The 72,089-nt window shown below is 45.7% G+C and overlaps 1 protein-coding gene across 1 annotated transcript; it reads left to right on the top strand.

Annotated features, from left to right (window-relative positions):
* The first annotated feature begins 19,879 nt into the window (after positions 1 to 19,879).
* LOC131264266 (transcription factor hamlet-like) lies at positions 19,880 to 66,041 on the top strand. Its single transcript, XM_058266550.1, has 10 exons — positions 19,880 to 19,892; positions 22,959 to 23,086; positions 23,154 to 23,330; positions 37,039 to 37,167; positions 37,295 to 37,409; positions 47,318 to 47,693; positions 56,431 to 56,587; positions 56,973 to 57,062; positions 62,996 to 64,315; positions 64,731 to 66,041. The coding sequence occupies exons 1-10, from the start codon at positions 19,880 to 19,882 to the stop codon at positions 66,039 to 66,041; spliced, it is 3,816 nt and encodes a 1,271-aa protein (XP_058122533.1).
* The last annotated feature ends 6,048 nt before the right edge of the window (positions 66,042 to 72,089 follow it).

Raw genomic sequence — 72,089 nt, 5'->3', positions numbered from 1 at the left:
ATATGAAGAAGTTGAACATAGTACGAGGGAACCTCGACGGTCTACCGGCACCGTTTCTGAGCTCGGCATGCGAGATGATGATCACGAGCCACCTTTGCAACGGTCGCTCGCAGCCGGACGCAACCGGAAGTAAGACTCTGATGCGCGCAAAACGACAGTTCATTCTTCCCTTACATTACCATCTTTTGTACAGATTTTCCTCGTGTGTGCTGCGCGGGTCCTCGTAGGCCGATTAAAGAGAGGAGGAGGGCGTCTTATTGTATTTTTGCTTGTTAATATAAACGGGAGGCTTTTAATCGGCCGAGTGAAGTTAAACCTATCAATCGTGGGTCGACAGTTATTACCATTGTTCTCTTCATTGACAGTTATTCCATTGATGAGGTTTTTCAATATCTTTCGCTCTCGCTTTCGGAGAGAGTTTCTCTTTTCTAGTAAGTTTACTTAAAACATAACCTACAAATCAATCAACATTTTTTTTATTTCTTTTGATAAAGATTTTTATTCCCTTGAAAAAAAGAATCGCCTCGTAGGTAAAATGATAAATTTTCATGCCTTCCTTTAACGAATTTCGTTCAATCAGTTGAAACTTCATGAAATCAATCAATAATCAATAACAAGAAGTGCAACATTTTTTGGGAAACAAAATTCTCCAAGAAGATGTGCCTTATTTCTTATCTGCTGGTTCACCCTTTGCGAACCATCCTTTTCGTTACAAGTATCTTCGATTGGTAGATCACACACGGCACGGAACAAGCCACTAATTTAAAACCAATTTATCGTGGCATTGTTATGGTTTTCGGGTTTTTGCGACCGAGAGGGATCTTTTCTTTTCCTGCCCGCAAAGTGAATTTTCTTGTGGGGTGACAGACACGGAAATGTGTTTGGTTGATCCTTGGGATTGAGTTTTGCGACAACCAGCAACGATGGAGGATGTGTGGAAAGACAACTGGGTCACGCTGGTATAGGTGGTATCGGAAGTGCGTGACGAATCAGGATTATAGTATTTAGAGAGTTTGTGTTGCTTTGATTAATTGAAAGCCTAGTCTTTCAAACACAAGTTTTGAACTAAATACAAATGCAAGTAAAAACTTTTCTTGTGTTCAAACCCCGTAAATGTTTGTACGATTACTATAACAGTTTGTTTCCTGATAAGCTAATGAGATGGAAAAACCATAAAATGACTAAGCTGGTAATATTTTTCAACTCAAAGTATTTTGAAAACCGTTATTTTATGTCTTATGGTCCCAAGCACTTGGGATTTTGTTCAGCTTTTAATAATTTAATCTAGATGTTTTTTTTTAAGAAGAACCGTTTTCCAAAACGAGCCGAAGGGTATCTAATCCGTTTTGGAATAAATCGGTTGATGCAGTATTTTTTTTTTCAAAATTTCTCAAAATTGGTACAATGCAGTGAAGAGACACGTTTAATGAACCACGGTTCGATTTATTTCCCCTAACGGTGTGAACGTCGTGCAATTCCTTCGTTAACCCTTGCCGAGGAACAGGGTTAAGCAGATGAGAGACGAAGCAACCTCGCTGCGCCTCGGAAGGTCCCCGATGTCAAATGATTGTTGTGTCATGTCATGTTGATTTTGTAGAAGCGCACCCCTCAATTTATAGTTGATCGAACCGTACCGATGGCCTATCCCGAACGGATGCATTGAGATAGTGTTAATTGTAGGTTACCATTATGGGCTGAAGGCTGCGGGATCAAAGGATTCAGCGTATTGGGATCGATGAGAAAATATTTAGTCATTGGAAGTAAACGAGGGCATAGAATTTGATGTTCAGAAACTGAACATAAAGTTTCCCGTGTGGGTCGAAGTAATCATGGATTTGTGATTTCAAAGGATGCTGGCTAGTGAGAAGAGTTTTGGTGCTGTGAAAGGAGTGTAACATAAGTTATTCATATATACAATATGCACATACTGAAAGAGAAATAGAACAATCAGTAAGAATGAAGAAACTTGTTTAGTTTGGAATGTTTCATAGTTTTAGGTAATGACAAACATAATTTCATTTTCAAAATTGAGATTTATTTAAAGACCCAAAAACACCTTTTAAATTTGTCGCTGTTCAATACTTTAATAATTTTTTTTGTTATCTTTTATTTTCCATTTCAGGTAAAGCTACTGGATTTAGGAGCAGGATAATATATTCGGATCCATAGTTCAAACAATCAATCGGTATGATGTAGCATGGATGAAAATGACGTTGCAAAGAGCCACCAATCGAATATCTCCAACCTGGGGTGATATCCTTCTGCCGGCGACGTGCGAAAAATTAGGTGAAGTGTTGATGTCACTATCGATGGAAAATCCAATCGATTTCTCCGGGCTCACAAACACACTTATGCACCTGAACACAGCAGGCAAAAGGGCCAACCGTTTGATGCGGTCTTTTATCTTCAAAGGGACACTCGGGTCCGTTTGAAGTGTGCTAATTTTCGCTGCTGGAAAGGTGCCAGATAGTTCACGCTCGGGTGAGAAGTGGAAAGGTACGGGTGAGTGGATCGGAAGCAACCCGCCGAGCACCGTGACATTTTGATGAAGGTGGTCACCAGACGCGTTCAACTGTCGTAATGTTGAGGTTTGTGCTTCCGTGTTTGATTGATTATTCGTTTTAAGCGTTGGCTGCCCATACGCGGGATACTGTGGATTCAACATGTTGGAGGTTGGTTTTGATACGGACTCCAAAAATTTCCCCCTCATCTCTATGTGCTGATGTGACATATTTGATTATAAATTCCTGATTGGATATACACATCGATGGTCCAGATAGCGACAAATACATCCGCTTCGTGTGGCATAAAAATCATATTTGACCACCCATGTGGTAAAAGGATCGCATATGAGTGGTAGAGATTCCTTTTCGGATGGTGTAATGGTGCGTTGATGGTATTTTTATTTCTTCCTTTTTTCATTGACACGCCATTCTTTGAAGTGTGTTCAGGCAATCGGATGATTGAACTACTTGCGATTGATTTCCCTTCAATAAATCTGCAATGGTGGAGAAGATGACTATTCGCCATTCAATAGGCCCACTTGACATTTGTTCAATAGGAAATCCACTCTGAATCGCTTCACCTACGGGGTGTTTAGAACCTATCAAGTACTAATTCACACCTCGGAAAAACCTTTGCTCCCCGTAAAAGGAACTTTTACTTGTATATTACCGGCCATTTTTCCCTGATGTGTTTGCTTGGGATATGAAACAAGTGATAATTAATTTTCCCAGCATGAAGTCTTTTCTAGCATACGACCTTTACGAGCAGACATCAGACACAGCTTCGCAAAGTTTCCGCCACCCGACTGATAAATTCTGCTCTATTGAGAGGTGCCATCATCAGAACCGGTTTAGCGCCCTTGAGTTCGAGAAAAAATGCCATAAGTCATCCTACCCGACACCGATTAGCGTTGTTTTGGCGTCGGTTATGTCGTTTCATTTTTCTCCTTGGAGAGATTTCCCCACCTTATTCCACAATTCCTTCATCAACCAGAAGCAAGTGTTTCATATTTAAAAACAGCAAGGCTACGTAGGGATAGAAACAACGTGTTGAGTCAAATTCATTATCGTGTTGAGGAACAACATCCCTTCGGTTATCCTCCTCTGACGTTCGAGACGGTGAAAGGTGTTATTAAAAACTCCTCATCAAATAGATTATCTTGCCCTTATGAAGAGGAAAATGTTTGGTAGGAAGATTCCTCTGGTTGGTAGACTCGGAGGTGGAAAATTTTCACTTTCGAATCACTTCGCTGGTGGGAAGTCGCGGGAAGAGCAGGACGACCTGTCGAGCTGTCAGAAACAGTCTTGCACAGACGCCCCCAAAAACAGCTATCCACCAGATAAAAAAAGGAACTTCCCGTCTTCGGAGGGACCATTTTTCGAATCATATCCGGGGTTGAGCGACGATGGTGAAAAGATCCTTTTTCCGCCTGCCGGCCGGATTAAGCGGTTGAAAAAACGACTGAACTGTTGGAGCAATCTCCGTGGGATGAAATGGAGTCAGACGCCGTTTATGGTAGAACACGGGAGGGCTTGGAAGATGGATGGGTAGGACATAAATTTTTCATAATTTATTTCTCATTTTCCATTTTTCAACCTTTCCGTCAGTGGATCCTGTTGGGGATGAAATTCGTTGCTGTTTTTTTATATGGCAAATTTATTGAAACTGCCGTTGAGCAAGATTTTGCAGATGTTTTGCTCAAATTTCAAGCCAATATTAAAACCATTTCGTTATCTCATCAATTCATCTACTATTATGCGCGTATTCATATCTTTTCTTTGGCGTACGTAACCACTAGTCTGCATTATGGAAATTCTACGACTTCTTAGCATTACAACATAAATTCTTGGAATCCCTGGCCAGGCTAGACATGGTTCCATACCAAGCCCACCCTTGCCCATTTTCCGACCGGCGAGTGAAACTCAATTAATGATTAACAATGGTGAAAAACCTCCGGGATGACAAACAACGCGGAAATTGTCATAATTGTACGGGGTTTCCTTCGTAGTGAATTTGTAAGGGAAGCGTTCGAAAACCCCCATTCTATGACCAGCGAGCGCTTGGGGGTTTTCCTTTTCCAGTACGGCCACTCACCCGTGGCGGTAAACCTTCCGTCCGTCCGCGTCCGAACCGAAAAGACATTGACGGGCGAAAAGTTCCGGGATGGTGTGGGTGACGCTAGAAAACTGTCAAGGTAGATCTGCGTGCTACAAAAGGAAGCAAGAGCCAAGGATGAGAGCGAAGGAGCAGAAAGTTATTGTAATGGATTGCGGTTGTGATCCCGGGGATCACAAGTTGGTTAATTGAGGATTGCTGCCTGGAAACCGGTGGCAGGGGGAATAGTACGCCGAAGGAAACGATGTAATTGTTTTCACTCTTCTAATTTCCTTCCTTCTAATTCTTCACAACGTTCGAAACAGTTAACCAACTGCCATGACATCGCTGTGAAAAGGGACGCTTTACGGCTTCCCGGTTGGTTGGCTTGGTGTTTGAGATAAGTTTGCAGAAGAAGAAGAGGTTATGGTATTCCTGCTCGTGTTTTGACGAGGAAGTTACGCTTCTCCACCTTGCGCCAGGCTCAAGACTTTATCTTCTGCTCCATGGTGATACAACAGGGTTGGGTAAGAGGCACCGGAACGTGTGTCGGAAGTTGATTTAAATGCGAATTCATGGTGTTGCCTTTCAGGATTATTTCAATTTTGGTCGAGAAATCTGGTTGCTACCATGTCTGTCGGTGACAAAACCATTTTACGAGGAAATAATAACATAATTTATCACGTTATAAATCATCACAGAAGCGCGCGCAGACTGAAGGCGAATAGGCTGGTAGACGAGTAAGGAGTGTTTTTCCATAAAGGAAACGGGTCAGTTCCTCTCCTACGTGTAGGCAATGCTGCTGTCATGTACTTCAAGGGAGTTTGCGAGAAGGGTGGGCATAATTTTCCATGTTGTTTGTCAGCATGTTGTGTTTTTGGTTTTGTTTTCGATTGTTGTAATTGATGTTTTCTTGTACTTAATGGAAGTTGGCGACTTACTGGAGTATACTGAAAGTGAAAAAGTAATACCCGTACCTTAGTAGTATTTTCATAGTCTGAATATTTTCAGCTTTCATGTTGATCAACTATGCTTGAATAGTTTATGCAACTTTGTTTGGATGTTATCTTATTTGTTATTTAGTTTCCACATACGTTGAGATAACATTTCTCACATTTTACCTCCGATTTAGCCTTACTTCTCGCACGTTTGAATCTTATATGTTTGCCTTCTCCATCCCGGGCAGTGAAAAGGATATCATACTCGACAAACAACTCTTCCGCCGCGAGCTATTTACATTCGGCAGCCGCATATCATGTCATGCGCATTGCAAAAGGTGGAAGGGAAGGGTTATTAGCCGTTTGCCGAAGGTTTGTTTGCTATGGCCAAAATTGCATTAATTTTTAATTGGACGCCCTGCCCGTATGCCAAGCCAGGTCAGGATTTGGTTGTCTTTCCAGCTGGGTAGTATATCTTCCACGTCGCTTTCCATTGGCTACATTTCGTTCGTTTCATTATTCTTTTGAAACATTCGTAGAACATGCTTTTGCTATCGGAAATGTGGAAACTTACTTCATCGAATGATAAGGAGTCTGATGAAATAAAAAGATATGTTTATACACAATTATTCCTTATCATTATGTTTTTGTACTTGGTAACAAGTTGAACCTTGTAAAATAGTTTGCTTATTGCATGCATGATTAGCGAACCGTCATCAGCGGCCGCTGTTGGGTGTTAGTCATGGTTGGGTTGTCTTTATCTTAAAGGTGAAAAAAATTATACAATTAACTGAATATCGATACTGGCTTCATCGACTGTACCTCTTAGCTTACAACAGGCGGAACGAATTGCCAGTGTTTCAGATAAGAGAATGTATCGTAGACGCTGTGACTAAATGTTGCATGTGGGAATATTGGTTATTGCAGAGTTATCGCTTAATGCAGAACAAATTGTAGATAGTGATACATAGCGAAACGTATGATACGATTGTGTATTGTTGAACATACCATTTCTAATGTACAAAATTGAGCAGAGTTAGTTTATGTGTCTCAAAAGCGATAAGCTCAACTCAAAACGAACCAGAAATTGCAAAGTACGAAAGTCAGCATCGATATAGTTAACGTTGTAACGTAACGATTTTTTCGTTTGCATAATCTTTTCGGAATGATTTTGGAAATGTTCCAATTTGATGATTTCAACTTGAATTTAAACTGATCTCAATATGTTTAACGTTTTAATTTTGTGTGCAAGATTATTTTTGCCTTACTATTGTTCATGTTAAAAAATGCCCTTCAGAGTGAAATAAACAAATATGGCCACTCAGTGTGAAACTCGAGATATGGTTACCTCGGCGATGTTCCAGCAGCTTGGTTCATTCAAAAGATCAGCCACCTGTCAACACGGGTTCCTTCCAGCTCCTTACGGCAAGAGTCAGTACGAAGGTCAACAAAGCTCACAAGTACGACGCTGGTGGATATGATTGAATTTTAAATGATGTTTTATCATCCACTCGAGCGAGAACGTTTGCATTATTTCGCTCGGTATGGCAATCTGTTTGCTCGGGTTTCCCAGGAAAAGAGCATCCGTCTGTGAATCTTGCCTGCTGATCCTTTTGTGTCTCGTGTCTGCCCTAGGCAAAGAGTACAATCTGAATGGGCAGTTGGTAAATAGGCTGGTGAGTTAATTTGTTCGTTCATACTTTTTAACTCAACGACCCGTAAAATTAATGAAAAAGTGAACATGGTCGTTGCCTTTATCGGAGGGCATAAATTCGATAACACGTCATCGTGTAAACTTGCCCTGAATATGAATATGTGGAATGAACTAAAATGTTGGACTCGCAGAATTTAGTTGGATGTAAAATTGTGAACGAACATTTTGCCGATCATTAAATCATTTTTATTACTCTAGAAAAACGTTTACTTTGAATGGAAACGGTATGCAAAAAGTGCGAAAGTAAAGATACCGAAACAGTTTTCTTGTAAAACTGGGGGATTGCATAAGTCAATAAATAAATTATACACTCTATTAGCGTCAAAGATCGGTTTAAATGCAATCCCTTCTAAAATCACCGATCATCTCAACTTGTTTAACGGCGATGCAACTCGCAAACTTGAGTTCTGGCACGTATGAACAATGTAAGAATATGTTTAGGGTCTCTAAGTACCGTACAATAAATCATTTAACTTCGTGAATAGGGGCAGGGAAGATCCATCCGTAGCCCCCATACTGACTGAAGGAAGCAAACATCGGTCTCGTTGTGTCGTTGAGGTGATAATCTGAAATAGATAACTTATTTGGTGTCTTGCTCGTATCGCATTGGAGGGAAGAATTTTCATAATAATATCTTCATCCTTTCCATATTTTCCAACCGAGGGGACGCTGGTTTGCATAACTGTGCCGTAGAAATATTCATAGCATATCGATTCATACTTTTGCTTTCTTGTGATAGGGGTTGCATCGGTTCGGTTCGACCCGACACGGGACGAACGTGTCCGATTTAACGCTCTACATTATAATTCAATTGTGTTTATGATATGTGTGTATGATGATCATGGATGCACGCATAGAAGACAAGGGTAGCAGAAAGGATTATCTATTTTCCTCACCTTCTTCCACCAGGGTTTTTCACCCCAGCGCTGGGAACCATCCACTCCCTCAGGAACGCGGATCACTTTGAATGCGTTCGATGCGTGTTGCATGATGCGGTCCCTTGTCGTTCTGGTTGTACGCGTTTGTAAGAACATAAAGATTTGACTAAATTGAACCCGTTCCGCGTGCGTGAAGCAAGGCTATTTTCTTCTACCTTCTTCGGTCACTGCTCAGGTGAATGCCAGGAGGATTATATACCCTTCACCCATCCAAACCGAGGTGTATCGGGTTAGAAAACGCAAACACCTCGCTGCAGCCCTTCGTTTCACTTCATTCGCCATCGGTGCGTAAATGAGCGTGAAACCGAAAACGATGTTGTGTCTGTTTGCATTCAAATGAGAGGATTATCTTCTTGTGTTCCACAGTAGCCTTTTTGCCTGCCGTCTTGTAAGTGAGTGAGCTGAAGCAACGGCATGCGATTATGTTAAATTAACGCGTTTAATCGTGTCTGGTAGGGACACGGAAGGAAGTAGTGGAACGTACAGACAATGTGTATACACTTTTTTTGTGTTCTACACTGCGCATGTCTTCCTTGGTATGTTTAGTTAGTCAATTAGTGGTTAGTTGTACTCAATTTCCTTACATTTGTGCCAAAAATTAATTGATTTGTGTCGTTTTTATTTTGAAATGTGTTGATACCATCCAGATTCAAAACTAATATTTTTAAACACATTCTTATGGTTACGAATAGAACAAAACAGTTTCATCGTGAAAAAAAATGAAATTCAAGATATCTAACGGAACCCAGCACGAACTTCCCGTAGCATTGATGTGATTCGAGTAGCTTTATCTTTTCCCATGTAGCCTTGGAAGCTCTCGGATCGATAGGACACCCTGTCCAACGGTATGTACCGTCAGCGACATCACCACCTCACCCCAGGTGGCCGCCAGAGAAACGACGAGAGAGTGATTCGATGCAGCCCTCGAGTGGACGGCAATGTTTCCAGCCTTGCTCCAGGTTCAGGACCACAGTTCTGTCATCGTCGCTGAATGTAGATGTACTGTTTGTTAGACAGGGGTCTCAATTCGTTATGTTTTTGCACCCAGCAGGACCTCCAGCTACCGCTGCGAGAACAGAGAACACCTGTGGTGGAATTCACTCGTTTCAGCGCGCCGATATGAATAATGCCCAGTAATAATGATGGGATGTAACATGTTTCTATTGATCATGTCCATTGAGATGTGTTCCTAGTAGAGGTTTCTTTTAACATTTAAGTTTACCGCTTGTGATGAAATAGCCTCGAGCCTTAGGAAGATATTCAAACTAGACCTCAAGAAATAGCATCATGCATTCCATTTTCAATGTTCTGGATTCATTTGTTTGAGTAGGTATTGAAATATTGTTTTCACAAAGGGTAAAAACAATTGTAGCTGTGATAGTCGAAGGGGTATTCTTCGTAACGGTGCCCATTTGAATTTCTATTTAAGCATTGGAAAATACTATTTTAATATCAACTTGATGAATGATGATTTCATTTTAGATCATGTTATCAGTGTTGTGACTGCTCCCTAAAGTGCATTTATTTGCAACCCCTTTTCGTTAAACTGACATTTGATTTCAAACATGATAAGATAACACATTCGAAAAGAGAAAAACGGGCCAGAAAAAAAATTCTTCAATTTTTTCGGCTTTATTTGAAGGAAATTTAAGAAAGGATCGGCTGCAGATTCAAAACGAAAATGATAATACTGCGCCAGTCTGTCGGTGATTCTTTGGTCTGCAGAGAAAAATACTGTTGTCCGAAGAGAAATGGGTTGTTCCCATCGGATGCGGGAAATAAATGCGAACGCTTCTGTCAGACCCTGCTTGACGGAGAAGTAATGTCTGCCCGTGACTTTCCTCCCACGGAATGTGTTTTATCACGGAAACAGGAAAAGTGAACATTTTGCACATCAGGTGCACAAGTGTACGCTTCTTGCATTTATCGCTCTAGGAGGAAACGGAAGAGAAAAGCTGGACTAAGTTTTTAGAAAGTCTAGAAGCGTACTCTCCTGCTAGGAATATCAAGCCACTGACACAATCAAAGACACACACAAAGAAGAATAGCTACCGTGTACTCCAAGATATACGAGCAGAAATTTAATTCTCTCAAAACGTAACTTATCACATCCATTTTACGTTTTCCCACCTCTTTTCCAACGCTCTACCGTGAGTGTGTCTTTGAGAGTTTGCTGGTTGAATCAGTCCATAACCCAAGGGAATTGCCATGTCGCGTCCATTTAGGAAAGATTACATTTTTATCCTTTTCTCTCGTCGCTGGTGATTCTCCGAATGTGCCCGTTTTTCTTCTGCAAATAATGGTATCAGCAGAAGCAGACGGCATGCAAGAAAGAAGGATTCAATTCAACCTTTATCCAAGCAAAGGGGGCATGAAGAAAGGGGAAGTCGTTCGGTTGGAAATAGTTTTCCACTTTAAAACATTTATTTCTCCACGAAAGCTGTGCGAGATAAGAGAAGAAAAATCGAATCGGTTTTCGCAGGCGGACGTTACGTTCTTCTTTCAGAATGTGCAAGGATCCCAATCGCGCCGAGTTGTAACGCTGCGAAGGACGAATCCCGAACGGTGTCCCCGTTTCGCTGCGTCCGTTTTATAGCGAACGTAATCCGCAGTGCCCGAGAGCGTGTTTTTTGATAGTCCATTTGGGAAAATGGTGGAAAATCGCCCGGTTATTGCACATTCTTTGTGCAAACACAAATAAAATATAAATGCTGCCCGATTCCTGCACGTCCCGGGTGCTCTCGGAATGCTTTGTTCAAATGATGGCAATTTTGTGTCCTTCTTGAAGCTACAGCAAAGGAACCGGAGGGACAGAGTGTGTGTCTTTGTGGGAGGGCTATTTTCCTTCGAAATGGAATGGCAAACCCGTTCTCTTCGTTGGCCGATTGTTCGTGTTCGATTGATAGTCCAGGCACGCATCTTCTGCAATCTCCTTCTGGGAGTCTTTTTATTACGCTCTTGGTGAAAAGGAAATCTTTTTTTTTTTAAATCATCAAGAGTTAGAAAAATGAGATTCTCTTAAAAGGATAATGAAATGGCAATTTAAAGCTTTCCTCGTTCATAATGACACTAATTCAGATACAAGTGATTTCAATTGATCCCACATATCTCAAAAAGTTCTAAATTGGCTTCACTTTTTCTCGGGAAAGATTGCATTTCCTTTATTATAAGTGTATACAAGATAAAATAGATTATTTGACGGTAATTAAATAACACGAATCGACAATGATACCTTTGTGTAAACAAAAGCGGATTAACATTTATTGGTGCAAGCTGTTATGTGCAAGCAACATATGCCTCCCCTAACGCTGATTGCAAAAATGACTAACGACAGCAAACGCGAGAGATTTTCCTAGAATAATTCTAATAGCGGTGTGCTAAACGGTCTGGTGACTATTACTGCGCAGCGTTAGCATTTAGCAGTTATCGACAGATCTGTAAACAGAGCACAAATTACTTGTACAATTCTATTCGATACCCACGCATCCAACCATTGAAACAATAATACCCTGAGCTATTATTTGTCTACCGTAGCAAACAAAAAATGTTTGGTAAGCGCAAAAAAAAGACAGCGTGGTCCAACTGTGCAGAGAATGTTCAAGGAAAAAGATCAGGGGAAAATCCGCATTAATGTGCGAACAACTTTATTATGTCATTATGGGATATGCCGGAACGCTATCCCGTGAGGGAAAATATCGGTTAAAAAGAGGGCATTTGAACGGGAACAATCTTCAGGCGCACTGTCAAAGGCACGGAGAGGGGTTCATCGGAAATGGTGGGATAAGGGTAGTGTGGTCTGTACCGATTTCCAGTACCATAGGGGTGGTGGTAAATTGAGCATAACCTAGCTTTAACGGTGGCAACGGGATTATCTGGCGGTATCGGTAGCAGTGCTGTTTTTTGGAACAACTGTCCGCTTTTGTTTTTATACACTCGTTCATGATCAAAGTGATTTTAGTTGGAGGTCTTTAGCTTGATTTGCTAGATATAAAAGAAGTAAATAATTGAACCTAAATTATCATACAAAATCAGCAAATTGAAAGAAACGTTTTAATCCGAATCTTAGAAAAGCAAAACATCCAACATTGCCTATATTTTCCGACTGGACGAGTTAAAATATGATGCAAGTGTCTAAAAATACCAGATCTACGTTCCTCATCCCTTCGTGGTCCATGCCATCCAGCTTTTATCACCAAAAATGTGTCGTAACATCATGGCTGATTTTTTTTTGTCTGCCTCATTTCTTCTTCAACTGCCCTGCTCGATTACGTAAGGCCACTTGGCTACTTCTGCTACCTTTTTTTCTCAAACTGATGAAGGTTGCCCTCAGGCCAGTTGTGTCCCACACAAAGATAACCAAAATGGCAGCCATCCTCCTTCACTGGCTTTATTGAGCTGCCTGCAGGATGTTTCATTTTTTTCTTGAGATTCTCCATCTTTTTCGTTTGATTTCGTTCATTCGTTTCGGCTTTCGCTGGGACATCATAGTGGTTCGGCCGTCCGTGGAGCATTATATTGTTCTCTTTTTCATCCACCCCCAAGAAGCGGTGCTCGATGCCTCTCACACATCTTTTGCGTTTATTTAGAACTGTGTCAGATAAATAAAGATAAACCTCGACAAGTGGATGGACGCATGTGCCCCACATGCCGCAAGTGCTGGGATATAAATATGTTCTGATACCAATGTTTGATGTTTTTTATGGGACTTCTTCGCGAAATCTAATCCACCGATTTAACAAAAAATCATATTTTCTTTCAATAAAAGATGGATATATTTGAAATTAGAAGAGCACCCAAATCGTACCCGAACAGGAAGTTCGAAAATGTATCTCTTTCTTATGTTTGCTTGGAGCACTGGAAGGTGGAATTGAAATCTGATTATGAGAGAAAAAGAGATATTTTAAGATAGATACATTCTCCTTGCAATGAAACCTTGGCTTTGTCAAAATCCAGCAAATTCCATCACGAACACACTCATTTTTGTTGCAATGGCACCATTATCAGTTGTTAGAGCTACATCCGAAGGATGTCCTCTAAGCTGTTTGTCAGTGGTAGTATCTCTCGGCGAAGGTAGTAGTCGTCTGCTGTCCGCTTTTTATCGCACTCTCCGGGTTTCGGTCGGTAACCATGGCGATGTCGTCGGTAGGTTGTCCATCATGGCATCCGTGTCAGAACCCCGGTAGTCAGAACGCATCCTTCCGTGTGTAGGTGGGGAGCATCGGTAGCGTGGCGAAGTGAGAGGCACGATTCACTCCTTATCGTTCCGTGTGTTTTTGGGGGCGAACACTTTGTGCGCATACTCTGTGCGGTGTGTGTTGGGGCCTGGAACAGTTGGAGAATCGGCACACCGACCGACCGAGGCGCTGATGCGCTGATAACGACGAGAGGTTGCAATGCATCCTATAGAATTGCAGCATCATCCTCTTGTAAAGCCCGCCCTCCACGAGGGCAGAGATAATGAGGTACGCTCGTTCATTCGCCATTCGCTCGGGCTGAAGCTCAGAAGCTGTGTTTGTGTATGTGTTCGGTGTAGGGAGCGCATCCAACTGTGTGCTGTTCGGTGCGACAGAAAAGAGATACAACGAGATCTTCGCCATCTCTTCGAGTACGAATGTCCTCGTCGTGGTTATCCGCAGGACACTCTCTCTATGGAACGCTATCTCTCTTGCTCTGCCTCTACACAAACAACAGCATCACAGCCCACCGCCTATCGCACCGCCACGTGCAGCCTCCTTATCTGCACGTCGGTTTTGCCCGAATGCTCCATCGGTTTTCGCTGGCGGTTGTCCTCCGGTGTTGTGGGGGTTGTCTGAGCCGTGTCTCCGCTTATCTCTGTGTGTGCGTGCACCCTTCTGTGCGTTTCCCTCCTTGCGTGACGTCGTGCCGCCGCGCCGCAGCGTGACTGGTTGGCGCGCGGTACGAACACTGTGCACAGCGTAATCGGAGAGGAGGAGCTAAGCGTTGTAAACGGTGTGATGATGATGCTGCCGCTGCTATTATTATTCCACCCCGGGGTGGACATCGAAAGAGACAACGCGTTGTCGTTGGTTAGATTTGCGGGAATCATCGTTCTCGGATGAATGCGATGAACGTTGTATGTCAACGGTGCGTTTGATGGTGCCATTCCTAGAACCTTTGAGATACATAGGAAAGAATGAAAGATACATAGAGACACTTTGTGGTACATAAGCATGGTAACATTGGTAACAATAAAATCGACATTATGTTCCAAGAAACATTACCGGGGTACATTTGAGCAGCCTTACTTTCATCCTATTCAAACCGATCAAAGGAGCCTTTATCGAACCAACACCAACGGGCTACTATCTTTCACAATCAATCAATATTTTCATTGTTCCTAAGGTATCGATTATCTGCCATCTTTTTTTTTTAATGTTCTTTTTCGCTGCATCTCGTTCGCTCTCGATCGTCATCATTCTTGTTTTTCGGGGGAAATCTCAGCGCAATGACGGATGGTGAAGTTCTCTTTTTTTCCTGAATTTCCTCTTCGTGCTTTGATCCGCATCCTTGTTGGATGAACCGGACATCCTTTACATCTCTTGTGTGCGGCTAGAGGAACTCACCTACACACACGTACACACAAAACACAACCAGGATGAAACGATGAAAAATTTATCTCCCTTTTTTTCCAAATCGTCCTTGTGCTCATTCATCTGTCGAGGCTACATAGGAGATCATGCTCATGTGTACCCAAAGGGCATTTGCGTCGTCAGTGTGGGGAAAAAATAAATGGGGATGTTCCACGGGAAGGGAGAGAGAGAGAGAGCGAGGGACAAAGTAAGATACCACCGATCGTTGGAGAGAGTGAACCAACAGGACAGATAATCAAGGACCGTTGTCAGTGGCGGAAGGATGCATGCGCATGTGTGCCGGCTGCATTCCCGGGGCCATATAATGTCGACTGTCACGGGCGGTCTCCATCGGTTCCCCAAGCGATGTGTGCGCGGTCGTGGTTTCACCCTCGCGTTCTTCGTGCAAGTGTGCGGAAAGGATTTATTCCTCTGCACCGTTCGTCCGCGACCCTTACCCTCACGGAGCTGAAGTTAGACTATTTTTGTCACCGAATCATTCGTCCGTTCTGGATACAACTGTAGCGAACCCCGTGGGCATTCATTCATGCTCCGATTTGTTCTCTCGCCTACCCCCGGGCGTCGGTGTATCCTTCATCCCGCTCGGAGAGCTCACGAGCGGTTCCATGTAACCGTGATTCATTCTGGCCGTGCTCAATTCATCGGTGCCACTTTTATGCTCGGCCGCAAGAAGCATAGCGTTTATATATGCGTACCGAGAGGGGGTTGTTTTCCCGGACCCCTTGCGCGATCTGAGCCCTGGGAGGAAAAGAGCGCTACGGACAACGGAAATCAGCCTGAGTGGGAAAGGCGATTGAAAGAATCGAGAACGAAGGTTCGCTGGGCGACAAAAGTTTTCTAGCGTGTAAGTAGGAAAGCGAATATGTTTGCGTTTGTGCGACACGAATGAACACACAAATGGATGGATCGGTGGCCGTTGTTGTCGATGGTGTTGTTGTTTGCCCGCGGGCAAAAGTGAGACGTGCCGAGCACGGAGAGAACCCGACCCGAGGGAAGGCCCGAGAGGCGTGATGTGCCTAGTGCGAGCAGGACCGACGACAGAACGATGCGGATCCCGGATGATGAAGATGTGACGATGTGACGACGACTGTCAGTGGCCGTTGCATGTTGGGAAGAACTTTGTTAGTCTATTCTTAGCATCTCCCTCAGACAGACAACCGATCATTGCTTTCGCTCCCTTCCGGTACGGTGCACGGGTTTTCGCGGGTCGGACCGTGATCCTTACGGCGATCGATACGCGAATTGCGTGAAAATACGTCGGGAAAAGCGTTTCCAGCGAGTGTTGTGGTGTGTAGTAGATTTCACGAATTTTTAATTGTGGGAATTCGTACCGTCAAATAGGAATATGTAAACGAGTGAACAATTTGCATGGTTTTGTGACACGTTTTACCAAAGTTATTCCATCCAGAGTGAGTAGATAATCTACTTGATTTTCATAGGAAATTATAGAAAAACGTGGGAAATGCAATGACAAGTTTGTGAAACGGTACAATACTGAAAAAAAAACACACACAGATAAGAAGTAAACAAATAGGCACAAGTGTGACGCAGAAAGAACTGATGTGTGCTTGGGCGTTAGCTAAGTGAAACAACAATTTCTCCATCGTTTATTTGCTGTCAATCGCAAAACAAGTAGTGTTCAAATAAGTTGGAAGTGTTGGTGCTATATACAAGTGTGTTGTTTAGTTTTCGTTCATTCTTCTGTTAAACGAAAAAGCGATAATTAATTGCTGTGACGTAGATCTGCATGTGTTTTGCGTGAGCGGAGCGTTTATCAGTTCTTCCATGCTATGGTTGATATCGAACTGATGATGCCAGGTATGGGAATATTGTTTGGAAAAAAAGTTAATCAATCAGTGCCACCGTTGGACACGGTTCTATTGATGTGTGGTAGTTTTTATTCATCTCAGCATACAACTAACCATTTATGCTGATTGGAATAATATGTGTTTTCAAGCACGAGCATGTTTCCTTTCTGCTATTTTGCGTGTGTAAAGAGAATATATCTGCTGGACTTCAGGTGTACGAGTTTCTTTTTCACATTTTTCCATCGCCGATCCTCTGATTGCTGATAATGGACGTTAATTAATTATGAGTTAACACTCAAGCGGCTAGCTCTTCGCCACGTGAAAGACCCAAACACTCGAAACACAAGAAAGGCAAACCATTTCCCTTCCATCAATTTCATCTAGTTAACCAATAAAGTGTCGGGGTGTTTTGGCAAAACGGATAGAACTCGCCCACCCGAATCTACTCCCGGCCCTTACGGTCTGGTTAATCGCGAAACAATGGCCTGCACGTTATCTGATTTGCATAAATTTTATCGTCCATTCCTTTGGCCTGATGGAATCAGGCATTCCCGAATTACCTCTCACGCTTGGGAAACCTGGCAAAAAAAGGACGTTGCAAATGATGTACTGGTCGTTAAGGAATACCGATTGCTTGCAAAAAAAAAGAACGAGCGAGGGTGTAAAGTTATTTTGTCGTTGGTTTTATGATTGAATAATTGTAACTTTTCGCGAGCTTGCAAGGTTCGGTCTGCTTACCGCGAAGGGATAAAAAAATTGTGGACCCACGGATCAAACGAGCGGGGGATTTTATGTATTTATATGCGCGTGCTTGTTAAATATTAAACACTGAATTACCGTAATAGAGTTATAGGACCCCTAGGAGCCCTACGTCCATCTGGGTCCGTATTTAAATGCTTCGATGACTAAACCACGGGTGTGGACGATTAATTGCCAACGTTGGCCCTGTGTTTGTATAGTTTTATTTCACGAGGCAAATGTGCTACATACAACAGGCAAAACTAAGTGCGATATTAAAAGAAACACTCGCTCGCCGGTTTGGCTACAGAACCTCCCTGATCTCCCTATCCATTCAGTTCGTGACAGATTTCCTTTTCATACATTTCTTCGGCATCGTTTCATGTTTTCCGTTGTCGATCGTTTATTTCTCAGTGGTTATTTAATGGCGAGCGTCGAAAAAAAAGGATCGTCTATATCGTGGCAGATTAGAGGGGAATGTGTAACACTATCGTGAGCATGAATATGAAATTTACTGCCAAAATATTATCGCGGATGGTTTTGGGCTCTCCCTCGGAACGTTCACGTACCCCAAGTAACTGTTGCTTTAGTCGCCACTATTTACAGCGACCTTGTCTTAGAGAGGGTGTAGTGGATGAGCTTGGGGCTACCGATATGATTTCTGTGGTTTTTCCCTTCATCTTTTTATTCAGGGGTCTATTTAATGCCCTCGTTCGCGAAAGATTGCTAAAAGTATGCTAAACTGTGTTCGGTGGTTGTAACCAAAATTTAGTGGTCAATATTTTTTTAATGATCCGATACGATGAGAAACATGCTCAATCATGGTTGTGCGTTTATTTATGGTTGGTTGCATACATAAAGAAACATACAAACCTGATTAGCCATGTTTCTGATCGCCGCAACTTTATTCCAGTTTTATCACTACAAATCGGCTGTTAAGCAACTTATTTGCAAATCTACTGAGATTAGGGAAATGTTACCAAAGGAACGACTCATTGAATATTTAGTTACCGAACGCAAGTGCTACAAGCATGGCAGAGCTTTTTTAACAAGTGTTTTCTTAAGGATTCTAGTGACTCTTTAAATAAATCATAACATGATTACTCTCTGGTATACAAATTGCATAAATTAAGGGCCCTATAAATAAACACGATGACAAACAAATGGAACCTGTTTATTTTGTTTGACCTGTTTTTGACCATAGAAAGTTACACAAAGCTCTTAAAGGTCTTAAAAGAATGCTCAGGACGACGTAATATACACGGAAAACTGAAAATTGCACCTCATAAAAAGACACAACAACAGCATAAAGGCCAAGATAAATCTACATCAAATAAACGAGTGATTCTGGCATGAAAGAATTCGCTAGGAAGATTTGTTTATTTTCTCGTTATCATTCACCGTCGCCGAACCGCATCGTTTCCGGTTTAGTGCAAAGGCGTGGGTCGGTAAGAGGAAAAAAAGGCATATATGCACAGGATGTACCGAAACGTTTGTGTTCCTTTCAAACGTAGTTTACTGCCACCACAGGACATTCAATCCTGCATGCGATAAATAAGGGAAGTAAAAAAAAAACCGTGTCCTTTATAAGCGTACCTGTTCGTTGGATAAACAGAACGATCAAGAACGTTTAAAAGAGCCTGGCTGAAGATGAACTAATAGACAAACGTAATAAAAGAGGGTGGACAAAACGTAGCATGGAAATATTATCTTGTCGAGCAATTATGATAATTTTCCTCTCTCTCAACTCGTTTCGGGGCGAATTCTGGACATCAGCCGACATGCACTCCCGGACAGACACAATGGAGCTAAAGGAAGCAACGCCATTGGATCAAACAAGGGAAGCAAACTGCTTCCTGTCCCAACGGTGGCCTTCGCCGGCCTTAGTACCTTCAGGAGCAACGCGAGTCGAGCATAGATAAAAAGAATGATTGAATCTGCCCGGTCCGATGATAAAACCTGTTCCCGGGACCATCCACCACAGGGCAGCGGTTTGCGATGCGGTTTCCTTTCGCCGCCCCTCCGGCACGAGGAAGGCGTGTGAGCCAAGCGGAGGAGGTGCCGGGGATGCTGCTGTGTTCATGTGATCATGTGAGACCGCTTTGTGCACTTGAGAGATTCGACCAGATAGGAAAGGGCCTTCAGGCGGATAAAGGAAAAACAGAAGCGTTGGCCGTCGTTGTCTGTGCCTTGCGGGACAGACTACTTCCGATTCTTGGTTTCTGGTGTCTGTTTTTGTGTTCGAATGATCAGATGTAACTAGATATGTTTGCGTTTGAATGAATGAAATGGAGCTGAGATGATCAGAAATCGGGCAGATGGGAAAACCATTCCGTTACACAGAGGGCATCGGATATGTAAGATTTATTCTACGTGACAATTCATCCATTCTTGCAGAGTTCCAACCCATCCAAATTATCTGCAACGCAGCATTCTGCGCCAAGACCATAGTTTTTGACACGGTTTACATTTATCATCACATTTATTTTGGTACAACTATTTCAAGAGTCTTTCTGTTTCTTCCATTCTCGCAATGACGACACAATGTATGTGCACTGACCACGGCTTCGGTGGCTGAGGCGCACTGGTGTGATCATCACAAGTGGGACATTATCAGCTTTCAGCGGAAGAGACCGCACCATAACGCTGTGTTGTTTACTCCCCCATCCTCCCCATCTTCCCTCACGGTTATGCTTGCTCCCCATTCCCATCGTGCGTTAGATCTAATATCGCTCTAAGCGCGTCCGATACATTGTGTTGGCACGGGAATGCCAGCGCAGAAAACCGAGAAGAGCATCATCTAAGATTTCGGCTTCAAATTGTTTGTATCGTCTTGTTTATTCGTAGTTGGAATCTGCCTTAGCCAAAAATCTCCGCCGTTCGGTAAAGTGCCGCCGTTGCTAAAACACGTTGTTTTAGTTTGAGGTTTTCGGTGACAAGGCACGTTCGGTTCGCTACATGCAGATATATGCTGCTACCATAAACAAAAGCAATTTTGTATGCCTCGAATGATCGGTTCATTCATGGATATTGGGGTATGGTATTATGTTTTTAAGTTCGCAGAATCTGACCAAATCTGCGAGAGTTTTAATATGTAAAATATGATCCAATGATGGCATGGTTTATATTTTCTTTTACCATTTGAATGGATGGATGCTTTCGGTAATAAACAGTTGTAAACTGTTGGAAATATATTTAAAACTGTTTTACAGTTCTAGTATTAGTCACACTCTTTCAATGGAAGTATTCAACAAAGAAAAAATCGGGAAGTAATATTGAACTGTGGATCGCTCATAAAAGCGAATTTTAATCTTCAATCGAATGAGGTCGGTCGAAGTGTCACCGAAAGGAGGTCGAAGAGTCTGTTCACCCGACCAGGTGCCGTATCAGTCGGTTTTCCGATGATGTCCTTCCGGGACACGCTCGTAATTGGCTTTTTCTTTCCCCGAAAAAAGGATCAATAGATCAGTAGCAGCTACTCTAGCGTGCCTTCGGAGACTGGGAGTGTTATTTTGCGCACCTCGAACCGCCGCAGTGCTTGTTCCTGACAAGGGCTAAACAAACAATTTGCAGTAGATTAGAAGACATCGGGGCACGGTGAGCTGAGAGCTGGTAGAGGGTAAGGGAAAGAGAAAGGTATATGCCAAGTGATCCTTTTAAATCAATTTCTTCAATGTAACCGTGGTTGAATCCCAATCACCTTTCAGGTAAATCGTTGTTTACCTCTGTTTGGCCCACTCTTTTGGGTGACAATTTCTGAAGGGTTCTTCAGGAACTAGTCGAATCCTTCCGGAATTCTAGTTTCGAGGTGTGCTGTTTCCATTTTTTTCGGTTTTAAATTAAACACTTCTAGCGTGTTCGTTTCCTTAAACTCTCACTCTGTTTTCCGCAACTGAAACGGTGACAGTTTGGTTGTGACGATTTGTCCTGGTATCTTGTGCACCTTTTTTTCTTATTGGTCCCCTGTTTTGTTTTTCTTGGATCCTGTTTTTGCTGAAATCTTTACGCTAGAGATCAACGCCACCGGGTTCGGATTTCACGCAGGATTAAACGATTTCCCAAGAAAATCCTGCTCCAGCCCTCCGGATCGTTGGCTTCTGCCGTGACACGACCGGCTTGGTATTAAATTTCCTTCCGAAATCGGGACTCTCTTTCTCTCTGCCTCTCTCGGTCTGTGCTGAAAATGATATTTAAATGCAGCTCGAGTGTTTGTTTCGGTTGGTGTGCGATCTGAGTGGCCGATTGTCGGCAAATTAGAATAAAATTAGTTTATTTTAATCGTGTGTATTTAAATCGGATAAGTTACACGGGGTTGATGCGATGGCTCGTGCCACGAGCCCAACACTTGGGGTTTTTCTTCCTCTCTTTGATGCTCGATGCTAACAGTTGCTTAAGCATAATTGATGAAAGGGTTTCAGATTTGGGTATTTTCTAGCAACTTTCTTGACGATGCGATGAACTCGGCAGTTTGGAACTTCCCATCCCATGACTTTATGAGCGAAACCCTTTATTTCAAATGCGTTTCAGCGATTGAGTAACACTGATACAGAGTAAAATAGGTCAGTCACGTATATTTTTACGACCGCAGCACTTGGCAGCACTCGGCAGAAGTAAGGGAAAGCAGATAGAGCAAAAGATAGAGCCGAGAATGATCAATTTCCATTGATCTGGAACCTCGCGACGGATTAACACTCATCCTCGGCGTCAAGTGCGACCGAGTGCGCTGAGACGACAATCTCGGCTAGAAAATGGAAAAAATCAATTATGACACCAGAACCATCCGGCCAACGGGACCATATGGGAGCGCGAAGGGAATATCGCAATGATTTCCTCTGTCTTCGAGTTTTCCCGAAAACAGACGCCGATGCTTGAATTACGCTGTTCTAATTATCTCGAGCTCACGACAGGCCCATCGATGGTTTAAATAAAAAGCGGGCAGTGCGTCTTCCAGTGCGTACCAAGTTGGAATGCTGAGTCACATCTCGCCCGGGGACCCGGCTCTGTTAATATACGGTGGTCATAAAATATTCCTCGAGAGTGACAAGTTGGAACATTTGCGTTAATGTGTTTACACAACAGTGTCCCATGGAAAGTGTGATGTTGTGAAGCAATCGGCGGTTGATCGCTGGATGTGGCATCATTGTTTTACTGCGTTTAAAAAAGTGTCTGGATGTTAGAAATAAAAAACACAAACAGATAGGAGATTCAACTCTATTCTGCGAATGAAGGGTTTCAAGAGTCTTCGTGATCCAAAACTGATAATTTTATTTGTAAGGTTTTGACATTTGTAATAAAAAAGATTTAAAATTTGAAAATAAGTGTTGTGTAAACCTTGGTTGCGCAAGGACTTCTGGCTTGAAAAAAGATATTGTATTAATTATTAGTAGCAAAGCAAGTCATGCGCTGTCAACTTATTTGGCAGTTCCAGTGTTTTCTTTCTTGCGTTTGGAAAATATATTTCGTGTTTATTTTTTGTTTCAAAGTAGTACAAAATCAGTGCTTTCGATAGTATAACGACGCTGTAGGGCTCTTGAAAAACAAAAAAAAAAAAAAATCTTAGCAAATTTGACAAAGGGAGATGAATTATTCAAATCATTTTCGTTTATCTACAGGCATCGGTGGCGACGAATCGGACGCATCTCGTGGACTGCCGGTTAACCTAGAAGTGCCTCCAGGACTGCCAACGATGCTTCACCATCCCGTCCTGCCGATAATGGACGGTGTTCGGGAACAATTAAAGGTGTGTAGTGCGCGCATTTTGAAAACGAGATAGAACCCTAAACTGCATTGTTTCTATTATACGGCAGCTTCAGAGCGCGCAACAGTTCCTTCAACAAATGGCCCGACTTCAGCGACCGCCACCGGATTTGGACGTGCAGACCGGATCCGTTGTGGCGCTCAAAATCATCCCGAAAGGCACCCAGTATGGCCCGTTCGTGGGGAAGCTGCTGCGGGAACCGATGGATCGGCGGTACGCCTGGGAGGTAAGCGAACGTTACGAAAGATCAAACATGTTTTCCACCAACCATCTTATTGGCACCTCAGGAGCAGAAGTGCGAGAATTATATTCCACAACGCACTGGCACGTGCTCAAAGATAACCTCCTTCAATGTACAAAGGGAAAAGGAAAAGAGCATATGCCACCGATTTTTCCTTTCCGGATCGTTAGGATTGGGTTTCTCGTTGATGTGTATCAGACTTCAATTTTCTACTTTCCACGTCCCGGTTGTAGAGGGGGTGCGTTAACGCATCATTAAGATAGCGCAGGATTACAGTCGCTTCAAGAGGCTCAAGTGGGTGCTCGGTGCTGTTGTGGTGGTTGGTCCCCCATCGAGCGGCAGGCGATAATTGCTTCACTTTTGCAGACCACCTGATGTGGTTGTGGTACGTGAAGCGGAACCAGAACGAACCTTTTTCAGAACCGCAATTATTTTGGAATCAAAGTTAAATCTGTTTTTACAGCAATAATTCGCAAAGTATCAATTTTTTACTCGGACCTTCCTTTTTGGGCCTTCTTCGGAAGGTGCTTATTTTAGGGATTACAAGCACTGGCGTTTCATTCTTGAAATTGGCTAATGTCAATTAGAGAGCTTACAGCTTCTGTCTGAGCTGAGACTTTTTAGTCTTATTTCGAAATCTATAAGTTGAAAACTAGCAAACTGGCTTGTCAGACAATAATTAAATTTATTTCAAACAATCAATTTTTTTCAATCTTGTTTATAATTGCGTAACTAGTTACATTATCAACAGCAGAGGCCCTTGAAGTGTTCAATCAGTCAATTTGCCTTCTCAATTTTTGTTAGTCAATTTGCAAACATGATTGATTATCTTGTCAAGAATTATCCCTCTTCTTTTTTTAAGACGATCTAATTGAGCAAATTGATGCTTCTGATCAATGATATTTTGTAACGGCTGAGTTTTGCTCTAACAACTGAAAAGTGCATTGTCATTTGGGGAAAAAATACCTCACTTACTGAACATCATTAATAATCCCCTTGTCAAATGGCATTTTTGTGTGAAATTCAGCATTCTTTTCAATTAAACGAGTTGCTTAGAAGAAGATACCAATTTGAAGCATTTCTTTGTTAATTGTGGAGGGTTGTCATGTTGTTATCTTCTCAACAACGTGCAGGTAATGTTGAATCAGGAAGCGTTTAGGCTGTTTGTTATTCTGTAGATTTTTGAAGTATGAAGACATTTGTTTAGAACTCTATTTCCTCAAGGCTACAATTTTTGTTATTTTACCATGCCAATACATTTTCGCAATGCTGACATATTTTCCTTCGCTTTAATCTGTTCTTTTTTTCTGAAGCATAATACATAGAACGCCGGAAGTAGCTTGATGAAACTATTGCGTTTAGAAAACCCGAACCCAGTCGTCAGAAATGGATCACCAGGTTTTGATAAGAATGCAATTTTAGGGAATGGCACGCGCTGACAGTATGTCACTGGCGTATGTGTGTCCATTATCCATTGGCTATTGTCCAGCACTTGACGTGTCCAGGAAGATTCATTCGATGTTCGACACTCGCAGGTAGCAGCATGAAACGTGGCGTCTGAGCGCACCGTAAACTCCACACCCAGGTGATGACTTGTTGATTGATGATAGCTGAACGGACAACGGCTCTGCTGGCGGAGATTGCTATCGATCTTCATTTAATTCCGCTTAAGCGCACCTCCGTTTGGCGCACGGTTGCGTGGGTCTCTCCAGGGATTCCCGGCCCAAACCGATGCGGTGGGTCCCCTGGATGGTCTGGATTTCCTCCGGACATTCGGCATGATTGTCCCCGGTATCGCGATCATGATGATGGACATTGTGTCACCGGTTTTGCCTATCCCCATCGGTCGGGTCGATCCATCGACCGAGAGGACGGCGAAGGTGACAGTCGAGATAAACGACTGTGTCATAACAAACAATTGAGGTTCTTTCGGTGTAGAGTGAGGACGCTCGATGTGCGTGTGTGCTCTACTTATTGTCTCGGTTGACTTCACGGTGATTAAATGTTTTTTTTTTAAATGTATCACTTTCGTTTGGATAGTCTTTAAGACAGCGGGAGCGCCTTGGCAGGATAAGATAGAGCTCGAAAGATAGCGAATGGCGGGTGATTTAGGATGGCATCCGAAGGGAGAAGGGGTTGTTGAATGGTCATTTATCGATGGCGTTAAACAGGAAGATCGATTTCGGAAGGCATGGAGTGTATTTCAATGATAGTTGATTGACAGGCTTGAGGTCTAAATGATAAGATGTTTCTGGGATTTTTAAGGTCCAGGATTGTCCCAAGGGAAGTTACCAGAAAGAGATTAAATGACTTGACTTATTGTGTTATTGTTACCATTTGCCTTTTTTGGAATATTAACAATCTACACTTGGATTAATGATAGCAAAATAACACACCGTTGATAAACGAGATTCGACCATCGATTGGTTGATCATTGATTCGTAACCATTTTCCAATATTTGTTCGGCGGTGGCGCATCTGAATCCTCTCAGCAGCCCAATGATACGACGACTGTTCGCAATGGATTTGCGGCGTAATCGTGCGTAAAATGTGCGCATAAGACCCTGATAAATCAACCATCATCGTCTGCGAGAGCCGCCTGCAAGCTTACAGGGATTATTCGTTAGTTTCTGGCTCAACTTTTGCCCCACGATGCGATTACAATTGTTATTAGTGTTGCTTAATCATTTTCCGCAGCCCGCGTCCTGTAGTGACTTGCGGTGTGGGGTGTGCGGCGGAGAGTGTGTGCTGTTTTTGATTGCCCGTGTACGAGATTTATGATTTATGTTCTCGAGCCGGTGTGTCCCGGTGCCGCTTGAGTGGCGATTGCGTCAGTTGTGGATCTACTATTGGAAAAAAAGAACAGCAAAGGAATTGCAAAGATATCGGCCATCGATTGGATTAGAGATAAGGTTCTGTTTGCTACAAAATCAGTTACTTGATACCGCTGTATTTTTACTAAACTTATCCAATCATTTTGGGTAAGAGAATTGTTGTTTTTGCTTAGATTTGTTTCTTTATCCTCTCAGTTTTAAATACTACAATGTTTCAAGAAGTTCTTTGACATGTACCATAAAATGAAACTAAATGAAACAAGAAATATAGCAACAAAGAATGACACAATTATAGAAATTTTCTAAGTTTAACCTTGGATTCAAGTAGTTTTAAACCAATCGACGTTAGTTGTACGTAAGGCGTCTTGTTTCTAATTGTCCTATAAAACAGGGAAAACAACTCCGCATGCAGTTCCCTGCCAAAGTCGTACGCTCATAAAAAGTAATAAACGATAAATCATAAAGCAATATCAAGTCAGTCAGTCGCACGCACTTGACCTCCCCATTCCGCTCACGCAAAGCGAGCCTAATAATCTCAACCCGAGGAGCGTGTGCGTGTGTGGCCAACAGCCCGCTGTAACAAGTCGTTGAGGTCATCCCGGTGCCGGTCCGAACCATCGGATTAGTTGGCGTGCGAAGCGAGCGGGTGCGTTTCGGATAAGATTTCTTACCACTTTGCTACGTTACTAATAGATAGGAGGAAAGTTCCTTTCGTGTTCCGCAGCACGAATGAAGCCATCATATCTTCGCTTTCGGCAGGGTTTGTTCAGTGGCAGTGTACTGATAGTAATTCGCAACGATTTGAGCAAGCAGCGACCGTCCGTTCGAAAAGGGTGCCTTCCGACTGACCGTCTTTTCGCTTTCCCGAAGGGGGAAAAATTTCGTCAAGAATGAATTGTGTAATAATGTAATAAATGTTTTCCCCCTGGACACGGAAGAAAGTATGCTTCAGCTTAGCTTAGGAGGGTGGTTTCGTAGGTGAACAGTTCGTTGGTCCCCTTAGGAGGTCCCTAACGGGCAGCGTGGAACGTGTCGTCCATGTTTTGGTCAGCGGAAGGATAGAACATCAAGACAGCAACCTGCACTATCACCGCAACATGACACAAACACATTTGTTAAGATATACCCCCGCGTTCAGTCCGCGCTCTCGCTGGGGTGGGAACTTTTCGGGACACAGGGAGAGGGTCCTTTCATGTCGTTCCCGAAAGGTGGCACCCGTGAGCTGGACTTCTTGCAAAAACTTCTCTCGAGCCGAAACGAGGCCGGCGGGAAAATGGATGGGTAATATTTAGAGGTTTTGTAAGTAAGCCATCGTCTTGCTTCCACCTCTCGCATGCTAAACCTTGGGCACATACGGGTGGCCAGTGCCATGAAGTACAGCCGACGCCATTGTCTGCTGGTAAGCGGTTTAGGTGGTTTTTTTTCTTCAATCTTTTTTGGAAAAAGGATACTCCTTCCGTATTTTAGCACCGGCACCGGAACCGGACAGAATGGACAGTGGTGGCTGCTGCTGGCAGGAAGTGTCGTTTGTCTTGTCGTGACTGGCCGGATATATCGCCGCGGTGGTGCTTTGGTTGCGGAAAATCCTGGAGAAAGCGTGGGGACACTGTTATTGCCGTTGTAAATTTTGTTCAATGGGGTTAGTTTTGTCCACGGTTGAGTTGTCTTGCGTGGTATCACATTCTTAAGCGTTTTGGAAAATTAAAGGAAAAACAGTACAGCAATTGTTTTTGTTGCTAGCAACTGTTAGCCTTAAAAATTCAATTTTTATGAAAACGTTTTATTCATCGAAACAAGTAATGAAGAAATATTTCTCATGAAATGGTTTATCGAATTTTTCTTAAGTTTTATGTTACTTTCAGATCTCCAGCTCATTTGTGGTAGAAAAACACTACTATAAAATCCAAAAAGCTTGTTTATCCAAACCCACGAGTTGATAAATGAGTGACATGAAATGGAAAAATGGTAGAATTCATTTTCATCCCGAACTGGTCCATAATGGTGCACGGACCCGGGAGCTGAATATTGTGTCGGATAGAAAGAGGAGAAAGTGGCGGAGGTGCAAATGGAGGCGAAGAGAGTGTAAATTAATACTAAAAAGTTGCAATAAAATTATAATTAAAATTTTATGCTTAATATGTTATGGGCATCCAACCGACTCGTTTTGCGAAGAAGGGTATTTATTGTATTTTACATTTTTCCTCGCACACACTTTTCCTCTCTTATCCTCTCCGTTTGAACAAGTTTGATGTGGTATTGTTGTAGTTCGTTTGCGGTGTTTTGCAGCACAAATTTGTGAAAGTATTCATAGCACAGCGGTACGCAGTTTTCGCGTGAGCGTTGAGATTGGACAAAAAAGTTCGCGATGAATTGAAGCCATCAGCAGTTGATGTTCGCCCTCCGGGAAGCTCGGCGCTGGCTCGCACACATCAAAGGGGAAAAGTTTCCGATTTTCTAGTCCACTGCCAGCGCTACCGGTGGACAATCGCCGGTGACTACGGGGTCGTCGGGACGTGAAATTGTGTGAAACATTAATTACATTTCAGCAAAAATAACATCCCGCTTTGGGGGTTTGTGAGGAGCGAGGAGTGAGCATACACTCGAACACACATCTACGCCAGCGAACCGTGTGTTCGGGGGATGTAGTTTTGTCACAGTGCTAAAATTTTAATGAGTTCCCACCACCTTCTTCTGTCCCTTCGGTTCCAACAGGACGAGCGGTGGGCCCCTGATGTGCTGGATGATGATGGGTGATAGGGATGAAAAATAATAATTTACGCCCCGATAAATCGACAGCGCCTCGGTGGAGGCAACATGACGCACGATTATGTGTACGGTTGGCCGATCCTTACTGGCGCTTTTATGCGTTAATTGCCTCAAAATGTGACGCCATTTATTATCATCATTTCACTCGACCCCGACCCGATAGGTCCGAGGATAGGAGGGTGGATGAACAAGGGTGAAAATTGAGTTGCGTTATGCTGTAATCAGCATGCATTCACTGTTTTATGTGCAAATGGTTCGTGCTGTGGTTCTAGATGTAAAGTGCTTCTGGAGGATCTTTTACAAAAGCACTATGAATTGAATTCAATCTCTTGCGTGTTAATTTACTACTTACAATGTTTGTACCTTATGTTTAAATTTATTATCAACAAATATAATTTCTTAATTCTTTTCTGACAGAATCCCATAAATTTTTCGTGAAGCCACACAAATTATAAAGTAGGTTTCACAAACTCTTCAAAAAGGAATCTCGCATCAGCTGTCTCTTTTACTTCGGGGTTGAAGAAAGTATTTTGATTGACAGATGAACGTTATGACTTACTGTTAGCGGTAATTGCTACCGACTTCAGCAACTTGATACTTTCGAAGGAATTCGTTAGCGACAATATACGTCGAGTTCGAGTTCACGAAAGGATTAAGCTTTGAGGCAAACTCAGGTCACAAGTAACGGCGATTAGGTCCCATTATTCAATCAATCGATGTGTTTAGAACATGTTAGTTTTTTTGCGCCATTTTGTGGACGTTGGTCAAGCTGATGTATGCTACTATTTGTACTGTAGATGCTAGGGTTAGATGAGGCATAATCCAGTTGCTGCTGGTTTTGCCTTTAACTCTTTTTCTTATGCTAATTAAATTCTCTTCCAGGGAGACTATCTTACACAGGTATTCTATCGTACCAGAGAAACGCTTTCAAAGGCCTAAAATGATTGACAGCGTGCTGGCCTTAGGGGAAAATGGCGGTAATGGTAACGTCTAACCTTAGAACAGCTCGCATAAATCAGTTAGCTCGATTTAGAAACCAATCTGGTATAAATTTACGAACATTTATTTCTGTTTATAGATGTTGATCAAATATACTTCAGTTATTCTGCGTTATTCGTTAAATCTATTCGGTAACGGTTTCGGGGACTTAAATCTTTCCTTGGAAGTCTGCGATATAATCCTGCAAATTGAAACCAAAACATATTTATTACGGGAAAGAATGGCGAATGCGCTACCCGATAAATTGAGTACATCGGCATCAGGTTCGGAGAAGGCTTGAAATGATCGGTAAAAGAAGAAGCGCGTCCCAACGGCATTTTATTTCTCAATAAATGTTTGGCGCCATCACGCCACCAAAGTATGGGCAATTTGTGTCAACTGGATGGATTCATCCCAAAATTTGACGAATTACGTTTCATTCAGAAGATATCAAAGAAGGATTTTTTTTGGAGGAGAAATAAAAAAACAGTGAAGAGCTAATCCCTTTACGGGATCCGTGTGCGTCGACTGATCAGAAGGATCCTAATCCTATCGGAACCTTTTCCGCTTTCCTGGCTGTGCCGCATCTTTGATTGAGATATCAAGGTGTCTCCCATGAACCTCGAGGTAGGTAGCATGGTAGCTCAATCTGCTTCCGCAAACTCGGCAGGAAGAATAGAGTCGTCAGAAATTGACACGGCGTACAGCTGATGATCGAATTAGCCGTGGTGGTTTCGAGGTCGTTTGTTCGGATTTCATATCTACCTTTTTATTTTGCCTTTTTTCACATGTTTTTTTTTGTGAAGCAAGTGATCCTCCTTTCCGTTCCGTTCGCTTCTGCGTCTTCCCCGCGGAAGAAGCCCTTTTCCAGGTGTAAATTAGTGGTCTCTCTGAAGAAGATCTGCGCACATCAGAGAGTTGAAAATATTCATCTGTCGGGGACGACTTTGGTAATAAAATCGGAGAGCCTTGCTGTCTCGCCCTTAAAATGCTCGGTTGATCGTTGGAAAGGAAAATCCGTGAAACCACACCAACTGGTGATGGAAAAGTAGATCATATCTTCCCATCCCTTCAACCTACCCTCACGGGACTATGAATGGGTGTGAGAAAGAGAGAGCCGATGCAGTAAATAACAATTTTAGATTCCTCGGTTGCAACGGGATTTTTGTTCAGGAGTCCTGTTCGGGAAAGGGCGAATGGTGTGAATTTGATGATTGACACTTGGACATGAGATACGAAAAAAGGGGTTAGCGTATTAGGAGCATGCATGTGTGAGGATTAGGCTGTGGAAAAAAGAGCGCGATAGAGTTAGGATGCATTAGGCAAAGGCAATGTGCCATTCTCATAGCTAATGTTAAAAGAATATATCTTATGTAGTCTTTTATTAAAATTTTAAATAAATCAGACTTCATATATATTAATCTTAAATCAAGTTCTTTTTTGAACGTTTCGGTGATGCTATTGTTTTGAGTTTCCATTTCAAATCTTGTAGAAATTTTGTATTGTCAATGGAATGCGTTTTTTGGTCACTTGCCGGCCAGAAGAAACGATGTAAAGAAAGGATTTTAAATGCTACCTGCATTCTTTTTGCTTCGTGTCCGTTCATCTGCATGTCATATTATTCTTTTTTCTGCCTGCATTCTGCTGCATTCACCCGCTGCACCCGCAGTGTTCGAAAGCGAAGGATTAGGAGTGTGAAAAGCACCGTGCTTTTGGGTCGGAAAGCTGTAGAATAATAGCATCTGATTATTGACACCTCTCTGCCGAGCCTGAAAAGCGTTTTCAAGAGAAGCGGGATCACTTGTTTGATCCTTGTCTTTATTTGAAATCTTGTATCTTTTTCACATTGAAGAGCCTCATCGTGCATTGAGGTGTGCATATTTGCCACCAACGAAAGATGACAAAGATTTTCCCCAGAGAAGGGAGGTGAAAATTTATCTCTTTTATCTTTTTTTTCTGCGAAATATTTAACGAGGCAGAAAATTGTAATGAATTTGTTTCATTCAGAACTGTGAAGACGTGCGATAAAGCCACTTTTTACCCCGATTTGTAGAAGCCAGTCACGGTGAGGTTATTAAAATTCGATTTTCACCATTTTCTATCTAGTGTTGCCTGGTTTGTGCCTTTTCCAATTTCCTTGGCATTTTATGGTGTTATCATGATTTTCAACACATTATTGCTATTCACTTACCAAGGACAGTAAATCTTCATGAGATCACTTCCCCACCTCCACCGCAACCGAATCCCAATTGGCACTTTCCGCTTGAAATGTGGGAAAATCAATTGCCCTTATCACAAGGACGTAAACCATCCCGCCAGGGACGTCCGTTTCGGTCGGAAAAGGGGGTGACTTGACACAACAACCGAGAGACTAATGTGGGAAATATGTTTCAATCGGCTCCGCTCCGGCGTCTTCCTCGCCTTGTGTTGGAATATTCAACACATCTTCCCACTTGCCGCGCCGGGAATATCATTCACTCGCTTCGGCCCCGTTTTCTGCTCGTCCTTGGAAATACGGTAAATGCGTGGAGAAACGGCGAAATAAAAACAAGTCGAAGTATACTCCCTTTTCATCATCAATTCTCGGTACGCCCTCGAGGCATCCTTCCGGTTTCCGAAGGGGGAGGGGGTAGCAAAAAGGAGGGTGGTTTTTGTCTACCCGGCCCCATCCGGGTGAACTCCCGGCCCAAAAGTGTGCTTGAAAAGCCACCAACGTGGATTGTTGCTCAATTTTGATTAAATTACCACCGCTTGGAGTGTTTTTAAATATGTTTTCTCCCTTCCCCCACGAAAACCTCGATTTTCCGTTCGAGCCTTGATTTTTCCTACGTTTTTTTCCCCTCCGGCCGGAGGTTGTTGATTTGCGATGTGTTTACCAGCGGTTTACAGCAAGCAGCAGGCAAGCGGAGGGCGGTCCGTTTCGTGCCGAGCCGATTTTCCAAATGGGGGTGAACGGGACGACGTTTGGTGAATAAGTGATGGGTTTTGTATATTGTTTTTCCTCCCGTTAGGAGGGTCGGTTGCTGTCTGCTTCGGTGTGGAACCACTTTGTACGGCCAGATAGACAAGTTCGGCTGCGAAGAAGTCAATCCGAGAGGGACGAAATGACCAAACCGTGGTTGACTTTTCGATGCCGGTTGTTGTAGTTTTGTTTCGGCGCTAATGGAAATTAGCATATTTTCCTTCCATCGCGCACCCTTGAAAACATCACTCCGATGTGCCCTTTGCCCGGTTGGGTTTTTCCCTTGCCATTTCCGAACCAAAATCATGTACCACCACTTGAAATAGATATTCATAATCTCCAATCCTCTTGTACTTCTTTACCGTACTCTGACTTTTTATTTAAGGATATGAAATTTTTCTTTTCCTTACCCGCAATCGATTGTTAATTGAACGGAGGTTTTCCGATACGGCCTCGTCTATGAATTGGTAATGTGTCGCACGCCCGTTTCGGAAGCCCAAGTGCGGTCCCAAAGGAGCAAAACCACAGAGGAACAAAACCCACCGATTATGGATGTAAATTGGGTCCTGGGCAGATGACCGGAATCGTCATCGGAAATTGACAACTGATTGATTGACGGGTCGGTGTGTCTGGTTGACGTTTTCGAGTGTCCGCTCTAACGCGCGACACAATGGAACACTCATTACCGGCGCGCGCGGTTACATCGATTGGTATGCAAATGTGACCTATCGATTCCGAGATAATGGAATTGCGGTATATCGACAGTGTATGTGGGAAAATGTTTCTCAGAGTGTATGTATAACATAGCTTGAATATTATCAAGCCAACCGATGTACCTTCTCTTTGGTGATATATGAGTTGACGTGGATCTGATCGAAGCCATCGTTGTGTCCAGCTTGTGCCGGACAGCTATTAATTGGAGGCGATTACTCATTTACTTTAGACTGAGAATCAGAACTATCCGAGTCAATGTCTTCTGCTTTTCCAACATATTAGAACGATGCTGTACAGATACCGTTTGTCACAAACTGTCTGATTTCATGCACGTTCAATTACAGGAATTAGTTCAAGACCAGCTGTGGCATAAGTTGCTCAACTGTGTGTCGCAACATCAAATATTTTGAATGCCCATAAATTATCAGTTTTAACTACTTGGTCCGGTGTTTCATACTTCGTCTCCTCTATCCAGTTACTCTCGTGCGTAAGTATCAGTCCAACAGCTTGGTTTCATCTTAAGCACCAAACAGATGAGGATAGATTTTTAATAACTTTATAATTAAGCGTGAAATTCGGTTGCCTTCTGTGGCTTTCCAGCGTTCGCTTCCCTTGCAGGGATAGAAAGTCGACTGCATTTGTATCGTACTTGAAAGAGGTCTTCAGTATCTTTCAGGTCCCGGGCAAGTGACACACAAGGGTGACAGTCTCGGAAGACGGTTTCGGTATCTCTGAGACTCCCGTCGTAGAAGCGCACGCTCTTTTCCATTATCCGCTCAAGCAGATGCCTAAGCAAACATATACTTGAAGTCCTCGACGGTGTGGTCTCCTAGGGGTGCCTGCGGTACGGCGTGACTTCCAAGTTCATCGCACCCTTTCCCTTTTAGTTGTTATTTTGTGTTTCTCTTTTGCGAAGCTTATCACATGAATCATCGGTGTCGCTTAGCGATATCTTTTATGTCTACAAAGACGTGGAAAATAAAAACTCTTTAAGCGGCTCGTCTGCGCTAGAGTGTCTCGAAATAGAATAAGATAAAACTGAAGCGAATATATATTCGATGAACCATTTCTAGCAATCATCAAACCTTCCGTCGGACCAGACTAGACTATGTGCTAACGAATTCACAAAACGACTTTTGCACTCCGTCACGGCTATTACGGGTGTCGCCACCGGTCGGCAGCAGCTATAAGGCCCACACTGCCTTAGAAAGGCAGGAAATGGAAAAAATAAAACCCCCAAGAATCGACCCATTTCCAGGCAACTTGGCTAAGGCGACCCCACGTCGCCGAGCGTTGTCCGGACGAATAATGAGGTTCCTTCTTTGACGCACGTCCATTCGCCTAATAGCACAATGTCTTCCCGATCGTGTCCCGATCGTAAAATGCGTGAGTTGTGCGTTCGAAGATGATAGCTCACGTACGGCGGCAGTATTGAGATCAGCGCAGGGTGCGCGTCTTACAAGGAAGTAGGTGACCGATGGAAGGACCAACCGCCGGGAGCCGGGGGCGGAACGTGGAGTCCCAGCGGTGATGGGTTACTTGTATATTGTACAATATCACGTACAAAGATCATCTTTCTCTGGTCTCTGGGAAGCGGTCACTAACTGCTTCCCGGCAAGTTGCCTACCGTCTGCCCGGGAAACGAAAGATTCGTTCCACTGCCGTCTCTTTCACTCGCAGATCATAGCCGCTCCGTGGTAACATGTTGTGTGTCCGGAAATCTACGCCGCTATCTTTCGAAACCTCAAATTTTAATTATATTTTCCACATGCCGGCCCTCTGCGTGTTGCATGTGTTTGGAAAAACGAATGAGAGATGAGCGTTTGCTCGCCGAACGTGCCGAAACATTGATGGAAAGATAGAAAGTAGATCGGTTTGTTGAAAATCTTGCTCTCCGGCTCCCGAACAAAAGGTTCATGGAAATGGTCTTGTATCTGGGTGACATCATGTCTTCACGTTAAAAAAAATGAATGCATACCGAATCTTCTTTTTGCTACGTGTTAATGTCCTGTAAGAAATTTCATTTTCTTCCTCTTCTGTAGGTTTCTTTGCTGCGGAACTTTGATTTTGACGACTTAGGACGTTGTTCTGATTGTTCCTCAAAATTAGATGAATTTGTACTGTCCTCTCGGCGTTGCGTTTCTGCTGCCCTTCTTTTGGGATCATGGTCGGAATGAATTTTGTTAATCTCCCTTCCTCCTAGTATGTCTAATTTTTCCCGAAACCTTGTTCTCGTCTTCTCGACTTTTCACGTCGGACATGCTAGCCGGACAATGAAGCCTCTAGCAGCGCTACCGATCTTTAATCTGCTCAAGATTTTTCGATTGCATACAAGCATAGTTCCATTATGGAGGCTAAAGGATCCGTTTCGTTCACACTTGCGGATTATCGATTCTGTCTTTTACGTTTCTCGTTCCCTTTTTTAAAGCATTTTGTCTCTGGTCAGTCCGGGATCGATGGGCTGCATGCGAAATGTATTCCGACGTCCTTTTGACAATTTCACACTTGGTCTTGCCTCTCTCAACTAGAACGATTTTTGGGAAACGGTGCTAAGATGGTTTGTGTTAATCCCGTTTTTCAACGAAATTAATTTTTAATTTGCTCTCCATGGTGACCGATGGCCCGAACAGCGATCGGAAGGATAAAGCGAGTGAATAAGGCCGGTTGAATTGAAGAAAGCAAAACCGTACGTGTCAATCGGTGCCATCGGCCGATTGGTCGGAAAATGAACCGTAAAAAGGAGATAGAATCACCTTTGACGGGCAAGGACAGAATCAATGGTGTCCTGCTATATCCTGTATGCTCCGGGAGGGGTCATCCTTGTTCGTGATTGGACAATAGCCGTCGGTTTTCTTTTACGCATGCGACGTCCAAGAAAAGGGATTCATGTCTATGTACAGAATACGCAACAGCGATGGGATAAAATATGAAACGTGTGCGATAAAATATGATGGCCATTCGCAAAAGGGATATTTGTAACTGAGAAGCTGAAGGAATGGAAATCTAAATCTACATTAAAATACTTGTAAGTTGGAGATATTCTATGACATTTAGCTTGCTTTTTGTTGTTATACTCATATGGTGAGAAAGAGTTGTAATGAAATGTACCATTTGGACCTTTACCAATTTTCCAATAGCCTAAAATTAATACGTTTATTGGTTTAAAAGTTGAAAATCGTGAGACGGAAAATAATTTTAAACATTATTTAACCGTTTCAACCGATTGCATATATTGTGGCGTACGGTTCCTAGCATAACCGGTTCAACCTGTGTGTCTTGGCTAAACGGTTCACTGGTTCCATAACCTGCCACCAGGGTTCGGACGCTTCTAATCAATGAAGATTTGATTTGTTTAAATTTGATTTGTTTAAAATCTTCTTTCTTTAATAAAAAATTATAAAATTCATCTTTTTAATTTTTCCATCATTCTTCATTTCAGGTGGTTGACCTTGATGTCCGAGGCTGGCTAGACGCAACACCGGAGCCGACAAACTGGATGAAACACATTCGCAGCACTGCTTCCAGCACGGAAGAGGTGAATGTGCAACATTTTCTCAAAGATGGTCATGTGAGTCTTAGCGATTGGTGAAATTGTTGGATCCGTTCCTCAAACTCGATACAAATTTCTAACATTACGCGCTTTCGTCTTCTCCTCCTCCCCGTTCCCTTTTTTCTGCTGTCAATTCTATTTCCAGCTGTGGTACGAAGTGATATGTGATATCAGTCCCGGAAGGGAACTGCTGCTCGGTCCGAAGGTTCCTCTGCATCCCCGGGACGGCCAAGACGAGCGGAGCAGCGAACGTGGATCGGGTGAGTGAACACGCTACTTCGTGTGTTGTTTCTTCTTCATCGTCATCGAGCTGCAGTAAGGTCGTTATCAAACCGATTTCATCGCAGATGTGTGCGAACAAAGTGCTGAAAGGATTAACTTCTCCCCTCGCTCGAAGTGTATCGTTGCGTTGAAACGATCAGCTAGTGCCAAGCGGCTAATAACTCAACAATAAGATTAGTTAACGATCATGCCCAACCCTCAGCTCCGATGCAAATGCAAATAATGTAAATAATAAACTCTCCACTATTCATTTTCCACGCGCCCGTGATTTGGGTGGAATTAAAATTTAGACGATCAAAGGATTAAGCAACAGGACTCTGCACAGCAAATGGCGCGTGCCTTCTGGTTTGGCATGATTGTTTGTCGATGCTTTGGTTTGAATCAAATTACCGTCCGGAAGCAGTGAACTCAATTAAATTAGAAACTCCGGTTGCTCGGCGAATGATCTTATTCCGCACTGGAAAGGGAAATCATTTTAATCCCCACGATTAGATGATTATCGCGTGTCGGTAAAATGCAAACGGTTCCTCTTTTAAAAGTTAGAAATATCCGTGAAAGGATATGCAGAATAGATTTCTCGTTACGAGTCAACGAAATTCGCTTCAATACACGATTAACTCGTGGTGCAGTTAGTCTGATATGTACGTTTTTACATCTCTCTTGATACACAGTTTTTTTTTACCGTGGTTCAAACTGGTTCATGGGTGTGATTTTTTATTTTCCTGTTCCATTTTTATAAAATCCACGTGTCTTGATTTGATATGATACCGTGATACATGTTTGTTATGCTTTTTATGTTTGTTTTTTTTTTTCGTACAAATTTAAATGGATGGGAGGATTTGATGAAGCTGTTAATGGAATTGGTGGGGTGACATTTTTTTTAAATACAAACAAACTTTTTTATGACAAAATAGCTTGAAAGACCCTAACAACTTTTTTGTAGTTCTTGTCTTTTTAGAATTTTTCATTCGTCGGTCTTTCATGGATTTCAAATGATTGTCTATGCTTTAATATAAAAAAGAATTGTGCGCGGATGCTTTACAACTTCATACAACGTTACATTGAAGTCAAACGCTTGGAACATTCTACAGCGCATTCTTCATTCTACAGAGCGTTGATTTGATTCAACTTCACAACAGCTGTCCCCTATCAACTCCAAAAAACATCCTTGCATCGTTACGACATCGACTCGGCATTCATTTTTCACCCATCGATCGATATCCTTTCGGGGGAGCTGATGTTGCCAAGTCAATTAATCATCCTTCCCACATCAACAGTAATCGATCGTCGACCGCCGATCGTATCCTTTCATCGCCATGCCGGGATTCACTCGGTGCGAAGGACTTTGTTTGCAGAAAAGGGTTAGATAGGTACGATACTGCCGTCCTTACTGTAATCCTTCCTTCAGTCGCGCGACCTTGAAATCGATTCTGACCCCTCGCACAGAAACAAGGGACAATTTTCGGTTAATTGATTTTGCCACATTTGGTCACAACTGTCCCTTCGTGCCGGCTGTCCTGGGAGCGGATCACACACAGTCCTCCTCCTTCCATTTGCTGGTGATTAAGAATCCCACAGGATGACGCACCGGACGACACCCTAGCCGGAACGGAAGCTGACGGTTTATTAGTTGACGTAAAGGATTAATGTCCATTTCGCCGGTGCCGAAGTGGGGTGCACTTTTTGTTGTTTTCCCTCCGGTGCCAAGGACCGAATCGTTGCACCCGGATAATTCTACATCCCCCATCCTCCAATCCGTCGAGAAAAAGGTGTTGAATCATCCGATACGCGAGTGACAGTTACATCACCCATCCGCCACCCTGCGTGCGTGCCGGGATGCGCATAGGGGTGGATTATGATTGGCAGTTTTTATCGCACCACCGTGTGTTTGTGCAGGGCCGGGCAAAAAGGACATCGACCATTTTCGCGCTCGCGAAGGGAACGAAGCGAAATCCGGATCATCCGGTTCGTCCGGCGGGGTTCGACGAGCGCGTTGTTGTGCGTGTTCTTAATTCGCCTCCAATGAGTTCAAACGGTGTGCATTTTATTTATCTTTCGATTGCCATTACCTCAACACACACCCTCTGGTGCCGTCGTTCGAAGTTCTTGCTCTTGTGAGCTACATGTGTACAACATGGTTCAGTGGCGGAGGCAAACAAATGGTTACAAATGCAGGACGCGGGAGCTCTGGAGGACAAGAGCGGATCGATTTCATCCGAGCCGAGGGTCGCAGGAGGCAAATCATAATTTCACACAACGTTACCGAAACGGTTGCCAATCGCGTGCCGCGCGGAGAGAGCGGCGAGGGTACGCCGTGTGCAGGATTTAGGACCGAACCATCCCGGACGGAAGGTCGAATGCATCTTTATTCCTGCCCTTTTTTTCTATCCTCCCCGTTTCTCTGTCTCTCGCTGGCTGCGGGGTGTAAATTGATAAATTATGTCATCCCAAAACGCTTCCAAATGTGAGGAGCAGGAGGAGAGGAAAGGACGAAAAACGTAGATAGTAAAGGACGAGGAAAGAAAGCAGACGATTACGGTGTTAGATTGGGCGCGTGCACCGCCGGATCCATAACCGATCATTAACAACATGATTTCTGATTCTGATGTCACAAAAGCGTACACGGAGCGCAACAGGAATCATGTTCATCCCTTTTCACACTCCCCTCCTCTACCCTTTTCGTTCCCTCCACGCACGGAGATGAGGGTAACTGGCCCGGATCGTACTGGATGGAAGGTGGATGAAGCTGTTGTCTGTCGTTCTTGTCCACGTTCTAGCCTCGTGTGAGGGAACGTTGGATGAATTATTGGTTTGGAGGAGTTTTAAACATAAATCTTCTTGTGCGTTGTGGCATTAATATGAAAGTGAAAGTTTCGGACTAATGATATCTCATTTTTTGGTCGATTTCATCTAAACTTTCTTCATGCTGGTTCGAGTGGAAAAGAAGGAAAAAATAAACTTATGCCACAAATGGTCATCAACTGCAACACGATCCTAGTGAATTGCGCACATTGTCGCACACTTTCCTGTTCTGATTGTTGCAATGTGATTGTGAGCCGCTCTCGAAAACATTCACCCGGAGACCGCACCGGGAAGGGTCCGAATCAAACGGTAGCAAACGAATCGATGGGGGTCACGAGTCGTCCGAGGCGCTATCAGCGCCGTTACATCTCGATTTCGTGATTTCCTAATGGCGATAGAGATTTGGTCATAAATTATAATTTTTCCCCACACACACACACACACACACACATTCGTTCGGCTCGTGCACCGTTGAGGGTTTACCCACCGTTAATGACAAACTCGAACTAATTCTCGGTCGCCTTTCCCGGTCCGCGAGGGTGTTGGCAGGAAGGACACTTATTGACATGTGATCCTGTTGGTCATAGGTTAAGAGCGAACGTGGCGGTGTGTGTTCCCATACGGCCCTCATCATGTGGTTGAGGGTGTTGTGCCCGATGGCCGTAAGATATTGTAAAGTGGGAAAACCCGCATCTGTTTTGTTGGGTCAGGCAATTTTCCAGTGCTCATGCCTAATGGCAAATAGGCAAGTAGTGGTGGCGAAACGATGGCTCTCACAGTAGGCCACGCGAGAAAATCTGCCCAGTTGGTGCGGTCTATGTAAGCGCAATTTGTGACAACACTATTGATGAGCTTGATAGGAATTGTTTTCATGTTTTCTTCTTCGTTGCGATTGTTTAAAATTTCACGTTAAAAATCATAAACTATTTTGTTTACCCTGTTTTGAAATTTTCCTCACTTCGCGGTTGGATGAACATCTTACCGTATTTCCATTTATTTCCTTATGACTCTCAAGCTGACCGTTATTTGAACGCCATGCCATATGGTGTAACAGACGGACTAAGGGTTATAGTTATTTTTCTTTTAAAGAAACGAGCCTGTTTTGAAACAGTTGAAGATATTTTATTTTTATCTAATGACATCTGCTTTAGACTAAAGTTTTTATTTGACTAAAGTGTGCTAGAAATTTCAACAGCTTAAAAGTGTATCTCTTAAATTGAAAACGAAAATGATAGCTCATTCCGATACTCCAATTGCTGATACTTTTTAACATTTCTTTTCCCGAGTTTCGGGTAGGTTTTATTTTTTGTTACGTTATTTACCCCCATTTTCGAGGACTTTCTTCGGAGTGCACGTAATTTCGTTTCCTTCACCAACGACAACACGGTACGGCACGGGCAAGCGCATTTTTCTCACGATCCACACGCCACCGAGGACGCAGTTGCGTGCTTCGCCGATCTTTGTATCCTTCTTTCCTCGGTATTATTTATGTTCACAGCTTTTTCGGCCCCCTCATTTCTGTCTTGCAGAGCGGCGTGAGGAAGTGACTGAAATTAAATATGTGGGATCGATAGCGGAATAATTGAGAGCGCAAAAGACAAACCCGTTCGAAAATCCGGCCAGGAGAAAACATTACGCATATCGTTCGGACCTTACGCAAAAACGATTTTCAACGTGTCCCTTGTGACGGAAAAGTTATTTCTTCACATGTTAAAACACACACTCCCGGCGTTTCGTTTTCGATCGTCGTTGAGGCATGTTAACATTTCTGATTGCACGCAAACCGACGTCGTCGTCGTCGTTGTCACGTGGCGGGAGTGATTGCTTATCTGCTGTTAACTTTTCCCCGGCACTCGATCCGCCCGAAGGGAGCTGCCGTTCGAAACTACCCAATAAATGGTGACTTATAGTGCTGATCGTGCTCCACTCGTGCCTGTTCCGCACCGAGAGGTTTACACATCCTGTGCAAACGTGTGTCCTGTGACCCCATGGTGCAAAGGGGGACGCTACGGGAGGACGGTTTGTTTAAATGTCAAAACAATCCCAGCTTTTCAAAGGGATAAAATGAAGCAGAGCACTCTCGATGGATCAATTAAAACCGGCTGTTGACCGTTGGCAAGTTCCATTTCCCTAGGACGGAGTCCTTGGCGGAAGGACCTTTGGCCCGGGAAAAGCGTGGTGAATATATTCGTAATCCAAAAGTCACCCACTTGGAACGGGAATGCAAAGTCCGTTGAGCGGAATAGTTTCCCTTGCGGGCTTTGTGGTCTGTGTTTTCGACCGTTGACGCTCGTGTCTTAGTTATCAACGCACCTGAGTAGGGTTGTGGCAGGATTTAATGTTTTGTTCCGCTGGAAAAGCAATGAGTTTCAAAAAACATAACCAAAACTGAGGGTGACTTGAACGAAGAAATCAACGAAGCACGCGCCAGTGGCGTGTCGAGCTTGACTCTCGCTTCCTGCCAAGGGCCATGGGTCCTGTGACGAACTCAACTGACCTTATCTGTCATCGTTTGATTTATTCCTGGACCCATACATAGCCCTTCCGGGGTTTGTAAATGTATGATTGTCCTCATTTAAAAAGGAAACGAATCGTCCTTTTTGAAGCATCATCAAATCTAACCACAAAACGGAGGTCTCTAAGGTATGTTGCGAGTCCTGACTCTTCTCTGAATGATTCCTCCTACCGAACTCTAAAGAAATTTAGCTGCTTGAAACTAATTTGTGGTTTATGTGGTCGCGAAGCAGCTGATAAAAAGAAAGCTGAAATAATCACAAAAGCAAGCGTTGATTCCACTTAACTGACACTTTTCGAATGGCAGTGAAAATGCAAATGCACATCAAGGTTAATGGGGTTGAGGGTAGGTTGTGGCCTTACCGGATCCTGTGCCGGATGCCGAGTAGAAGCATACTGGATGGTGACTGGAGTCTAAGGGTGCATACGCAATGCACACCTGTCAGAATCTCTGAACCGTTGAGGCACGAGAGCACGTGCAGGCAAAGAAAAGCCGTTACAATTTTTGGTACAACAATTTTAAAAATACAGCAAATGTTCTAATATTTGTAACGGAAAGAAAGAATGAAAAATCTTGCAAATTACAATTTTTAAAATGTATATCTCATGTTAAGTATGGCGTTAAGTTTTGAATACGTCTATCTCATGTCAAGTAAGAACGGCTTGTTTTTTTTTAACAACGTGAACAAAAGTGTGTTTTAAAGAACACGTAAATACACCATATGGCTTATTCTTTGATAAGGAAAAAGTTCTCACATTTTTCATTCGATGCTTCCTTTGGCCGTGGGAAAATTCATTCTATTTTCCCATAAGTCACCGGTGACCACTTCACCCTGCAGTAGCAGCGATATCACCTTCAGGAGCAAGAAACAGCCGCCATCTGACGCGAACACGAAAGGGTCCCCCCGATTAAGACCACGCTAAGGCTTCCGCGGGCTCCTTCCGAAAGGGGAAGAAATTGACCCATCTGTTCCGACGTAGCGACGTCTTCGGTTGAGCTACTTCTAAGTTCGTCCCGTGAGCACCGCATTTTTCGGTGCAATATGGTCTTTCGTCAGGACCGACGGGGGTACGACGGGGGATTCATTCACGGATGGATTGCGTGGGAAATTCAAACTACCTTTTGTGTTGTGTTGTGTGTGTTTTTGCGGTATGGGAATCACCTAGCGATTGGCGATTCGCTGATCTACACTTTGATGTTTTTTATGCGGTCTAAATAGATGCAAATGATAGCATTGTCTTCGTAATGTGTCGGGCGGCTTTTTTGTTACCGTCCGCGTGGGACAGGGAACGATAGTTAGTTCTATGACCTATTGTTGAACCACCACCGCTTTGATCCATTTACATGTATTTCTTCGAGAGAGAGAGAGTGAAAGTAATTTTCCTTCATTAATTTAGACAGTTCATCATTAGTTAGAATACTTTTGAAAAACCAAAATGACGGGTCAATTTCGTCTTAAAGCTTTCCATACTTTCGCTCGGGCATGTTACACTAACGTTGTTATGTTCTTTCATTTTGATTTAATTTCTCTCCACCAGGATTAATATTCATTACGAAGAGAAGATTTAATCGTTTCCTTTTCCGTTTCTATTAATCTAATTTGCATTCATTTCACCGCACAACTACAAAGGATCCCTTTTCTGGGTCCGGTAGGAGGTCAACTGATCGTTCCGCTAAACCATTCGAACGTATTTTTTCCCTTCAATTACCCTCACCCTTAAAGCTCACCAGATTACCGTTCGCACAGGTGGTCAAACGATGCAGGACTTTACGTTCGTTTATGTGGCAGGGATAGAGGGTCACGCTGAGGTTGCTTACGGTAACGTTACCTAGCGTTACGGTGGTACTGTATGTTATTATCCTTTATCATTGCGGTGCGGTGGCTTATGGATGCGTGGCAGGGAGTGACAGGGAAGGGCTCATATATGAGCACAGGTTTTTATTTCCTACTTCATTGACCCAAAACATCCTTCCCCATTTGGTTGCGGGGTGTACTCCTTTCTCATCCATGCATGTCCTTCGAGCCCTGGTTGGGGGTTCCTTACGAGTGTGTCTGCGTGTGCATCCGTTTTGTCTACCGTCTCTTCCCCACTCATACGATAGAAGCGTTGCCCGGTCGTTGGCGATCCCCTGCGTGACTTATGTGTCCGCGTTACGAAGGACTGCGTGCAGGTCCTTCCGAGCGACGAAGCGACCCGACACAACACCGTCCTCATCACCGACATTGACGATGGGGTGTTTTACCGTGTGTGGTTTATGGGTCCTCGTCCATTGTAGGTGTGTGTTGGTGCATATATCGTATGCATATGAGCGGCTCACTCACCTGAAGCCACGAAAGGATTCCACGAGGGCGGGGTGACAGGCGCGATACCAGGAAGCGACCGAGCCAGCTCGCTTTGATGCGACGTTGAATCCGGACAGTCCGGCAATCGGTTCTCGGGTGAAGACGTGTTCGGATGTTCCTCCGGAAGTTAAAGGATCCTCCCTACACAGAGAGTTCTAGCAGGAAAGATCGGAGCATCTTCATAGAAGTAGATATAGTGTGCGAGTGTGATCATTTGTTTAGTTAAATTTAAATCAAAGATTGCCAGGAAAAGTTTGTTTGAATCAATGTTGAAACTGTTTGATTTAATCCGTGCTTGAAAGTAATTTAACAAACGAACATTAATAGGAATTTTTGGTGAAAATCAAGTGAATGCTTCAATATCTAAAGTGAGTAAACAAAGCGAACGCACATCAAAATTGCTAACAGAACGTGTTGCTTAACAGATTGCGTGCCGAATTCCTGCGAGCCAGTCTCATTTATTTTAATTTAGTCATTTCGTGTAAACTTTACATTTTGCACACTTTCAGCATATTAACGCTCACGCTGAAAGTCGCACAATGCCCATCGCTTTCGTATCTCCTCACGGGTCGAGGTGACGTGTATGTGCCTGTGTGTGCCTCAATGGGTTTCCATAAAAAAAACAATTAGTTGAAAAAATCGATCCGCGACCACGACGACGATCCCAAAAGATGATGCCGCTCCGATGGCAAATGCGCTCCTCCAAAATGGAGTGTCCGTTTCGGCGGCGTCCGCACGGCGTTTTGGAATCGGAAAATGATTGATTGCTCAGTCGACGGTCCCGAACCTGACCTGGCCTCGCGCGGCCAATCTTTGTTTTCTTGCCTTGTCGATGGTTAAGGCCTTCAGCCTCTCCGCTGGGTCCGAAGATGCGGGGAGTTATCTAAGTCTCCCCCCCAACTCCCATTCCTCTTTCGTTGTCTGTCCTCTCTTCAAACCAGACGAACCTGTGCTGCCACACACACACACACCCGGTGGAAGATGATGACCTCGACGGCTCGAAGGAATGTGTGGCATAGATTAGTTTTTCGATTTTGGTTTTCTTTTTCGGCGTCGGGTCGGGGCATCCGAACCGAAACGCAATGTGGCCTAATCCTGCGCGTTCGGGCGTTATGAATATCTGTTTCAAATGGCCCCAAAGGCTGTACCGTTAGGGGCCGTAGGATGCGGCTGCCGTTGCCGTTGGGGGTTGCTTCTGTCTGTCCATTGCGCGGCCGAGGGATTCCATCGGGGCAGCTCCGACTGATCATTCACCGAAGACTCGCTGACGGTCAGCTCCTTCGCCCCCCATCTGTCTCCCTCCACTCCGTCGTACGGAGGAGTCCACGCACATCTACATAACCTCCGCATGATTTCCTTCGAAAAAATACCGGGGGTACAAAGTGATTGATGCGATTCAGTCACCGGTTTGTATCAACAAAACTACTGCTTTTTGCCCGCGTTTTGTGTCCCGGGGGAGGGTGGGGGCGAGGAACCGGGGGAACGAAGAACGAAGGAGCCCGTACGAAGAAGGGTGCCCCAAAAGTGTACATTAGGACCGCGAGCTTTTCGGCCCCGGCGATTCGATGAACGGGAGGAGGAGGGAGGGCGTTGGGAAAAACGGGGCATGTGTATCATTGCTTCACATCCCCCCGTGGTTGATCGATTATCTGTCCGGCGATCTTTTGGCCTCCCGAAAACTAGCTTCCATTTCAAACGACGCGCGCAAGCAACTCGCGACGAGCTACCTTTCCAACTATTGGGACGCTTGGGTAGGGTTGTGAGGGGGATTGGGGGGCGGAAAAATCTATCCCTCGACGAACGTTTGTGTGCGCTTTTTTCCACCGTTTTTTTTACCTTTCATTGCATTGTACGGATTTGTTGCCGGACGGACACCTTCCAGTGGAAGTCCTCGTCGTCGTCGGAGAGTTGCGATCGATATGAAGATATGAGAGCCGCCTGGTTTTTTTTGTTCTGCACCTTTTAAGCGGCATGAATGGAGAGTAACTTCACTTGGGAAAGTCTTTTTCTCAGGATCGAACTGTCCGCGATCGACCGGGTGCGAACAAATGGCAAACTCGGTTGTACATTTATCATTATTGCAGCATCGAGCATCAATGGTTTGGGCTTATAGTTCGAGTGTTTTAATTGTTCCATTACGTGTGTCGCAACACACACGGGCGCGCGTAATATGTTAATGATGTCTGACGGTTGTTTCCACCATCTTATCACCGTTCACCCCGCAGGCGGTTCCCAGCACAGCGAAAACTACGAGGACGAGTACAATACCTCGGCCGAGCTCGACACCAGCCTTGGCAGCAAGGAGCAGTCGAACCATCACCACCACCACAACCACCTCCAGCACCATCTGCACAACAGTAGCAGCAACAGCAGCAGCAGCAGCTCCGGAGGCAGCAGCACCGGTGGAGCGGCGGAACATCGCCATCACCACCGAACGCGCGGAGCCAGCAAGGCGAACGGGACGACCGACGGTGGCAACAGCGATCTACAGCAGCACCAGCAGCAACAGAACTCTTCGGACGTCAAGGAGGAGGACGAAGACGAGCAGGGAATCGATGCGCGTTGCGTCGTCTGTGATCGGCAGTGTCACGATATTGATCAGTGAGTAGCAGTATGGGTGTTTAATGTAATACCTTCTTTTTTCTTACTTGTTGGCTAAAAGGAAAAACCCTTCCAGAGCGCGGGGTTGTAATGTTTTATGCGTCGACGATTGATTTATTTTCGACACTCGGAGTAGTGTGCTGTCGTCATAGTGGTCTGTTTGCCTACCCGCTTCCTGTGGGTGTGCGCTATGTCCACAGAACGGTGGCAGTTTGCTAATGATCGTCTCTTCAGGTCCCGACTCCTCGAGAGCACTCCACGCGTGTAGGAGAAGATCGATCGAACTCAGAGGCAAATATTTGTTCGGTAGGAAATCAATTTCCCTACTCCTTCACCTATTTCACCCCAAACAACTTCCAACGTTAGCCAAAGACTCCTGTCCCAGGAACCCGGGTGGGTGAGTACGCTGAGGGAGTAATTAATCTTCAACCGGCTGTCATTTGACTTCCCGCCAGTTCGCTGGCTTTGACTCCTTCTATTACCGACGTTTAAAGGGACCCGTTTTGTGTGCGGTGGCGCCCGCTGGGGTCATCAGATTGGTGCGGAGATTACCCCAGGCTCGGGTACGAAAGGCCGTACCGCCAGACGGGCCGCATACCGCGAACGAACACAATAAATTTGAGTCCACCTACGACTCAATTTGTTTCATACCTTACACTCGTCGTCGATCGGTCGTAGAAGTGAAACAAAGCTGAAAGCGTTGCAGAAAAAGGGTATTAAATGCTGAAGATCTCTACAGGTTTCCATAGGGGAAACAATATCAAGCCACCTGGAAATGTGGTTGTCTGTTTTCGTCTTCTTCTCCAATCTCCAGGATGTTTTTCTTCCTTCGGGAGGAATTTTGATGCCCGTCAAAGCGTGCACACTTTTGCCCCAAGGGTGATGAACGCTTTGCCAACGTAAATCCTACGCCAAAATGGTGGTGCCTTACCGATGCAAATAATTCTGTTGTTCAGGTGCAGCAGTGTGGATATACATATTCCCTACTCGATCGACCACCGATTCAATAAACAGGGAAGCAATCGCACCACTGAGTACGTCTCTGTTAGGGAAAAAGAAAACAAATTGAAACTATGGCGGCATTTCTTAAAGACAACCATCATGGAGACACCTGGAGTGAACTGAACGGTGAGTTTGCGTGATCACTTGGCGCCACAGCTCAGAAGAAGTCGTAGAAAGAGACCTGAAAAACGGAGCCGGGAATTTAATTTACCGGGATTTCAATTTATGACCACGTTCTCTCGGTTTGGCCTGCACCGATGGACTTCACTGAGGACGCATAACGTCCCAAGAAGATCTGCGTTCGAGCCTGCTCCACGCTGCGAATGAGAAACAACATTTGAATGAATGGGACTGTGTGTATGTGGTGAAGAAAATGAAAGTTTCGTACAGTAATCAGGATAATACTCCAACGCCGTCTACGTGTCCCGCGAAGGACGCAGTCGGAGAGATTATATTTCAGTGTCGCTTCGGTGACGGACGTCGCTGCGGGTTGATGTTTCGGCTAGAATTAATTTCTTCATTCGGTCGACGTTTAATCAGTGCTATTAGCTCTAAATGGATTAAATTTACCCGTTCCGCGTTCGTATCCGGCGGGATGTGAAGGACACCCGATGGGGGGGGGGGGGGGGGGGGGGGGGGGGGGGGGCGAGACCTTTACGACCTCGTCGAAATGTCGGCGATTTGATGGAGCTGTTCCACCATATGTTCCCAACGGTGTTCCACCGGTGGGAAACACCAGGGGAATACGAGAAAAAGGTATACAGCCCAGGTATACGCATACGCAACCTATAGTTGTGCTATATGGTAGCAAGCGGTTGCACCCACACCCTTTCGGGAGGACAGTCTCTCCAGTTCAGATGAACTTCCAAAAATAAAACAAACCCACCAGACTACGTTTCACTCACTCTTGCACTAATGGTAAGTGATTCGATTTGAAGTTAATTTTTCGGGCGGTTCAAAGTGACATATAAATTTACTGACCCTTCCAAAAGACAAGCGCCGGTTTTCGGGCGCCTCTTGTGGTTCGTTCGTCCTAGCGGTTTGGCGGTGCGGCCATTACTTAACAGGCTGCCCAACCAGTTTAATTTTGATATGACCATTTCGGTGTTTCATGACCAGTTCTTTTAACCGGTCGGATTGTGGTGAGCGTTGGGCTCGCACTCCCCGGACGTGGAGTGTCATCTGTCAGCGCAAACATGCTCCAGTTATCACCCTTTTGCCGCGCTTTAATAGCCATCCACCGACCGTTGTGTCGTTCCATTTCTTTTCTCATCAGAGGTAAAATTGAATGTTTGTGAGAAAATTTTTATGTCAACCGAAGGTGGATGATGTTTACACGAAATGTTGTCTTGCCTGTTCGTTCCGTTCGTGTTTGCCATCAAACAAGCTGGTGTGGACGGAGGAGCGATGTTGTGTTTAGGACATCCCCAGCTCGCTTCCCGTGGTTCCTTTTACTCCGGTTGGAAGCCACTGTAGCCTTCAGAGAAGCGCTCGGGCTGTTTGTCAACTTGTAGCCCACAGTGGTGCAAAGGCGTGAGCATGTATATTCACCTGCCAGTCCGTAGTTGGTGGCAATGAATTGCTTGGACATCCGTAGTACACTTCGATCCATTCATATCCCCTCCCCCTCCTCCGCATCAAGGAACCCCGATGCAGAAAGTAATAATTTATTTGGTTTGTAACAGATTCACGGCACGCAATAATAAGTGACTGATTTGGTGTATGAATAATTGACTGGCCGGCCTCTGATGGCAGGACTTCGACTTTGTCATGCTGTCCGCTTCCAGTAGCCTTTGTACATCACGGGAGAGGTAAAAGCTGCACTCAAGCGGAGGACGACATTGTCTGCGTCACCATCGACAGTATGGCGCGTGTTGATGGGAACGTGTTTTAGTCGGCGGGTTTCGGGTGTGTGTGTGTGTGTCGACACCGTGTCCACCGCGTGTCATCATACCGTCGGCCGGTAGGCGTTATGCGTTCGATGACAACGTTGATGAAACGACCGAGTTTATTAATATTGCAGCAGTACTTCACCGAGATTGCATTTTAATTACTGTGACGCGCTTTTATTCGGTGGCGAAAGGCGGACACTTTCATTTATGTATGTGTTGAATGTGGCCGAGCTGCGGGTTTGGTGAACTCACGAAGATATAAATGGGAGCACATTCGTCGATGCATAATTTAAATCCATTTTTTTATGTGTCCTTCTGTTGCGGAAAGATTGTTCATAGAGTTATGATACTTTTGTGTTGGTAATGGCTCTTTTAGAGTTACATTTTTCCTACCAACTCTTGCCACCAATGCCAACACCAAGCCCCCTTAGGTCCCGTGACAGAGAAAAATGTCTTCATTCGGCTCGCATTTGGCATCTCACGCGTGTTTCACTGGTGCCCTCCTCCTGCAACGCCATGTTTGTTTACGGTTTCACGCGTGATCGATGGTCGACCCGCAAACGGAAGTGACCGGAATGAATCGAAGAAATCAATCAACACGCCGGCCCGCGTGCTTTTAATCCGAACCTCCAAACGCCACTTGGGGTCTAGACACTGTAATTACGAGCATGTCACTTTCGATCTCGATCGTACGCTCGGGCCAGTTGGAGAGGTTACCAGGACTTCGGTCCTTTTCTTCTCCCCCTGTGCTGCTCACAGTTGAGTTCAGTTCCAGCCACTCTCGATCGGTCAGTGTCGTCGTCGTTCAGGGGGTCGTCCATCGCTAATTACAATCAAGACCCTTCTCAACATGTCTTCTCCCCCCGATCCCAGGTGCTGGTTTCCGATTGACCCGAACGTCTTTGTTGGATGAAGGTGGCGCGAGGAGAAAACCACCCTTATCCGCGTGATCGGTGCCTTCGAGGGGGCTCCCGGGGTTGGAGAAAACGCAGCGTCAAAGCCGTGGCGCGTTCTGTTGTAAGGGTCCGTGTTGAACATTATTATTATTATGATTTTCGAGGATCGTGCCAACTCCTGCTGCGAGTGTGGTGTTAGTTCATCCAGGAAGGTGGTGATTGTGGCTGGACGCGTGCGATCTCACACACAGCCTTAATCTGTCTGCGTGCCGCGTTGATCACTCATTCACCGTTTCCTCCTCCGTAGGACCTTTTGGGAGCCGAGGACCGGGCAGGAACATCACGAGCATGGTTCGTGCGCGTGCCGTAAGGAAGTTACCGTGCACGGTTGCGTGCCCGTTTCTCCACCGTAGCCTTATCTAGGCTACTTTATCTCGGACTTCGGTGGACTATACTTCGCAGGGTTGGAAGATTACGTTGAGCAGCTGATGAATCTTCTACCAGGTTCGCTGATGGACTTTGGTGACCCGCTTTCGTGACGCGAGAGATCGAAACGCAGCGCAGGTTTCGTTGTTGGTTGATTAAAAATGTGTCGAACGGTACGCTTCGGCAGCTTTTTAGTGATCGAAGCTCGGCGAATCTGGCCCGCGATCAATTAACGGAGGAGAACCGATCGTCCCAGTGTCTCGCGATCTCTTCCGCGTGCAACTAGGACACAACGGTTGGCGGTGTGTCGTCCTCTGCAAACTCGGCTAACCCTGGCGCCCCCATCGTGGTACATTGAATTGCGCCGGATGTGCATTCTAAAGGCCACCCTATTGTTTGGCTGGCGTTTCTTCTTTTTTTTTGTTTTGCACTCCGGCCTTCTGCAAAGAGTCCGGGTAGACCGAATTCGATGCGGTTGAAGGTTTCTTAGTTCACCTCCCCGCTTGCAAAGGCAAGATCATCGTCGCCAGCCAGACTTAGGTCAGCCTCTTGTCGTAGAACTCCGTCGCGCCAGCAGGGTGGCGAGGTTTGGCGCAAATTATTCACGCCTCTAATTGTTCGCCGTGCGGTTGGTGTTGCGTCGCTATGTCGGTTGGCTTTTGGTGCTTCAGCTTCGAGCTCTAAGCGCAATGGGCCCATTCTTCGGGAGATCTCTCTTGTACACCCGGGGGGGCGATGAATCCTCAGGGGGGGAGCCTTTAGTCCTCTACCTCCGAAAGGTGGTCGAAATGGCATACACAATCACGTGTGTGTGTGTGGGTCTGTTTGATACGGATGAACTGATGACGGGACGCAGGCTCTCCGGGACGGGGCGTAGGGTCTTCGTCGCGCCATGCTCGTGGTCGTGATGAGTTATGTGACATTTTCATTAAATGCGACCGTCGCGCACGTTCCACGGGGCGGCCGAGGTCCGATCCATGCCTGGAATGGATGTGACCACAGTCGCGTGTAGGTGGACCACGAGCACGAGATGATCACGGGGCGCGCTAGATCATGCTGCCCTAACCTAGGCTAGCTCATGCGAGGCCCGGTCTCTCTCTCTTGTCTATTTGTCGCGTGTTCGGCATCGATCCGATCATAACTTCTTTTTTTTCGTTGTACCCGCCCTGTGACACAATAACGTGTGTGTGTGTCTGCTGTGTAGTTAGTACATGATACTTTTCAAATTCCCTTCGCCTAAACAAATTATGTGGTCCCGGTGAAGAATGCTGTTGTGGTGGGCAGCAGTCAAGGGCCTTCATGTTTTGCTTGCGAACATTCAGTCCTATGACAGGCTTCTGTGACAATTTTCTGCTCAGCAAAATTGTAAGTGTTTTTTAAACGTTTCTTTGACAACGCCTTTGAAATTCGTTTGCTCCATTCTGGGTTTGTCTAGGGAAGAGGGAACCTTACAAAACACTCCAGATTAAGGGATCCACGGATAATGTTGATTGCCTGCTTTCAGTGGAAACAATTTCGCTGGCGATTCGAGCTCCAAAGTTGCTTGTTCCATGGTGACAGCGATAAGATCAGCATGTTTTCGCGCAAGAGCTAAACAAAAAAGATCCAAATAAAGGAACAACAACCGGATGACAGTGAGGGCCCGGTGACGGAGAGTCATTGACATGCAAAGCCGGGGCCCGGGAATCAGGAAGACGATCAATTTCCTGTATCCGCGGGACGGCGTTGTGTTTCGTCACCGCCAACAGAAGATCGTCCGGCCCGATGGGAACAGATCTGCAGAGTTTCGCTAGGTTTTCACCGGAGTGTTGTTTGTGTAGATGTTTCGTTAGTCCACGGGGAAGAACTCCCGGCCACAACCTAGACGAAAAATGTGTTGCTGGGAGATTTTGTTCTCCTCCGCTCTCCCTGGGTTTGTGTTCAGGAGGTTCATGTATTTCCCCTCGCTCCGTGCCGTGCCTTCCACCGGTACTTTCCTCCCTTCGGTCGCTGCTCGACCGACGGAGAGTGTCGGATCAGGGCGGATTTTGTGGAGGCGTAACACACCGGGTGAAGTTTTGCGAACGTCAGAAAAATTCACCATGGCGATCAATCATCGCGGTCCTGCATCGGGCTGTTCGCGGGCCGGAACGGCCGGCGAGGCGTACCGACTTGGCGGTTTCGATCGAATCGCGTTGATCTTGTTCTTCATTTTCGTTCCGCTGTACACCGATTTCTAATCTACTAGCTTGGGCTCTCTGTACCGCTCTTCCCGTAGCCGAACACCGACAGGGTAGCCGTACCCTGGTGACGATGTTGCCGCGTCCTGATCGCTGCCCGGGACGTTCCGGGAGTATTCCGTTGACCGGAGTACCAACGCTCGGGCACTACATGACATCGAGCTGGCTTGCCGAGTGGTCTATCACTTTCACCTTCGAAATATCCGTTGAAGTCGGATGGATTTATGGCGATGAAGAGACTCTTTTCGCTCGCCGCCAATTCGATCGATCCCTTCGGCTTATCTGCCCCGATCGATCGCCTTTCGCTTTTCCGGCGTCCGGCAAACGACGGAATCGATCGACCGGACACAACGAAAGTTGTTATCGGAAAGAACACCACTTTTATGGTATAAGGACTGAAGAGTTTTCTCCATAATACTACTTATTGAACTAATGATCAACAGCATGGGAAAAATATTTCAAAATGTTTTCAAATTTCAGGTGCATTATTTGCTACCGGTTAAACATTCATGAAGCATGTTGCAGGATGATTTGAAGGGAGTGATAAAAATCGTAAAAATCATCACCCTTCAGTCGGCCACGGAGGGAGGGGCCACGGTGGCCTGGATGTGTGGTAATCGCTAACTGTGGTCAAATCACCCTTTCAATCAACAATACTTCAATAATGATGGTATTTTCCCGTTGTTACCTGTCACTGACGGCCGTCTTTCTCCCGGCTTCCGAACACGCTAAAGGCACGAATGCCGTGTGGACATTCAATCTGAGGTAATCCTTTTTAATGGTGGGAACCAGAACAGCTTGGGAGCCGCACTCAAGTATGTTAGTGAGTATGTTCTGTTTTTAAAAATCGAGTAACATCAAGGATTCTCCACTTGGGCCGAACGAGCTCCTATCCAGCTCGTAGGTGACAAAGCTCAACAATGGTTTCCTTACTCCGCTCGGAAGCCTCCGGATGTTCTTTATGGGGTTAGCCTATGGAGGACAGGACTGGTAAATGGAAAACACTTTGCTTCCCCTGCAATTCCATCAATAACTTTCCCTATGACGCTAGAACTCTACTCATATTCACCTGAAAAACACAGGACACCCTCGAAACGCCACAAATGATGGTCATTCCGTTTGCGCTTGAATGTGGGAGTTGTTTTACTGATGAGGGCCACCGCAATTACCGGGTTCGTTTAGTGAATAATTAACAAACTTCCGGCGTAATGAAGCACCCGGCGTTTGGGGGAAAATCCTTACCGCCTAAGAGAGTCCTACAGCAGAGTGGAAAGGAAGAAGCTACGTGGTGGTGATGGGGGTTGGAATTGATTTGACGTGTTTACGAAGGTGTTGGATTCCGAGCGGTCAGATAATGGTACCTTCAATGATGAACATTCAATTTTGTACAGTTCGATCGGTTCGAGGGTGAGTCCCAGGCAGGACGAAGCCAGCCTCAGGGAGGCCCAATCGAATGTTGGTATTATGAAATTTACATATTACGTCCATTTAGACAGCGCACCCGAGCGAGGTTGATGAATGAAAATCAGGAAACTCCATGACTCCTAGATGAAGGCTGGCATTTCGGTTCTGTTCTGCTGGGGCGTCCGGGCGACATTTGGTTAGTGCGATCTCTACCCACCCGAAAAATAGTCGCCGCTTCCTCGAGGACCTGAGTGGGTGATGGACAATGGGTGGTGTCGAGCATAACGCGTTGAAATTTGTTTGAATGTTTCCTTCCCGACTGGTGGGACCGCCTCTCTTATGTTTTATCCTCCTTCTCGTCCCCAAGGATGACGTTGCCAACCGAACCGCGCGACGTTGATGATGATGAGACTGAGAAATCGTGCCTTGGATTATTCATGAATTACTCGAGCCTCCCCAGGCAACAGGGAGTCAGTCAGTCAGTCAGGCCTGGGTCTATTCTAGATCGAACCTCAAAACGTGGCGTGAAGCATGGCGCTTTCCGTACGCTTTCCGGCCGACTCCGGGGTCGGTGGGCTCTCCGGTTTCGTGGTAATGGTGATTTATGCTACCACTCGCCATTATTCTATCCTCCCACTCGGGCGGCGGGAGGAGAGCCTTTGTTCGTGGCCATCCGGTTCCTGGCGGCGGCTTGAATATTCATAATCGCTTCTAAGACACCCGACACACTCTCCGTTTCCTTCGCCTTTTTTTTGCCTAATTTTCGATGTCGCAATCGAACTGACACGTTGTACCAATCTTCAAGCCGCCCGGGCTCGGGGTTTGATTGAGCGTCATCGTAATAAATGTATGTTGGTACTAATTTTCACCCTTTTTCCCCCTCGGTTTTACCTTCCAGGCTTGACGATCATCTCGTGATCTCACACCACTACCCGAAGGACGCCTACAGGTGCGAGCTTTGTCCTCGGGCGTACAGCTACAGGCCATCGTTGCTGCGGCATCGAGCGATCGTACACGGCGAGCTTCGGCGCTTTCCCTGTGAAAATTGCCCCAAGGTAGGTTTGAGTGATGTTTTTTATGGGTTTTTTCTCCAACTTGATTTTTCTTTATTTCAATCATTTAATTTTTCCATATTTCCTTTGAATAAACACGAAACTTTTCGCGTCCTACATTTTTACCTTATTTAACCCACCATGATTCGAGGTTGCGCATGAAGGTAACTGAAGCCGTTCGATGTGACAATAGCTGCTGAATTAATCCCCCTTTTTGTACTAAGTAGCTCACTTTTTTCTACCCCTTAGTCTATCTCTTATCCTGAACCTCCCTTTTTCGCTTTCTGTACTTCTTACTCTCTCTCTAACACTCTCTCTCTGTGCTGCGCTGTGGCTTGTCACTTGGATACACCAAAAAACCAATTGTTGTAAATTATTTTTCTTATAGACCGAAGAAACCGATGTGAGCACAGCCAACCCCAACACTTCCCCGTCCAGCGAACTATTCAGTTACCTTCTGCAAGCTCATGATAATAGGGTAAGCAATCAAAACTAAAATTGTCCGCTTCGCCAGGGAGTTCGTGGGTCTTTCGGGGGAAAGGAGGGAATGTCATGTCTTATTTCTACCATTTTGCGATCCATCGGCATCTCGGATGGACGTGGTCGTTGCGGTTTGAGTTCGATTTTGACATATTTGCAAACGATGACGACGACGACGGCGACCGTTGCCGTTTCGTACAGTCCGGGAGCCGCGCGATCGCGTGATCCTGAACGTGATATTTGTGGCCCAATTGTGAGGCAATTGAAGTGGTCCACAAAACTCGACTCCGCACGGTACCGTACCGTCTGGCAAACGGCGTGCCCCGATAAGCAGCGCCGATCTTGGTGGTGGATTAAATAATCGATTGTTGCAGTGTCGGCCACGATTTGGACCTTCTTCGGGAATGCTGCTGGAAGGATATTTGGAAAACAGTGCACCTCAGGTCAGGTTTGTGCCTTGATTGAATGTCTGGCGCGGGGGGCGGGGAAAGGCAAATAAGCGTCGGGTAATCTCAATGCGCACCTCTCCGATCGTTGCGCTTGAGTAAACAAACCTTTGCCCCGAACGAAAGCTTGATGATGGACGAGCACGAGGGGGAGGGGTGCGATGGTGGTCCGGAATTGGAATCGAATGAGACCCGGGGTTGATGATTCGATGCCGAACGATTATTATGGCCTCCCCCGAAATATGGCCGCAGTGGCAGCCCGCGCCCGGTTGAAAGATCGATCAATCGAAAAAGGGATCGAGCTCGAGCGAAAGGGAGGAACCGAAAGGGAAAAGGGGTTGGCAACGGTAGATCGTGCTACTCCAGACTCCTCCAGACGCCCCACTCCCTACCCCCACGAAAGGTGAGGCTAGGCCACTTGGCGGTCGCGCGTGCTCGCGCTTTTGGGTGCCCTCTCCAAATCGGATTCGGAAGGCGACGAGATTTCGTGTTGCGCTTGTGTTGATTTCGGTTTTTCTCCACTGGCCATATTTTGGAGTAGGTTCGCGGTGTGCGCGCGCGCGCGCGCTCGTCGATACAGTTGACGAAGATGGGGTAATCAATCATCGAAGCACTAAAGCAACCAGGGGGGCAGTGTGCGCGGGGCCGAGAGAAAGGGCGAAAGGGAGCCACGGATTCACTCGAACGGATGGTACCAACTCCGATGCCTGGGAGGGACGCTAGACTCGACGGGAACTTGGGAAAGAAATGGAACTCTCAATGAAAACGACGATTGAACTGGATAGATAAGAGCTCGTGACCTGCGGCTCTGGGGCGGAATATTGTGGTCTTGTTTGTAGTTTTCCACGCGGCTTGGGCAATAGGAGTCCTCCAGAAGGAGGGAGCGAAGCGCGCGGGGATGATGGTACAAGTGGCGTGACGGAATTTGACAGTTGCCACGCCAGTTGTGGACGAGTGGATTATGCAACCGGTTCGGGCTTATTAGCAATACTTCGCGGGATCGAGATCAGGTCTCGAAAGCAGAAAGATTTGGAAACCACCGGGGTCTAGAAGACGAGACGAGATTTTTGGAGCAGGATTTCGTTTCGGTGGGAGTTGTGAAATGTTCCGCCTGCCTAGAAAACCCCCTCACACCGCCCGCAGGGGGAAGGCTTGTGAGGTCAGAAGGATCGTGTTGTGGATCGAGTGGAAACCGAAACGGCAGAAGTCAATGCTCTTTTCATCGAGAGTACCTTCTTGGGAGGGTCTCATTAATTATAATTAATGATTGCAAGTAGCAGCGGCTACCCCCGCAGGGAGCATCAGCTCCTTCCCTGTCAGCGGGTGGGGTACGAACTTCGGAAACCGAACATTGAGCTAACCAAACCACCAGGAACTGATGGTGTCCGGTGGTGGTGGTGGCTTTAAAACAAAAAAGATGTCCAACGTGAAGATGATGATAACACTAGGAAATAGTCCAGCGACAAGTTCCAGCCTGGGGGGTAAACTATTTATTTCGGACCCTCTCAAGGTGGGTGCTTGCTGAAATGGAGTGGGAGGACATCGCCAAGTACAACGCTGGTTGTGGTCAGCGAACATGTTCCGAGGGGAACGGCCAAAAAAAACGATCTCTGATTTTCGACCCCGCTGTTCAAACATCGAAATGCGATGCTTTGCTGGAGTTTGGCTGACCGAACCGGTACCATCTACTAAAATAGTTGACCACCTACTGGTCAAGTTCTGTTGCCTCACCGGACGATCGTAGGCCGCATGACTACGGGGTGAATCATGATGTTGAATAAAATTATGATTCTAATCCCCTTATCCTCCCGGCTCGCCCGGGTTCGCCTTTGGTTCGCTCGCTCTGAAGATCGATCGATGGCAGATTGAGGTTTTGCCGCTCTTGTGCCATTCCGGAGCTATGGAAGTTTGGAGTTGGGCCCAGGGCCTTGCGGTAAAACAATGGACTCCACATCGGTCGGCTGTGAGGAGGTCTCGAGAGTTCACTTCTAATGACCGGTAGCTAAGACTTTGAACAACGATTCATTCGAGAACCCCTAGGGGGGTTCGCCTCGTTGCTCCCGTTCCCCGTTCGAGTTCTCCCCGAGTTTATCTATTTTCTTATATGGATAATCGCAGTCATGCTTTCATTAGAGGGAGTCGCCTTCTACAGGTAAATCCCCCGAGCGATTACCGGTCACCACTCCCCCATGGGGTGGACAAACCTTCATTGAGAAAAAAAAGACAGCAAACAAGTGAGGTTAATCGAGAGTGGTGGTCGTTTGATCCAGCTTTGGGGATACGATTCTTCCGCGGCCGATATCGCCCAAAGGGTGCATCTCCTTGTACGGTAGCCATTGCCCAGCGGTTCGGGGCCGATAATCGAAAAACCCTAAACGAGCGGGTGCACACTGGGTGTTTCTGGGATTTGCCCGGCCGCCCTGCCTTTTTGCATGCCGGACCCTCGTAGGCTAGTGGAGAGAAATGTATGCAAAATAGGGCAAAAACGAAAAAACCAGCGGGAGCCTGTTTACGTTTGCGCAAATAGCGTTACGGTGGCAAATCCAATCCAATGGTCACCGACTGGGAGATTGGAGAAACCAAAAAAAAAAAACAAATACTCTCCCCATTTGTGGTCTTCAATTTGGTTGGTCGTGCACCGCTAGTGGGATATACTATATTTTCGCAATTTCCGTATTCAAGTTTGGTGTGGAAGGAAGCGAGAACTGAGGGAGGTTTGCCAGATAGGAATGTAATAAGGAAATGAATCAACCTTCAAGCACCAGGTACGGGAGGCACCCCTTTAGGAGCTCATTATAACTCCGCTCCGGTCGTACTTTGTAAGGGAAGGGTTTGACAAACAAATAAACAAAGCCCGGTGGGCAAAAAAGAAACCTCGAAAGAAAGTGCTGCATAATCGAATCAATAAGCAAGAGATTGCAACGCTTTGCATCGGAAGTACTCAAGCGTTACTCGTGGGTCGCAATTCTGGAGATAAACTTACTCGACTCCTTCCTGGTTAATTTTTGTTTTTGCGTGAGCCCGTTTGTTGTTGGATAAACCGCGTGATCATGCTCGAACCACCACTAATGTCGTGTAGCACACCGGGTTGAGAATCTATCGATTGATTAAGATACAAACCCCGGGGTTTTGCGGTCGAGCCGGTTGTTGTTTCGAGCTACCACTTGCGTGTGATCATGCGCAATCGGTTTAGTATACCTTCCCACCTTCCCCTGCGAGTTGCCTTCCTCGCCTCGAAAGATTCCACACCGATTGATATACGGCCAACCGAAAGTGACAGCTGGAAAAGTGCAGAAGCAACAGCAGCACCGTGCTGCGGAGGACGGCAATCGAAATCGACCGCGACTTCTAGTTTCAGCCGGACGCTGATTGGATTGTTCACTTTTTTCGCGGTTGGCAGTTTCACAACTTCGCCACCGGACAGCAGCGAGCTGACGGACGGACATGACTTACCGGAGGAGGACTTTCCGACACAGTCAGTCACCGCGGTCTCTCTTGCTCTGGTAGAGAAAAAACAAAACGAACAAACCACTCGCGAGCTCGCAGAGTACGATCGCTTCCTAGTGTGTAGTATGTTGTGTTGCATTGTGTCCACCGAGACATAGACACACACACACTTTTTGCTCTTCACACTCGGCTCAAACCACAAACTCCTTCCCATTTCGCAACAGATATATATTGATTCGCGCCGGTGTTCGATATGCTCGCGCGTCAACCGCAACAACGCACGCGGGGTCACTCACTAAATAGACATTTCCAATCTAATCATTTTGATTTATTTCCATCAAGCGCGAGTTCTCCCGCGCGGATACGTCCACTAGCGGCGGTTTCTTCTGTTACGCAGTGTTGCCGCAAAGGAGCCGTATGGCTATACGACGGCGGGGAGGGACCCGTACCAAAAGAGTGACCGTTTCGAGCCCCGCACTGGGGAGAAGGCCTGTGGGGAGGGGGGGGGGGGGATCAAAATCCACCCCCTAAATATGTCTCAACTACGCGGACAAAAAAGCGCTACCGCTCCGCCATCGGACAACTCGGGGAGCCCCTCGGACTGCCAAATCTGACAGCTGATTTTGCTAATCACATTTATTCTTCGCCGGCTGATTTGAAAGCACTCCGAAGCACCGGGGGAAGGACGGTCGGCATGGGAGAGGGTGAAGGAGAAGAAGGTCCACTCCCGCTGCGCAGTGAGAAGTTAAATAAGAGGCCGCAGCCAATGTGTCCAGTGACTGGAGGAGGCAAAAACATGATATTCCTTTCTCTCCTCCTTTGTACTTCGCGGCGAGGGTGTCCGATTTATGTTATTTTCCAACATATCTTCCTACAAACGCGGCCGTCCTAACCGTTCCAGACCAGATGGTTGTTTAAATTCCCCTTCGGGGGTTGTTTGAGCTGATTCGCTACACACTACCATTCTCCGGCACACTGACACACACACACGCACCGCGGGGGTCAAATGGACTCGTTCAAATATGTCCACCCGCGATTGCCTAATGGAATCCGGGGAGTTGGTAGCCACTACTTACCTTCGTTTCCCCTACAACCACATCCAACGACGGGTTGTTGGAGTTATTTTGAAACACTTTCTTCACCGACCAAACGCAGTCCTAATGCTCATCCAGTCGAACGCAGGTCCCCCCGAATGGTCCTCATGCCTCCGCCGATACTAGATCTAATGTCGGATCGATCGGCGGATGACATCATGATGATGCTTGGCGGCGAAGTCGCGAGATCGCACGATCGCCACGAGACGAGATTCTAATCAAAAGGAAAAAAAAACTAAAACCACCCTGCATCCATCTATCAACCGACCGATCGAACGTAAGGTAAATACAGCATCCGATCGGGGAATGCGCCGCCTTTGCAGGCTACGTGCGAGTACCTTCGGTGAGCATTATTATTGTGCGTTTGTGCTGGCGATGGACCCCGCCCTTCACTGCCGCGATGGAGACTTTCATTCATGCCATTTACCTTACCCAGGGGGGGGGGGGGGGGGAGGGTTTGGGTATCAAGGTTGGAGGCCTCACTTCGCCTGCAGCTTACGGGGCGGTACTTTGGCCCCCTCCCCGCTTGTGTTGGGGCGGGCTCGGAAAGCTCAAGATCACAATCGAGAAAAACCATCGTCACGAACTGTCAATCTTGATTAGCGACGCGGCGGTGGAAGAGTGGCGAAGGGCAAAACCCAACGAAAAGGGTAAAGTAGAGCTGTAGGGCCACCGGGGTGAGGTGGAGCGGGCGTTGTCCGGCGGTGGAGTTTAGAAAGGGTGCGGGCTGATGGTTGCTACTTCCCGATGAATCAAGTGTTTGTCTCGATGGGATGGATGGAGGAATGGGTCGTAGTCCTTGGGGAACCCTGGAAGAGGGATGGGCAGGTGTCCGTGTGTTGGTGGACGGTAGCAATCGATAGTTATTACTTGGACAGAACTTTTACTTAATTGTTCGGATCTTCAAAGCCTTGTACCTAACCTTGTTTCCCGTTTGTTTGCAGGTTTTCACCGACCCGTCGAACCTTCAGCGTCACATCCGGACGAACCACGTGGGAGCACGCAGCCACGCGTGTCCGGAGTGCGGCAAAACGTTCGCCACCTCGTCCGGGCTGAAGCAGCACACGCACATCCACTCGTCGGTGAAGCCGTTCCAGTGCGAGGTGTGCTTCAAATCGTACACCCAGTTCTCGAACCTGTGCCGCCATCGGCGCATGCACGCCGACTGTCAGGTGCAGATCAAGTGCAACAAGTGCGGCGACAGCTTCAGCACCACCACGTCGCTGTCGAAGCACAAGCGCTTCTGCGACTCGACGGCCATCGCACGGCCTCCGCTCGGTGCCGGCCATCCGGCGCACCATCATCCGCATCACCACCACCATCATCATCACCACCATTCGTCGCAGCTGCGTCACGAGCTATACTCGCACCGGCAGCCGCCAGGGAGTGGTCAGGCAGGAGGCGTTAGTGCAGGAGCAGGCTCAGGAGGAGGAGGAGGAGCAGTAGCAGGGGCAGGAACAGGAGGAACAGGAGTGACTGGAGCGGGAGGAGTACCAGGTATTCACCCTTTGGTACCCGGCATGGCGACACCACCGAACCCGTTCGTGATGTTTCCGGGAGCGCACGCCTTCTTCACGTCCGGCTTCCGGCCGTACCCGGGCATGCCGGGCATGTTTCCGCCCACGCCCGGTCATGCGCCCCAATTCCCGCTACCCTTCTTCCCGAAACCGCCGTTGGAACCGGAGCGCAAAACACCATCGCCTCCGTCGCGCGACCACCTCGGGCTGTTCGAGGGAGCCTATGGCCAGCAGTCGCTGAAGATATCACCGCCGACGGCCGAAGAGGCCACCAACCCACTGCGACCTTCCCCCGCCCGTCCCATACCGGTAAACTTCAACTCCACGGCGGCGGCGGCGGCGGCAGCAGCAGCGGCAGCCGCTTCCGTTGCAGGACTTCTCGGTGGCAGTGGTGAGCAACACCAGCACCATGGCAGCGCCACGGGTCACAACAATAACCACATCAAGGAGAACAACAATCACAACGGCAGCAGTTCCTATGGTCGGGCGTCGAGCCGCAGCGGTTCCGTCCGGGATGGTTCCGATGCGGACGAGGAAGAGGTGGACGTATCCGGGCCGCTTCGGGTGAAGAACTTTTCGCTGCGTTCGAACGAGAGCAACCGGGAGGAGGCTGGCTCGAAAACGAAACCGGCGAGCTCTCCGTCACTCACCGACACGGAGAAGAACTCACTCCGCCGCAGAAGTCGTACGGTCGAGGACGACGAATCCGCTGACTCGGAGGAGTTCGATGGAAACAAAGCGAAGAAGGTAAATATTGGAAAAGAAAACTAAATTAAACACCTATTATTTGGAGCATAAATTAATGTTGTGCCTTATGAATCTTTAGGTGAGATTTATTTATATGAATCTTTCACCTAAGATTCAATCAGATTGATTCATAATTTTTTTTTGATTAGAATCTTCAAACGTTGATGAATCATACGAATCTTTCATGAAGCTTCATGAATTTCGTATGGATCTTTCACGAATCTTAATGATTTTTCCATTGGCTAGGATCATGCGACCACAAAACAAGGGGATTTTTGGTCTTTAATTTTCTGTTCTTTTAACATTCAACTTTGGGATTCATGAGTCTCGGATTAAAATATTTTAGAATATCTAAAACGATGCATCTTTAAACGATGAGTTCTACTAATCAAGTCTTTTTCGTTTATTCTTAAAGGTTAAAAAGGAGGAAGACGGTCCAACGGCGGAGCAACCTCTAGATTTGAGCGTTTCCAAGAAGCCTAAAAATGACTCAGACGACGGAGAGGAGGAAAAGGAAGAGACCGACGGAAATCGCAGCTGCAACCGTAGTCCAACACCGATCGAGGTGGCCAGTCCGACCTCCACACCAACCCCGTCCGTTCCAACTCCCAACTCCTCGGAAACACACCACGATGCGTCCCTTCGCGGACGTGGCGGAAGGAACCGCGGGGGAGCACTGGGAGGCGTTTCGATGTCACCTGCAAAGGTAACCTCACCTTCGGCGGACGTATTCACACTTCCAAGCCCTTCGCCGTCGCTGTCACCCCGCCCTACGCCGTCCCCGTCGTCGCCGGGAGTGGCAAACACGGGACTGGGAGGTGGTGGACCACAACATCAGCCCATCTCCTATCCACGGCCAATCTATCCGCTGCTGCTGGAAGCGATGTATCCTCGGCCCGGAGCGATGGGTGCGTTCCAGCGTCCCGGATTCAACTTCCTTGACTCGTTGGAGTCGAACCTGGACCTGCTGAAACGTAACCGCCACTACGCGAACATGACCGGGAAGGCATTCAACCTGCCGGCGGGCTTTCCCGGCCCTGGAGGATCCCCGGGGGCGCACGGTGGCCCCCCGGGCGTGCCCGGTGCTGGCCTTGCCGGCAAGGTGAAGGACCGCTACATGTGCAAGTACTGCGGCAAGGTGTTCCCCCGGTCGGCGAACCTGACGCGCCACTTGCGGACACACACCGGCGAGCAGCCGTACAAGTGTCGGTACTGCGAGCGATCCTTCAGCATCTCGAGCAACTTGCAGCGCCACGTGCGCAACATCCACAACAAGGAGCGGCCGTTCAAGTGTCACCTGTGCGAGCGATGCTTCGGCCAGCAGACGAATCTCGACCGTCACCTGAAGAAGCACGATGCGGATGCGTCCGGATTGGGGCTTGGATTGGGCGATTCACCCTCGTCGAATGAAGCCGAACGAGGTGACGATGTGTTCTTCGACGAAATTCGATCGTTCATGGGCAAGGTGACGTACTCCGGGCCGGCGGCTTTGCTCGCTGCCACGGCTGGCAATGGTTTGGCCGAGCCAAGCGAGTTGGACACAGCCGTTGGGGAGAAGGCGGACGAGGAGGAGGCGGACGCTGGTGAAGCGAGTGAACTGGTGGAGGACGAGGAAGAAGAGGAGGACGCGGTCAGCAGCGATGGGGAAAGTGACCTGATCAACATCGAATCCGATAAGGATACGGTCAACAATAATGACACGATTGAAGGCGCTGGCGTACGATAAGGGCAACGCTAGTGGAAGATTTAAAAATGCTTTACTTAAACCATAAACGCATTATGCATCAAACTTTGCAGAGCTGTACAGAATTAAAACTTGCTTAGAAAAAACAACATGAGTCAACGGGATCGCATGTACATGTTCCAAACAGCTTTTCACTTCACGCGCATGATTGGAAGCTCAACGGTTCCATTATTTTTTTATCACGAAACCAAAAACAAAAAAACACTTTAGTTTTAAACCTATCCCAATATAATCAAACACTAGCGATTAGATGCGAAGGTCTGAGAGACGAGACATGAGCGGGAGTACAGTAGAACCCTTTTACCTAGGCTAGGCTTCCCTATTCGATACTTTGTTGAACAGTTCGGTTTTCCAGCGGATAAGAATTGTGTTTAGCTAAATGCGTATCTACTTGTCGCCTTTGAAGTAAGCGTTTAAGTTAATCTTTTTTCGCGTTTTATTTTTTGAAACCTTAGACAATTTCAATGCGGTACACAATGGACCAAAACGAAACTCCATTGCGGCACGCAAGTATCAGTCAGGTCAGGTAGGAAATTGGTGTGTATGATACAGTATATTTAGTTGTAGTAAACTTTGGTCAATGAGCAATCGCTTTTCTAGTAACTTATTGTCACCTTATGTTGCGAGCTTATGGAAACAAATTAAAACAATAATATATTAATGTGAATATCCTTTTGCGATAACTAGGAGCTACTAACTAAAAATTATGTGTAAGATGACCCTTTGAAATGATTTGAATTAAATGCTAAACGCATCGTTCGTATGATTGAATAAGAGAACAGAGGATATTTGGACTTGGTTTTGCAAGGAAGTTACTGAACAAGTATGTAAAATACTACAACTCTTTTGATAAGCTGTAAATTCAAGTCGAAATCATGCATAATTGGAAGGACGCTTCAGAATGCACAATTCTTCAATCCCGATACAAAGATGAATTACCAAGAATAACCTAATGGTCAAACGTAGCGAGTACTAAGTAAGATAAATTGTTAGTTAGTTTTTAATAATGTAAAATAATTCAGCTTGGTTACGCCGAGAGGCAACGAACTTTAACCAGTGCATAAAAAAAATCTCCTATCGAAGACAAAAGTTACATAATAAATTTAATTCTTTTAAAGCATTCTTACTTCCCACTTCAGTAACACGCAAACTTAACACATAATTAAAATCAAGATGAAAAATTTTACACTAGAACACAAAAAACGAAGACTAATACATTTCAGGCACTTTAGTGATTTGTACAAGTAAGGGCAGGGGGACAGGAAGCTTCATTCACTCTTCTGGCTTGTACGAAAACAACCATCAACTAGAATGCAGGCAATCGTTTCAACCAACTACTTAAAAAAGTTGTTTTAAGGAGGATCAATAAACCTGTAGGAAAGTGGGATAGTACTGGACATTTTCTCATTAAAAACAACGAGTAGCGTGGAACATTATGATCAATGAGCGATGATGCAAAAATCCGATGGGAAGTGGTACTGTAGTCGATGAAACAACACTATAAACTATCTGAATAAAGCGAAAATCCCGTTATATATAAAATTGAGTTCATATTTTTTTGAGCAGCAGAAAAATTCAACTTGAAAATAGCCCTGTTCTGTGAAATATTTTTGTAAACACTTCATCCTCTACCGACGCCGGCCAGAAAGAAACTGCAAGCTTTTGAAGCTACCGTTCGCTTTGGGAAAATTTTCGTTTTGCGGCAGCGATACCTGATACCCGGTGGTTTGCTTTACTTTATTTGTGCACTCGCAAAGGCACTTATAATTGGCTGGTTTTCGCACCGTCTGAAGTAATTGCCGTCCCCGATCGCTTCGCTGCAGTGGCATCGATCGGCACGAAAACACACACGACGTTTTCTGCGTCTTTAGTTGACAGTGATGTGTTGTGGAAGCGAGTCAAAATCGGACAAAAACTAGGTGCTATTAGTCAAGCAACCTGATCGGGTTTGCCTCGAACTCATGATCATGATTTCATGCAACTTAAACGTGGCTATTGTGTAACTGAACGCAATTTTGGAAAAATTACTACTATTGACGGTAATATAAAAAAAAATGTTTCGTATAAGTTTAACAACTTATAGCAGATTTCAAAATAACAAATTGGATTGATAAAATGTGCACTCAGCATACGACATAGAATGAAAAAAAAAAATTATATCGAAAATGCACGAAGAAAAACAAAAACAATTGGCATTAAATCAATTAATGCACCATATCATTAGCTTTAATTGTTGCCAGCAAATAAAAGACTTCAACGGCAGTGAAAGCGACGAACTCAGGTAACCGAGTATCATCGTTAAAGTGCCGAATCGCAGGTGAAAGAATAAATGTATGATTTTAATTTTTAAAATAAAAACAAAATTAAAAAAAAAACATGGCAGTGAAATCAAACTGGTATTCAGAAACGGTAAAATATTGCAACATTAAGGGAAAGTCTCCTCATCGGTATGCGAACTCCGTCCATAAAAGAAAAGGGAGGGGTTGTTGTTTTGTCTCTTGTAAAACATTTTCCGGTGTTTCACCTTTGCCAGCTTGGCCCATTGATGACACCGTAAAGTATTCTAATTCATTGGAGATCATCGAGACGCTAACGGCCCGCCTGAAAGCTCCTGCTGATGGCGCGACAGAAGACCTTCGTGGACTGCAGGCGACCGCTGCAAGCGCTGTTGATATCATACCATTTCGGGTCAGTTTCATTCCCCGTACGACCGTCCGGTAGCAGTGTTGCAGGATTAAGCGTATAAAGAAAGGATTTTCCGTTCCGATCAAATTGCGAGAATTCGCGGAGATGCTAACGCGTCAATCAAAGAATGATCGCTTCGGCGACGTTTTGCTATCGGCTGCCGATCGTTGGGGTGAACATTAATTCTGAGATCATCTGGATGAGTGGCGGGAGGATCAAAATTTCATTTAGCTTTGGTGATCTTTTATCATAAGCGAATTGAAGCAAAGTTTCATTATTGAAACAATTCTCAACTTGGTTGTTCTTTTTCGAAAGATCAACTTGCTTTATAAAAAAGTAAATTAAATAAATGAATTGCCAACTAATTTCAAGACAGGATAAGTCGATACAGAATCAGTTATCCAACGCGTTTATCTCCAGAAATAATTAATTTATTGTTTTCCGCTGTTTGTTTGAGTAGAAACTGATTTTTTCTACATTTTTTAACATTTTTATTACGAGACTCCGCAACTTTCCTGTAGAGAAACAGCATTTTTAGGTTTTGCAGAAGGATGATATCATTTTTGAAGTTTTTTTTTTACGATCTTCCATATAATCAGACATACCATCAGACATACCCTCGAGCTTAATGCACATCTTGTTCACTTAAATTGACTGGTTTAATTAATGTCCGGGACGACTCCTTTTTCTCCATCACCTTTGGCAAAGATCATGACGAACGGCAATCCACAATCGAATGGAAACTGCAAAGACCTTCCCACCGGCCCTGTTCCGTTCACAGATCACATCGAATTTGCGTGCACGATTCCCCGGCGAGCTGCTGTCCATTTCCGTGACCTTTTCCCCAATGGCCACACCCGTGCCCTTTCGCCCTGTACATAAACACATATTGTGTGTGTCCTGGTTTCATCGCGCAGCGGCGATGCGTAGTGCATCCGCTCCGGTTGCATCCTCAATCGATGCATTGCCGGAGTGCGATCGCGGTGCGTGATACGTCATTTAAAATGCATTAAGATGTACAATTTTTCCACCAGGGCCGAGCCTGTCCGAAATAATGACTTTATTAAACGCAGGACGATTAAAGCCGTGCGGAACAAGGCGTGCGCACGCTCGTAGTGGTGTTTTTTTTTTCTGAGGTTCTGCGGACACGACCACGAAAATGTCTCACGAAAAATCAACGGGCGTGTTTAATTTCGCGGTTCGAGAAATTACCGGTCATCCCTGGGGTGCGATCGGGGTCGGGGTGCATCGACCGGTACATAATCAACATAGAGGATGTGCCCTTCGCTATGTTGGGTTGTATTTTACTTTACCTTTGGTTGAACCCGCTCGAGGAAAAAGAAGTCAAAAGTCAGCCTCAAACCCAAAACCAACTAGTCGACAGTACGCACTCAATAATAACGGCACGGTGTCTGTGAGCCGAGCCGGTCTTTGAGGGTCCTTCGGTGTGGCAGTGTTTAAGCGATCCCATCGATCGTGCACTTTCTCCTGACGACGCCTGATTAGTTACGCAAAGCGCACGGAGGAACACACTCGGTGGCTGAAGAAGTTGCGCCGAATTTATCATATCGAACGTGTTCGCCCGGGTGTGCGAAAATCATCGCATGATTACGAATATGTATGTATGCTACACTTAGCATCCCTTATCACCAAGTTTCCTCTTCCCAGCCACGCTCGGAAGCGGGAAGGATATCTACTTGTGCACCTTGAATTATGTGCCCGTGACGTACTGTAATTACTCAAATTAATGGGCTCGGGATGTTTACATTCCCGGGTTCGCTGCGGGGATAAAGGTGACTGTCAAAATATGCTGGCCGGCGCGCGGAAGACCCCGACACATCGCGAGGTGTCTGCTTTATATGGCAGTAAACGATCGTATATATGGCTGGTGAAAATGATTTTAAATGAAAATGATCGTACCCAATGGGTACGGCATTGTGCGGAGGATGGATTTTCTTTAACGCGCGCTAATGAAGTCGTTATGTGGCTTTTTGTGTAAACAACTGCAACCATTAATCAGTTGTGAAGGGGTGATTACAAAACGGAAGAAAAATTGAGAAGAACTAGTTTGAAGTCATAGTAAAATTGGTTTTGCGTGAAAATACTTGTAACACTTTCTTCAAATATACATTACGTTAAATAAACGGCACCTAGGCTTATTGGTCTCAGATTTAAATCCCAATGGGTTCATTCTTTCGTTCGCGAACGACGGCGTATTTCGGGCGGTGCATTACAAACAAACTCCTTACCGTCGGAATATTAATGACCCCGGTAAACAACAGAAGCTTCCGTCCCAAGGGCGGTCACGTTATAAATGGGTGCATCTTTTTCACCGGAAAACTGATTCTCCAAAATGTTTCGCCACGCCATGCGGTTTGGCCAAATAACACCGCACTGCGAGTGCCTTCCTCGAAACGAAAGGTCACAGGACCTGCAGTATGGAAGGGTTCGTCGCCGCGGCCCATGTTCAAACATGCGAAACGAACGGCATCGTTTCGTGAAGCGAGCGGCACGATTGTAAATTGGAAAATAAACGCAACAATAATCAATTATCGTCATTACCGATGCCTGAACGGAAGCTCCACCAAACTGTTCTTCCAATACCCCGTTGTTTGTTGTAGCCCCGGCATGGAAAGGGCGCGATATCCCTCCCCCTCTCAGCGACCTTTAATGCTCATCCCCCCGCGCACTCCAACGGTGCTTTCGTTTGGAGTTGCGGCCAACCAGCTGACACGAAGACGGCAGGCCCGAGTCAAAATTCTGCTGGTTGTCCCCGGCGGGAGCGTTGGGATGTCTTTTGGCACGTCGGCCAAATAACTTAATTTCGAACCGAGCGTGTTAAAAGCGAACCCATAAACCTATACTTAAGCCAATGACCCAGTCGGCAGAAAACAACTCGCGTTCCCTTTCGCCCCTCAACCTTTTTTGTCTCTTTTTTTATTTCAGATGGTTCACATATGCAGCCTACCCAGTCCCAGTGCGCTTTGGAAGGGAAAATGTGTTTAACATGACACCTTCCATCCACCAGCCTCTCCAGCGATCGAGTCCGCCACGAACGAAGACGATCGCACCGATCGCAAACACCGTGGTTCTTGTAAGTTGCAAAATAAAAGTGAACAAACAACGCACCCCGAAAAGCCGGGGCCCAACCTGGGCGCTGACCGCGGTGAATCTGATCCCTTCCGGGGATGTTTTATTGTGCCAGCATTATTGCCGGCACCGAGCGTGTGATGTGCGCCGGGGATCTTTTTAAAAACACTCCCGTGTGTCGGGTGAAGGTAGATAGCCCAGGAGGTAGGCGCAGAAAAAGGAGTGTGGAGGAATGTCTGGAAACTGCATCGTAAA

The sequence above is a fragment of the Anopheles coustani genome, chromosome 2 (genome assembly GCF_943734705.1).
Source record: "Anopheles coustani chromosome 2, idAnoCousDA_361_x.2, whole genome shotgun sequence".
NCBI lineage: Eukaryota > Metazoa > Arthropoda > Insecta > Diptera > Culicidae > Anopheles > Anopheles coustani.
Note: the sequence above shows the minus strand (reverse complement) of the source record. Positions and strands in the feature narration are given on the sequence as shown.

Coding starts and splice junctions, on each gene's coding strand:
- LOC131264266 (XM_058266550.1), top strand. Junction 23,331..37,038: donor ATCGGCGGTACGCCTGGGAG/GTAAGCGAACGT, acceptor TCTTCATTTCAG/GTGGTTGACCTTGATGTCCG. Junction 56,588..56,972: donor CCTGTGAAAATTGCCCCAAG/GTAGGTTTGAGT, acceptor TTTTTCTTATAG/ACCGAAGAAACCGATGTGAG.